Source organism: Megalobrama amblycephala, linkage group LG16, assembly GCF_018812025.1.
Source record: "Megalobrama amblycephala isolate DHTTF-2021 linkage group LG16, ASM1881202v1, whole genome shotgun sequence".
Classification (NCBI taxonomy): domain Eukaryota; kingdom Metazoa; phylum Chordata; class Actinopteri; order Cypriniformes; family Xenocyprididae; genus Megalobrama; species Megalobrama amblycephala.
In genome coordinates, this window is record NC_063059.1 from 9,947,937 (window position 1) to 10,019,754 (window position 71,818).

General features: G+C 39.3%; 5 protein-coding genes across 5 annotated transcripts in view; all 5 read right to left on the bottom strand.

The window, feature by feature from the left end:
- Positions 1–11,735, bottom strand: part of si:dkey-23k10.2 — a 23,784-nt gene extending 12,049 nt beyond the window's left edge. Inside the window, exons 1-11 of the mRNA XM_048159958.1 lie at positions 10,876–11,735; positions 10,193–10,291; positions 9,922–10,035; positions 9,714–9,827; positions 7,751–9,544; positions 7,124–7,297; positions 6,697–6,870; positions 5,387–5,560; positions 5,104–5,277; positions 2,102–2,152; positions 1,790–1,888 (exon numbers count right to left, since the gene is read on the bottom strand). Of these exons, the coding sequence (XP_048015915.1) occupies positions 1,790–1,888; positions 2,102–2,152; positions 5,104–5,277; positions 5,387–5,560; positions 6,697–6,870; positions 7,124–7,297; positions 7,751–9,544; positions 9,714–9,827; positions 9,922–10,035; positions 10,193–10,287 (2,963 nt within the window). The 5' untranslated portion in view covers positions 10,288–10,291; positions 10,876–11,735. The remainder of the gene's footprint in view (positions 1–1,789; positions 1,889–2,101; positions 2,153–5,103; positions 5,278–5,386; positions 5,561–6,696; positions 6,871–7,123; positions 7,298–7,750; positions 9,545–9,713; positions 9,828–9,921; positions 10,036–10,192; positions 10,292–10,875) is intronic.
- A 10,253-nt stretch (positions 11,736–21,988) lies between these two features.
- si:dkey-23k10.5 (GTPase IMAP family member 8) lies at positions 21,989–25,999 on the bottom strand. Its single transcript, XM_048159960.1, has 5 exons — positions 25,969–25,999; positions 24,428–25,099; positions 23,203–23,907; positions 22,459–23,127; positions 21,989–22,371 (listed from the first exon to the last, which is right to left on the bottom strand). Exons 1-5 carry the CDS (start codon positions 25,997–25,999, stop codon positions 22,187–22,189), a joined length of 2,262 nt encoding a protein of 753 aa, XP_048015917.1. The 3' UTR covers positions 21,989–22,186.
- A 3,123-nt stretch (positions 26,000–29,122) lies between these two features.
- Positions 29,123–41,423, bottom strand: LOC125248231 (NLR family CARD domain-containing protein 3-like). The gene is made up of 8 exons (XM_048159961.1): positions 41,410–41,423; positions 40,051–40,200; positions 35,750–35,863; positions 31,180–32,973; positions 30,200–30,373; positions 29,709–29,882; positions 29,413–29,586; positions 29,123–29,300 (listed from the first exon to the last, which is right to left on the bottom strand). The coding sequence occupies exons 1-8, from the start codon at positions 41,421–41,423 to the stop codon at positions 29,123–29,125; spliced, it is 2,772 nt and encodes a 923-aa protein (XP_048015918.1).
- A 141-nt stretch (positions 41,424–41,564) lies between these two features.
- Positions 41,565–44,338, bottom strand: LOC125248232 (ribonuclease inhibitor-like). The gene is made up of 7 exons (XM_048159962.1): positions 44,334–44,338; positions 44,042–44,215; positions 43,431–43,604; positions 43,098–43,268; positions 42,731–42,904; positions 41,915–42,028; positions 41,565–41,759 (listed from the first exon to the last, which is right to left on the bottom strand). The coding sequence occupies exons 1-7, from the start codon at positions 44,336–44,338 to the stop codon at positions 41,711–41,713; spliced, it is 861 nt and encodes a 286-aa protein (XP_048015919.1). The 3' UTR covers positions 41,565–41,710.
- A 4,718-nt stretch (positions 44,339–49,056) lies between these two features.
- On the bottom strand, positions 49,057–51,822 carry LOC125248233 (NACHT, LRR and PYD domains-containing protein 3-like). The gene is made up of 5 exons (XM_048159963.1): positions 51,362–51,822; positions 50,156–51,262; positions 49,868–50,041; positions 49,475–49,648; positions 49,057–49,234 (listed from the first exon to the last, which is right to left on the bottom strand). The coding sequence occupies exons 1-5, from the start codon at positions 51,820–51,822 to the stop codon at positions 49,057–49,059; spliced, it is 2,094 nt and encodes a 697-aa protein (XP_048015920.1).
- Between the last annotated feature and the right edge of the window lie 19,996 nt (positions 51,823–71,818).

Consider the following 71,818-nt stretch of genomic DNA (forward strand, 5'->3'; position numbering starts at 1 on the left):
AGTGTGCAATATAACATGTGTTCATGTTTCGCGTGTAAAAAAACACAGTATTTTTCACATAATTTACTTATCTGTATACCGCTGTTTCCACTGTCATAAAAACGGGCTGATGACTTCCTTGTTCTATGAAGTCCCTCCTTCAGAAATACGTAACGAGTTCTGATTGTGCCAGCGGTTCCTGTGTTGTGATTCGACAGCTCTGAGCGCACCGTGCCCGGAAAGGTCACGCCTCTTACCATAACGTGGAGATGCACGCGCTCAGTGTTATTGTAAACATGTCTTTAATTTTACCCTATCAATTTGAGCCGGAATCAGACCCGGAGAACATAGATGAAGAGGATCGAGTAGAACCTGTGCAAACACGTCTTTTGCAGGATGTATCACAATGGTAAGCTGTTTATTTACAGTAGGTAACGTTACATATGCCTAAACATAGAACAATGATTCGCGTGGCTGCAGCTAAACCAGCATGTGGTTAAACAGTAAACAACATATATAATCAACAAATAATTTAAACTGATCATAACAAACACCAACAATCGATGGTGTCCGGTTGAATTACTACACTTTTTAAAAGTTTTGGTCGGATAAGTTTCAATTGCCATCTAGTTAACAAAGCTAAACAGCGTTGCCCTTTGTGTGATAAGTTACAGAAACTGTTAAACGCACCAACGTAAATAATAAAATACACTTACCGGTTGTGGTCCACAAACAGCGCCTTCTCCAGACAAAGAGGGAACTGCTCCATCTTTCAAAAATAATCTTTGTGCGAATCCGGCATTAAACTGACTGAGATTGAGGAAGCTGTCCTCAGTAAAATGTGCTGCACATAGTTTAACATGTGGATTATAATTTTCGGGAACCGAGTTAAACATAAATTGTAACCACTGATTTCTAAGTACAGCGTCCCTGGGAAGGCCAAACAAAGGTGATTGGACTGCGGGATGAAAATAACAGCGTTTCGACGACATGGCGACAAACACACTTTACAAACGCAACTCTTGCTCTTCTCCGTGGGAGCGCAACAAGACCACGCCCCCTTTTTTGTGTATTCCTGTGGGCGGAGGTTAGTCAAAACACAGTTTTAGTGACGTCATTAAAGAAGGAAGTAGAGGGATGTAGTCCAAACAGGCCGTTCGTTGTAGGCTATTTCTGTTAAATAAAATATCTCGCTTGGCATTGAACTTTGAGCTTTAAAATTTTACAGATTTTATTTATACTCTAACAACAACATTACACACTAACTAAAGTTGGAAACATGGGATCACGAAGAATGGGACCTTTAAAATGGTGCGTAAGTGCGAATGTCGCGGATGTCCTAATTGGAAAAAACAACGACGTAAAAGTGCATTACCAACGCCGACAGATGAAAGGATTCAATGGAATCAATTCAATAGAAAGGATTCTGGAAGAGAATACAATGCTGAATAAAGTCGTAGTTTTTGTTATTTTTGGACCAAAATGTATTTTCGATGATGAACGGAAGTCTTACGGGTTTGGAACGACATGAGGGTGAGTCATTAATGACATAATTTTCATTTTTGGGTGAACTAACCCTTTAATTCGTGTTTCAAAGATGAACAAAAGTCCTGCGGGTTTGGAACGACATGAGGGTGATTAATTGATGACAGAATTTAGATTTCTGGGTGAACTAACCCTTTAAAAAGGAACTACATTCAATAACCAGCAAGCTACAGCTGAGAATATGTCTGTGCATTACATTATTTTTGCTTGGAACTAAAGACTGAAAAGTTATATAAAGGAGGGTTTAATCTTGCTGATCTTTTACCTGGATTCTTTTAAATCCAATGGTTTATTCATTGACAGATCACTCCTCATGGACTCATGGCTGGGAGTTGGAGATGCTGATCTCCCCATCTGTACTGAGCTTCAGAGAAAAAGAGGCATTACAACATTCACTCAGTGGAGCTTCATGTCATCCAAGTACGGCACAATTAAGTAGGTGCAATTGTGAGATAAAGAGTCAATATTAATAAAATAAATGTGCAATTGTGAGATATAAAATAACATAATTTAAAAAATAAAAAGTAAAGGAATTTTCTTTCATTTTATTACATAAAACTGAATCATTCTCTTTTACCTGGGCTCAAGAAGAGTCTTTTTAACCTCGAGTTGATCCATTGAATGATTACTCCAAATGATCGGGTCTTGTTAAATCTGATGTCCACTGTTAGATTGTGCTTAAGTGAAATAGAAATTGTGGTAACATTATATTAAGTTTCAAATTTTGCAGCCTCTACGATAAATTAATAGTGTATTTAGTTGCCAACCTGTGTACAGTAAGCCAAGATTTTATTTTTAGCCAGCAAATAAAGCATCAGTTACTTATATATATAGTTATATATATATATATATAAGTATATATAACAGTTATATATATATATATATATATATATATATATATATATATATATATATATATATATATATATAAAAAATCAAAACACTTACTATAGTTACTCATATTAGTGGAGCATTCGGTCACATTTTCAGAACTCATTCCAGCTGTAATGACTCTGCAAATAAGCCAAACAATAGTCATAGTAACAAGTGAACAACATAAAAATATGGCTATAAAGTTACCTAATTCATTTGAGACACTATGAAACACCAAATATAAACACAAAAAGGCTATAAATGCAATACAAAATACTAGACAGTAGTCACGTAGTGTAAACATTTCTATTGTTTTTTTTTTTTTTTTTTATCTTTCAAAACAACAGTTGTTTTTGTCACAGTACAAGGCAAACATGTCACCAAACTACTTTATGGTATTTACCCTAATTCTTTCAGTCAGGTGAACTGATCATAAGACTGCTTTCAAATTCTAAATTCACATCTAAATGTAAAATAAAAAACAACCAAAAATCATTGTCTCATTCAAATAAACAAAATTTAATGCATACCTACTTCATAGTGTTAACTAATTTAGTTTGGTTGAACCAACTCCTTTTGCTTTTGTAGGTTTTTGAGGAAATTATGCAAATTATATTTTAGAATTTGACAGTTAAAAAGCTGATAAATGAACAATGTTTCATATCAAGCTAATAATAAAAAAAGAACTGCTACAAAAAAGAATTCTTGTAAAAATAATTTAACAACATTATAACATTAACAAGTTTGTTTATACTCACTTTGGCATCTTTTTTAATGAGAGCATGATCTTTAGGAACAGAACTTCATTCTTTACCTTGATTTAGTGTAAAACAGATATATTCTCTAGCCCAGATGGCAACAACCCCGCAAATCAGTCACCTAAGATTTTTTAGGCAATTTCTAACTTTCATTTCTGTTCACTGGTCTGACAGCTCTCAGAGCACCACACCCACCCTCATCCCCAAGATCACTAGAGTATGCAGGTAAACAACTGGCAGAAATACAAGACAGACCACTTTCTAGTAGAAACATTGAAAGCCTGGTTTGACTGGTCACGGATCGCTTTGATCGGAAGAGGGAAAATATATGTGGCTCCGCTTCACTCATTCCAGGCCAGCTTTTGTTTGCTTTGCAACAGTTACTGAAACTACTAAAACACACAAAACAAACTACAAAACACATTAATGAATGCATAAAACTAAAAAATAACCACAGCCTACCTTTTCTAGACATTCTTCCTGAGCACATTCTTTCTTTCTCTCTTTCTGTAACTTTCTGATTGCTATAGATACATCTTTTCATTCAAATGTCAGCTCAGTGGGTGTACATTATTATACCTGCCACATAAAAGGCAGTACAAACCATAGCAACATTAAAACAAACCAGAGTCCTTGAGAGAAGAATACAAAGTTAATGCTAAAAATGATGGTAAATCTTCTCTTTAATTCACATAATTTGAATTGCCAGAAAAACAGCTGATTTTTTTTGTGTCTTGTTTATTCACAAATATTTTAATGATAATAATAAAAAGACAACCTTTTTTTTTTTTTTTTTTTTTTAGATAAATTGACAACAATTGGAATTAAATCCACATTTCAGCTTTATATCAATCTGCAACAATTACAATATAATTACAATATAAAATAAGCACAAAAATTATTTTTAATGCATAAATAACTAAATGGTAAAGATCATTTAACCCCAAGGGAAATTTCATAGAGAACATTAATGTTTACATATTTATAATGAGAATATCGCCATCTGCTGGAGATAATCTAAAACATTCAGAAAATAGTTCCATCACCACCACAATGTGTTGGACAGACTTTATCAAAAGAATCATCAAAACCAAGTTAATTTCAGCTCAAAACAAATGGGTCTTCATGTACTTTGGAAAATAAGTTGTGAAAATGAATGAAGAATTAAAACGCTGTGTATCAGTCACTGGTACAAATCCACTTCATCAGTTCACCATTCCTTAGCTGGACTCTTCAAATGAAGCTTAAAAAAAAAAAAAAAAGTATTTCTTTCAGATAAAAGTATATTTCTCCTGTATGTTGAATACATTATTCTCCTAGCATTTAAAGCAACAATTTTTCCTTAGTTAAAGGTGCTAAAGAGGATGTTTTGTTTTATACATTTTTGCAATATTACTTGAAACTGTCTTTACTAATCTGATAAAAGACTATTTATTAGGTGCACTGAAAGGAATAAAATTAATATATATCATCTGTGCACGAGGTAGGGCCTTAAAAACATCAGCCAATTAGCCCTCTGGCTTGTCAATCACTGCCGTGACATTCCTTGTGAGAGACGTGCGCGGATTGGCTCTCTGGCTTGTCAATCACTGCCATGATGTTCCTTGTGAGAGACGAGTGCGGCTGCGCGCTCCAGTAACTTTCCACACTCCACAGGTGCTGCATGCAATGTTTTTGTCAGGAGACAGGACTGCAGATTATGAGTTACCTCCGGTGAGTCCGACATAATGAATCCACTAACACGACACAGCAAATGCCGGTGGTAAACACTCGTGTTCCAATACTCGTGCACGAGTTTTGGGAGGCGTTCCTTCAAAGGAGGGGCGGTTGTTCTTACGCATGCGCTCATTTCAAAAACTCAGTAACAGTCTTTGGTTTCTCAGTCGACGAAAAGATCCTCTTTAGCACCTTTAATGAAAATCAAGTTTAAAAAAAATCTCAAACTTACTGTAATTTTTCCAGTTTATAGTGTGGATTGAACTTTATTGCAGTGAGCATGTCAGTGCCCGTCTCTGTGAGTTTATTATTAGTCAGATCCAGCTCTTTCATGTGTGAGGGATTTGATGTCAGAGCTAAAGCCAGAGTAGCACAACCTTCATCTGTTATATCACATTCCCTCAGCCTTCAGACAGAAAAATTACACAGTATTTACGCTCTCATTTCAGAACACACTACAATATATACACTTTACTTTTCCTTATAGGATTACCAATCCTAAATAATGATCTTACCACAATATCTCCAGGTTACAAAGAGGATTCCCGAGTCCATCAGAGAGAAATTGTACCCCTGCATCTCCCAATTCATTCTCAGACAGATCCAACTCTCTCAGGTGTGAGGGGTTTGATCTCAGAGCAGAAGTCAGAGCTGCACAACCTTCATTTGACAAGTTACACAATCTCAGTCTGCAGAAATAACAATGGGACATTCATTAAAAGGTACATAACACACACAGTTTTGGCCAATCTCGTGTTAATCTTGAGTACCTATAGAGTAGTATATCATCCTTCTTATATCCGACAAGTCTTTAGTTTTATCAGATTTAAAAAAGAAAGATATGCTGTACCAAATCTTTCTGAAAACAGCCAAGCTCCCGGAGGCGTGCCGTGTGCGAAGCTAAAGAGTGACGAGCATGCGCAGCTTTTGTGTAGCGAAGCTATCCAGCTAAACAAATGTATTTAAACACACACAATACACCATCGCATTATCCCTGGATAACTTTGATTCATTATACATTCGTGTTGTTTACATTATATGCACTTAGACTGCCAACAAAACAGACATTTGATGCAGTTTAACTCACCACTTGCGGTTTCCGACTCATGACCGGGATCTTTTCCCGCTGTGACCGCTCTGTCTTTCAGTTTCAAACAATCTGTAAATCCAGCATCGAACTGGGCCACTAAAAATGTGATTGCAACTTTCACGACTTTATACTTTTTTGATAGTTAATTTAAGGCGGATTCTATGGTTATTTAAATGACAAATGTCGAGAGCGCATCAATGTAATGCGTGAGCACAAATCTCTCAGCTCCACTTAACGCTGGGTTCTTTGGGAAGCAAGGTTATCTTTCCCTCACAACCAAAAACACTCTTCTTTGGTGACATTTTCGTGGTCTAAAAACAAAGTAACAAATCTTTCTCGAGCAAATCCTGTGCCGGGCTGCTGACGACTTCCGTAACCCTAACGAAGCACGTTGATGGGCGGCTCTTGATCTCTCGCTCTGGTTGATGTGTGTGCGCGCTCTTCCTGGAGAAATGACCATACAAGGAATTCCACCCTTTATTACATAATACAGGGCCATACTCAAAAAAAAAAAAAAAAAAAAAAACTCTCCGAAACATGTAGGAAATCTGAAGGACTATTTTTGGCACAGAAATACTCAGTTATACGTCCAACTCTCCAAAAAGTTAATGTGCTGATATTCCTGGTAAACCATCAAAACTAAATGACTAGCTTCTTAACTGGACTAATTACATATTTTGAATACCAACATCAGACCATTTAATTGTCTTTTTTTGTAGGTCTTGAAGAACTTACTTCAGTGTCTCCAGTTTGCACTGAGAACTTTTTAGTGCATCAGAGAAAAGCTTCATGCCTTGATCTCCTAGGTTATTCTCAGAGAGATCCAGCTCTCTCAGATGTGAGGGGTTCGAATTCAGGGCAAAAGCCAGAGCAGCACAACCTTCATCTGTGATATCACACCGCCACAACCTGCGGACAAATAAAGAACAGTTCTTAATTCCAGGAATACAGCGCAATATGCAGTATAAAAATGCTAATAAAACTTCAAGGATGATTATAAAACTTCAGACAAACACTTTAAACTGTGTAGATTGTGTTAGTAGTTCAGATAATATATGGAGGACAGCTGAAGTGTTAGCAATATTGTTTATAATAAGATCTCATGCTATTAAAAAATAAAGAAAGTTAAAATAGAGTTAAAATAAGTCTAAAAAAGTTTTACCACAGTGCTTCCAGTTTGCAGTGAGGACTTTGCAGTCCAGCACAAAGTAACTTCACACCTGAACTCTTCAGATGATTGAAGTTTAAGTTCAGTTCTCTCAAACATGAGAATTCTGAGCCGAGAACTGAAGCCAGATCAGTACAACAATTCTCTGAGAGACTACAACAGCCAAGCCTGAAAATAAAACAAGATCACTTTTATGCATTCATTATTCAGTTTATGCAAAAATACTCTGAACCTGCAGCTTTTCAATAAAATATCAATGCTTTAATGGCACCAGGAAATACAATTTAATGCTTGTATTAATGAGTTCTAGTCAAATGCACACATCTGTACAAACACATGTAAGCACAAAGGATCTAAATATGAGATTATACATTATTATTAAAATATAAATTATAAATATGCTTTTAAAATGTCCAAACTTGTTTTAGACAAAGTATAGCAAGTCATTCTGCAGGGCATTACTTCATGTAAACATATACAACCCATATACACATAGACTGTCAATCACACAGATCCATGTGGTTTAGAAGCTCTATAAACACTTGATTTCACGTATTTTTAGGACAAAATGCAGATTTACTTCATTATTGTGTTCATAATGTGAAAGAGCCATTCACTTACTGAGCTGATCTGGATGCTTCAACCACAGGCAGTAGATTATGGAGAACTTGATCCTGTGTGATGTTTATTTGGTTGAACTCATCCCTGATGTATTCCTTTAATTCAAACTCTTCCAGCTGCTCTGAAGTAAGCAACACAAAAACCAGAGCTGACCATTGTGACGGAGACAGAATGGCATCTCTTATCGTCCCTGAGCTCAGATACTCTTGGATTTCATTTTCCAGAATATGATCACCTAGTTCATTCAGACAGTGAAACAGATTGATGGATTTATCTGGATAAAGATTTTCTCTAATCTTCTTCTTGACATACTGGATAATTTCCTCTGTATTGTGAGCCATTCCTCCTGTTTGTTTCAGTAGGCACTTAAAAAGAGTTTGATTGGACTCTAACGAGAGACCCAGAAGGAAGCGAAGGAAGAGGTCAAGATGGCCATTCTTACTTTGCAAAGCCTCTTCAACAGCCCTCTCATAGATTGTGAAGCATGCTGGGGACTGAACATTGTATTTTAAGGCCTGGTATTCACTGAGAACATCTACATTTTTCAAACTGAATGAAAACAACACATACAGAGCTGCTAGATGTTCCTGAATGCTGAGGTGAACAAAGCAGTAGACTTTCCTCTGACACAGACCAAACTCCTCTCTGAAGATCTGAGTGCACAATCCAGAGTACACTGATGCTTCTGTCACATCAATGCCACACTCTCTCAGATCTTCTTCGTAGAAGATCACACTGTGTTTCATAAGCTCTTGAAAAGCCAGTTTCCCCAGTTTGAAGATCATGTCTTCATCTGTCAATTTCTTCTCATAGTCCTTCTCATGTTTGATGTTGGTCTGAAGGATCAGGAAGTGTGTGTACATTTGAGTGAGAGTCTTGGGAATCTCTCCACTCTCTTCTCCATTCAACATCTTCTCTAGGACAGTGGCTGAGATCCAGCAGAACACTGGGATGTGGCACATGATGTAGAGGCTCCTCGAGGACTTCAGATGTGAGATGATTTGATTGGCCAGACTCTGATCTCTGATTCTCTTCTTGAAGTATTCCTCCTTCTGTGGGTCATTGAAGCCTCGTACATCTGTCAATCGATCAACACACTCAGAGGGGATGAGATCAGTTGCTGCTGGTCTGGAGGTGATCCAGATGAGAGCAGAGGGAAGCAGATTCCCCACAATGAGGTTCGTCAGCAGCACATCCACTGAAGCTGATTCGGTCACATCACACAACCTCATGTTGTTCTGAAAATCCAGAGACAGACGACACTCATCCAAACCATCAAAGATGAAAATGATTTTACATTCATTTGGAGAGATTTCCAGTTGTTTTGTGCCCATGAAAAACTCTAGAAGACCTTTAAGACTGAATGTTTGGTCCTTCAGCAAATTGAGCTCTCTGAAAGGAAGTGGAAATATGAGGTGGACATCCTGATTCGCTTTCCCTTCAGCCCAGTCCAGAATGAACTTCTGCACAGACACAGTTTTTCCAATGCCAGCGACTCCTTTAGTCAGCACAGTTCTGATGGGTTGGTTTTGTCCATGTAAAGGTTTGAAAACGTCATTCAGCTTGATTGGGGTGTCCTCCGCTGAGGCTTTCCTGGAAGCTTTTTCAACCCAGCTGATCTCATGTTCATTATTGATCTCTCCACCTCCACCTTCTGTGATGTAGAGCTCAGTATAAATCTCATTGAGGAATGTTGGGGTTCCTTGCTTTTCTATTCCCTCATGGAAACACTGAGACTTTGTCTTCAGGTCTGATTTCAGTTTGATGCGGACTTCAGCATTTTGACAGTCAGAGCTTCAACATACATTAGAAAACACAATGTTAGCAAATTAGCAAGTACAGATTTATACACGCCCAAATATAACTTGATTTGACTTTATGAAAGTAAATGTTATAAAACTTATCAAAATTGATTTGATTTTTTACAGTGGCTTCAATTTACTTATACTGTATGTCTAAATACCTGCACTCTGTACTGATCTCATGTAGTGTTGGGTTTCTCCTATCCAAACTCTGACCCCGTTTTCTCACATGTGACTGGAGCATTTTACAGACTTCAGCATGTTGACAGTCATTACTATGAGTAATTATGACACAGACAAAGCTTTAATATTCAGGCTTTACATTTTATAAATGCCTCCAATGTTTTCCATCTTCATTTTTAAACATACCCATGTTCAGAGGTGTCTCCATCCTTAAAGAACACTGGATGCTCTATTGACTGGCCACTGTTTATGGACACACAGCTGGGAGCTGACGAGTATGGTTTCTCAACCTGCATTGAACTTCAACAAAACAAATTAATGAATATTTTGTTCAGAACTGATTTTATCATGAAATGTTCTTTTATTCAGATAAGACTTTATCAATAAATATGCAATGTTCAAAAGTGACCTCATCTGTCTTTAAATTTACAGATTTTCTAAAGCATTTCTGTTGTACCCGTTATCTTTAAAGCATGAGCCATGTTTGCTTGACCAGCACCTTTTTAGGGACCCACAGCTTGGCTCTGGTGACTCAGGTCTGTCTGGCTCCATTGATCTGTAAATGAACCAATAAAGCACTTTGCATGCAAAATTTTCCTTTCAAAGCTGTTATCTTGACAATATTTATATCAAAATTTATAAATGCGTTTTATCTCAATATTGACGTGTGTTTGAGACTACACTGAATTTAAATATCTAATTCTTCGTTTACTTATTCTAATCTTACGATGACTAAATGCAAATAAGTAACTTCTTAGTTTTACTTGAGAAAAATAAAGTGTCTATTTGTTAGTAGTAAGATTTGTAGACAATTTTATTTGTATAGCAGCAAAGCAGCTTTACAGAAAGATATACATATATGTATATTTATTATCTTGCGATAGATCTGTGCCACTTTTAATAAACAGAACCGCATTAAATTACTTAAATCATGTTTTACTAGCACCACTGTGTAGTAAACTGATACAGTATACAGTAGCCATTTTGACTAGGCATTGCATAGAAAAAAAGTTTAATATAATACACTCTCTCGACAATAACCTGGGCTTCATTCTGTAACCTAAGATCAACACTGTGTTGTGAATGAGGTGGGAGTCGGTCCTGTACAGAATGTTTGTGTGATCGTGCCAGTTTACTTACCTGAGTCAGGTGGATCTCGCTCCGTTTCGATTGTTTGCCTATCCAGCACACCGGCGTCAGTACAGTTCAAGTTAAGTTACAATGTATAGGAGTGGTGAAACAACATCAAACAACATTCTTGTGAAAAGTTATCCCAGATTGACGAGGGAGACAAAACTTAGTTAAAATTGGCCGCATATTCTCAGATTCGAATTTCCCAGATTAATAACTCGAGAGCTAAACACTGTTGCTACACAAATAACATCTCTTTTCAATCGCAGTAACGTAGACAAGCAGCTACAACCTCATTTTCCTCAAAATCAGCTTTCCTCCGCGGTGGACAAAATACATGGATCTCTATGCGCGGACGGCTGAGAGACAGATTCGAAGGGACCGTCTGCAAAGTGCAAAACCGAAAAGCGACAAAACAGTCATCTTAAAGTCCCCTTATAGTAATTTTTCCCCCTTAAAACTCATCATTGATCACCAAAATGACATATTTAAAAAAAATTCGTTGCTTTTAGTTTTCAGATTTAAAAAAAAAAACATTCATATGAAATCCTGCAGGCGCCCGTGCCTTCTCCTTACATGAAACAAATGCACATCCTTGAATAAGCGCGGATTTCCAGCGTATTTACTTGAGCTTATGAGGTAGGCTAATATCTATGGTTTGATCCATTCCAGAGGCGGCCAAAATCAGAATTTATAATGGACTGAATAGCTCTCTCTGAACTTGACACACTGACTGAATATGCACACGAATCACGGTCACACGCACACACTCAGAGTAATATTGTTTTAGCTATTTTTTATAGTATTAAAGTAGGCCTATTTCAAAGGACAAAAACATGAACTTTATTGGCTTTACTTCAAGTCAGCTGTCACTTAACTTAGCGCGAGCCCCTATGCACTCATACACTTGGCACAGCCCTTGCGACAGTTCTGTCATTCTTTAATATGAATTAATATAATTATCCTTTTGCCTGACTACGTTATCAAACAGCTAATAACTTTGCTAATGTTACACATGTTCCTGTTCTTCATCTCAGAGTCAGACAGCTGCCTTCTAACAATCAGTATCCTTACAAACGCTTTGAACAACTCAGAACATCAGTGGAGAAAGGCATATAGTTCATCATAACATCGTAATAGACTGGCTATAGTGCTAAATCTACACAATTTTTCATATCAACAGAAAATTTACCGGGATAACCTGGCTTCTCTCGAGACTTTCCTGCTTCAGAGCAGTCATAGTTAATGATATGCTAAACTCTGCAGGCACGTTGTTGTGATTGGTTACAAGGTAGAATGTGACGTCACAAACACCATTGATTTCAAACTGCGGGTTTTTGGTTTACTGCAGTTTTAAACATAAAATACTCAGCAATGGTGCTGACTTATGAATTTGCACATGGTTTGTCTTAAAGCATATAATATAAAAAAACACTACATAGACATATTAACAACATTAAAAACTTGATTTTCACCACAGGGGGTCTTTAAATGTTACACACTGTAGTGTCACCAGATTCAGTTCACACATCACTGCAGTCCTGATAGCTATACTACTACACTTATTTTGGAAAATTTTATTTTTTCATAATTTTTATGCTTTTTTTATAATAAAAACTTATGGTTATTTACGTTATTTGATTATATTCACTATAAAAAATAAAAAAAATAAAAAAAAAATTATACAAAAAGACATTTTTCCAAAATAAGTTTTGTATAACCATCAGGAGAGCAGTGATGTGTGAACAAATGTTTGGTGACACTACAGTTTTTTAGTAACGCTTTTCGGGTTTTGCACTTTGCAGACGGTCCCTTCGAATCTGTCTCTCAGCCGTCCGCGCATAGAGATCCATTTATTTTGTCCACTGCGGAGGAAAGCTGGTTTTGAGGAAAATGAGGTTGTAGCTGTTTATCTTTACTACGATTGAAAAGAGGTGTTATTGTGTACCAACATAATTTAGCTGTGCACTCGATTTCAGGTAGCCTAAGTTACAGACTTCACCGGTTCGCCAGCCCTATCTCTAACCTTTAATCTCAATAAAAGACGCCTTTCTGAAAAGTGCACACCTTGACACACCACAAAGTTAGTTTAAATATAATGTGCCTAATGAGGTTTGATAAGTTGAAAAGAACATAAAGAATCTGAAAGTAAAATAATAATTCTGACTTTGAAAATAAGCTAAATAATAACAGCATTCAGATTCAGCATGCACTGAGACCATTAACATAAACTAAGTAGTTTTAACAAAATTTTAATGTTTTAACCTGCTACAAATCTATTTTGTGTATAATGTATTTTAATTAAGAAAAATAGGAAATGGTGCATTTTACCAGCTTACTCCTGTGCAGATACTGGTGGCTTCACTGTTAGCTAGGCACATGGATCTAAAATTTCATTTGCTGAACAAAATTTGAAATTTACCAAATTTTAGACTACCCTGTAATAAAATAAAACATTTATTGAATATTGACAAACGTATGTGACATAGCTTTTGTAGTATATGAAAAAGTTGAGGTTTGATTGTTAATATTTGTTTCCAGCGGAACATTTTCCCACAATACAACTATTACTAAAAAGAGAAAATGCAATATGTATGCAAACGTTTGTACCCAAGTTATTGAATACATGAGTAAACAACACTCTGTTCTACACTGTATGTACAGATCTAAACAGCTCATGAAAGACAATAAATTTAATAAGGTTATTATATTATTGGAAATCATACCAGAACAACAATTCTTCACAAATGTCGACTGTAACTACAATAAAAATAATAGTAAAATAAATCCAATAAAGTTTAGACAGTGTTGGACTGGTTATCTGAATTAGGTTCTCCATCAGACTCGAGAGACTCCAATCCAGTGCAGATCAAAATGCAGGCAACGCAGGCAGATCAAAAACATTGTTGAATATCAAGTTGAATGTCAAGTGTCCCCAACTAAGCAAGCCAGAGGCAACCCTGGTGAAAAAAAGTACTTTATTGTATTTCAAATATATTCCCCTTTCAGTAGTACTTTGCAAATATACTAACAAAAAAGTGTACCGCCTTTAAATATACAAAAAGTATATTAGCATCATACTTTTACCTATTTTCACAATACAACTTTTAACATACTTTAAAATAATAATATATTATCAAAAAATATATTTTAGAAAAATATACTTAAAATGAACGTTCTGTGTATTTTTTTTAAAGTGCATATATTTGATCATTACTTTAAAATATATTTTAAACTGTATGCTCAAAATAGTAATTGTAACAATGCACTGAAAGTATATTTAAAAAGTACATTATTTAATATCCTGAAGTTGTAGTGTATTTAAAGTTAAATTTGAGTATAATTTTTAAGTTTACTTATTCATGCTTGGAATTAATTTCATTACTTGTGCATATTTCTTTCAGAAAGTGTTAAAATGTGTGTGTTACAGTACAGACGGCACGGAGGCAGATGTAAAAGCAAGTAAGGTTGTTTATTGATATCAGCAGAGATGAGGTGAGTATATGGCAGAGAGATAGCTTGAAGAGATGATAGGGAAATGATACTGTCCTTTGTTGCTTGTAGATGGAGTACTTGGAGGCAGACACAGATGACTGAAGACGGAGAACACTCACACACAGAGAGGAGCACACGGGAGGAAGACTGAAGACACTGGAGACGCTGGAAGCAGGTAAGTAGCAGATTGGAGTCCTTGAGGTAAGTATACAAGAGTCTGTGATACGTACGAGACCGGACAAAGACTGTGTGTGTGAGTGTGGCAGATATAGTGCTGGTGATTGCAGGGATGATGACGTGCAGGTGGCGGTGATTAGAACTCCGGTGATTGAGTGCGCGGGTATTGCGCGGGTATCCCCCCCCCACGGCCCGCTCCTGAGGGCCGAAGACCCCGACGTCGTGGTGGCCGACCTCGAGGGCGTGGGGCAGGTCTGTCCGGGTGGCTGGTGTGGAAGGCTTGCAGCAGATTGGGATCAAGGATGTAGTTTCTCGGGACCCACGACCGCTCCTCTGGTCCGTAGCCCTCCCAGTCTACGAGGTATTCCAGGAGACCACCACAGCGCCGGGAGTCCAGAATTTCACGAACCTCGTATGCAGCTCCATCCTCCAGAAGAAGTGGAAGGGGGGGCTCGGCGGCTGCCACGTCAGGTTCTGTGGAAGGAGAGACAGAAGGGTGGTGAGGTTTTAACAGGGAAACATGGAAGGTGGGATGAATTTTGTATTGTGGAGGGAGCTGAAGGCGATACGTGACAGGGTTGATCTGCTTGATGATGGTGAACGGGCCAATGAAGCGGGGACTCAGCTTTCTGCAGGGCAGACGCAGTCTGATGTCCCTGGTCGACAGCCAGACCTTCTGCCCCGGCTAGTAGTTGGGAGCGTTGGAGCGGCGAAGGTCGGCTGTCATCCTGCGTCTGCGCAGGGCCCTCTGCAGCTGATGGTGGGCTGAGTCCCATACCCTCTCGCTCTCCCAGAACCAGTAGTCGACAGCCGGAACGTTGGAGGGTTCCCCGTCCCAGGGGAACAGTGGGGGTTGGTAACCGAGTACGCATTGAAAGGGTGTTAATCCGGTGGAAGGCTGATGGAGGGAGTTCTGGGCGTACTCGGCCCAACCCAGGTACTGGTTCCAGGAGTCCTGGTGGCCATGGCAGAAGGTACGCAGGAAGCGGCCGATCTCCTGGATCTTCCGTTCCATCTGCCTGTCCGTCTGAGGGTGGTATCTGGAAGACAGACTTACGGTCACACCCAGGAGGGACAGGAAGGCCTTCCAGACCCGGGAAATGAACTGGGGCCCTCTGTCAGATACTATGTCCTCGGGGATTCCATAGTAACGAAAGATGTGGTTGAACATTAGTTCTGCAGTGGTTAGAGCGGTAGATAGACCTTGTAGAGGAATTAGATGGCAGGCTTTGGAGAATCGATCCACTACCACGAGGATGCAGGTGTGACCGTCTGATGGTGGGAGATCCGTTATGAAATCCACTCCCAGGTGTGACCATGGTCGCTCAGGAACGGGCAGAGGATTGAGCTTGCCGGCCGGCAGATGACGAGGGCTCTTGGAGATGGCGCACTCCCTGCAGCCCTGCACGTACCTTCTGACATCCCTGGCCAAGTTGGGCCACCAGAAGCGCTCTTTCAGCAGCGCGAGGGTTTCATTGGCCCCCGGGTGACCAGTGCCAAGTGATGAGTGAGCTGCGTGGATTAGTGGAGTGCATCGTGCTCGGGTGATGTACTGAAGACCTTGTGGGCAACCCGGCGGAGTGTAGGTAGAGGCATTGGAGGAGGGCAGAGTTTCTTCAGACCACTGGATGGGACTCACGAAGATGGATTCTGGAAGGATGGTTTCAGGAGTTTCATTTTTCTCATCAGGAGCATGGAGACGGGATAAGGCATCTGCCTTGAGATTCTTGGAGCCAGGACGATAGGAGATAGTGAAGTCAAATCTTGAGAAGAACATAGCCCAGCGAGCTTGACGAGGGCTCAGCCTTTTAGCAGCCTTGAGATACTCCCAAGTTTTTATGGTCGGTTAACACTTGAAAAGGGTGCTTGGCTCCCTCCAGCCAATGCCTCCATTCCTCCAATGCGAGCTTAACGGCCAGGAGCTCGCGGTCACCGATGGCATAGTTGACCTCCGCCGGGTTAAGCTTGTGGGAGAAGAAGGCGCATGGATGGAGTCTACTTGGCTGCCCCTGCTGCTGGGAGAGGACCGCTCCCACTCCTGTGGTGGATGCGTCCACCTCCACGACTAAAGGCAGGTCAGGGTTAGGGTGGACTAGGAGGGGAGCGGTGGTGAAGGCGTATTTGAGGGCTTCGAAGGCTCTTGTGGCATCTTCGGACCAGGACAGAGACTTGGGCTGATGTCGGAGGAGGTTGGTTAGTGGACAGACGATGGAACTGTAGCCTTTGATGAATCGGCGGTAGAAATTGGCGAAGCCTAGGAAGCGTTGGAGTTCTTTAATGGTTGTAGGTGTGGGCCAGGACCTGATGGCCTCCACCTTCCCCTCGTCCATCCGGATGCCACTGTGATCAATGATGTATCCCAAGAAGTGGACGGATGACTGGTGGAAGGAGCATTTTTCCGCCTTGAAAAACAGTTGGAACTGCCGTAAGCGCTTGAGGACCTCTGCAACGTGGTGGCGATGTTCGGCCATGCTCCGTGAGTAAATGAGGATGTCGTCGATATACACCAACACGAGCTTGTGGAGAAACTCCCGGAGCACCTCATGAATAAAATCCTGGAATACGGAGGGGGCGTTGACTAGTCCATAGGGCATGACCAAGTATTCGTAATGGCCGGTGGGCGTGACAAAGACGGTCTTCCACTCGTCCCCCTCGCGTATCCGGATAAGGTTATACGCGCTGCGGAGGTCCAGCTTAGTGAACACAGTGGCACCACGGAGATGTTCCAGGGCCGCTGGGATGAGGGGAAGTGGGTAACGGAACTTGATGGTTATTTTGTTGAGAGACCGGTAATCTATACAGGGCCGCAAGCCTCCGTCCTTTTTGGCCACGAAGAAGAAGCTGGAAGCAGCAGGGGAAGTAGACGGACGGATGTATCCTTGATTAAGGGCCTCTTCAATATATTCCTCCATGGCCTTCTCCTCCGGCACTGAAAGGGGGTAGATCCTTCCCCGTGGCACTGGCTCACCCGGTAGCAGATCGATGGCACAGTCCCATGGCCGGTGTGGAGGTAGTTCGGAGGCTCGTTGCGGGCAGAAGACATCGCTGAAGGGGGCGTAACAGGATGGAATGTCGATAGATCGTTTCTCGATGGGGCTCTCGATGGAGGTAGCGTAGACAGTGATTTTTTTTGGACGTGGAGATGGAGGAACAGGAAACCCGGAGAAACAGTTGGAGAAACAGTGTTCGCCCCACTTCAGGATCTCGCCTAGAACCTAGAACCCTAGAACCACGTCAGCGGTTGATTCCTCCAGAACCAGCAGGTGAATATCCTCGACGTGTAGTATTCCAACACGGAGCTGCAGCGGTCCCACACAGCAACTGATCTTCGTGCGGCTTAGGGGCTTTCCGGTGATGGAGTGGACTTGGTAGATGGACGGCGAAGTTTTGAGCTTGAGTTGTCGGCAGAGGGCACCGGAGATGAAGTTCCCGGCTGACCCTGAATCGAGGAGCGCGACAACTGGAACAGATACATTTACAGCAGTAAGGTTTACAACAGTGGAGAGTGGTTTCATCTTTTTTATGGAGGGAATGATGGCACTCACCAGAGGTCTTGGAGGACGCATTGGGCATGCAGAGAGCACATGCCCAGGAGAACCACAGTAGAGACATAAATTCAGGGTCAGCCTTCGTTGACGTTCGGTGTAGGAGAGTCGAGAATGTTCAACTTGCATGGGTTTGCTGGCTGGTTCTGGGGAGCTGACGGGTTCGGACCAACGGAGGAGGAAGTGAGGAAGTGGATGGCCCTGGTGCTCTTCGAGACACGACTGCATACGAGTGCCTACGCGGATGGCGAGTTGGATGAAGCGTTCGAGGCCGATGGTGTCCTCGTATGCAGTGAGATGCAATCGCAACTTGGGCTCCAACCCCTGGCGGAAAGAGGTGATGAGGGCTTGTTCATTCCATCCGCTGCTGGAAGCCAGAGTACGGAACTGCAAGGCATAATAACTCACTGAGTTAGATCCTTGTTTCAAATTATAGAGTTTCTCACCAACTGATGAATCCGAGAGGGGCTTTCCAAAGACTTCGCGGAAATGAGCGACGAAGGCTGGATAGGATTTCACCACGGAACCTTTCTGAATCCAGAGTGCGTCCGCCCAGCGGAGAGCTTTACCTTGCAGTTGTGAGATTATGAAGGCGATCTTAGCGGTATCAGTGGGGTAGAGTTGCGATTGCATCTCCAGGACCAGCTCACATTGCAGGAGGAATCCGCTGCAATCCTCCGCCAATCCTGAGTAGGGCGCCGGCCTGGCCATGGGACTGGCGTGCATGGTTGGAGAGTGGAACGAAGAAGTGAATGAGGAAGCGGTGACAGGTGCTGGAGACGGTGACGGTGGTTGTGGTGGAGTGAGTGCTCGACGCAGCACGTCCACGAGCTCCTGGAATGGGTCTGGTTGGCTCATGCTGATATCCTGTCGTGTTGCTGGTCCGGTCTTCTGTTACAGTACAGACGGCACGGAGGCAGATGTAAAAGCAAGTAAGGTTGTTTATTGATATCAGCAGAGATGAGGTGAGTATATGGCAGATAGATAGCTTGAAGAGATGATAGGGAAATGATACTGTCCTTTGTTGCTTGTAGATGGAGTACTTGGAGGCAGACACAGATGACTGAAGACGGGGAACACTCACACACAGAGAGGAGCACACGGGAGGAAGACTGAAGACACTGAAGACACTGGAGACGCTGGAAGCAGGTAAGTAGCAGATTGGAGTCCTTGAGGTAAGTATACAAGAGTCTGTGATACGTACGAGACCGGACAAAGACTGTGTGTGTGAGTGTGGCAGATATAGTGCTGGTGATTGCAGGGATGATGACGTGCAGGTGGCGGTGATTAGAACTCCGGTGATTGAGTGCGTGGGTATTGCAGGGAGGTGGAACCTGACGTGTCTGTGGCAGTGTGACTGATGTGCTAAATATATGCAGTAGCCTACAATTTTCAAATATGTGTAAATATGTTTAACAAGTTTACACTGGCAGAAAAGAATCATGTTACAATCGTACACACAAATCTATATTAAACACACCAGCAGCACAAGCGCATGCAAGAAAACTGAGTTGAGTGGTTTATCGAAATTTAAACTTCTCTTCAACTTGGTCTGTTGGTTCGTTGAAGTCATGTTGGAAAGATCGTATTTACGAGCTGAACGCACATGAACGACACCACAATGTCGTAAATACAAGTGGGGAGCTTGGGATTTTCTTTAAGCCCCAATCTGAACGAGTTGGGGCGTGTCAGTGAGAAAAATGGCGAAATACCACGATACTTGTTACATTGTCAGGCTTTTCTATTTACAATGAAGTAAGCTGATTCCCAGCAAAAAATATGATAGCATCATAATATAGCAATATAATATGTAATGATAAAGTTTACAATGGCTTCATAAATTAATTGAAAACATAAAAAAGCAACATACAACCAATGCACATTCTTTGCTCTACATTTTCTAGAATTAGAAGTGTTGTTATTTTGTGTAATTAATTTAGAGAAGGCACACTGCCATCATACTCCAACGAAAGTGACTTGAACGCACCTACCGTCGTAAACACGACTTCCCACCTCGTAAATACGAACTTCCCAGGAGGACTTGAACGCACCACGTGACCAATCAGATTTTGTTGTTCACTGCCTTCAGCCAATCAGAGCTGCTGACGTCACGGTACTCGACTGAATCCCCCTCGCTCACTCACAGGAGGAGGCTTGCAGGTGAAGTACAATGTCGCAATGCTTTATTTATTTAATAAAACACTGAAAGAGCAATACATCGCTCAATCTTGGGAATTCGGACCAGTTCAATCAACATCGCAGCCTGACCTTAATGGCGACGACTACGGCTAGGAATAAAATGGCCTGCGCGATCCTGGAAAGAACCGGAGAAAAAGAGTTAAATTGTAGTCTACCAGTTATTTCCGATCACTAAATTATTCTTCTCAGTCTCACAAACGAAAAATTGACGATGCTTAGTTTTACTTTAACAAACGGAGAAGGAGGTTTTGGCTTGATAGGCTATCTCCTTTTTGAGTATGTGCTTGGTGGTTTATGGCACATGTATGCAGCACCAAAACGGCCCGTTCATATGATTGGTCAAATCGTCTCGTATTTTGTACGATATTAATTCATAAAGAGTCGTATACTGCTATATACTTGACTATGTACTGGAAACAATATTGACATACCATACTATTACAGTTCCCTTACTGCTAATCCTCATCTACTGTTCAAAAATAGTATTGGTTCAATGTAGGATTTAGACAGACTATTGTAAACGTGAATAAAAGGTTGAACATGCTGTCTGACCTGACCTTATATCTTTTGTATATTCTGTTAACAGATGCTGTTCTTCACGAGTTTCTGCAGTCAGCTGCCTCTGTGTAAGTGACGCAATAAGAAAATGGAAAATGGAATATAATGTTTAATTTATATTTGTGTATAGAGGGTCAGTATGGCCATTGGTCCAATAATGTTTTTTTCCTTTAATGAAAAACATGGTATGTTTTGCTGAAACCATGTGAAGTTTAAATAAAAACCATTGGACTTGTTAATGAAATATGTCTCTTCATTAGTGATGTTGTTACATTTTATTTATTTTAATGGCCTTGAAAACAAATGCATTCAACATTAGGAAAATGTCTCCTAAATAATTAATTAAACTGCAGTTAAATGGTAGCATGATTATAATACTGTATTGTGTGAGATTATGTAATTCGAAGTACAGTAGTCAACATTTGAAGTGGATCAAAAAAGTTCATCAAAGTTGTCATAAGAAGAAGGTTTGATGAAAAGTTTTGATTCACTTCAAATGTTGACTAAATATTGTACAAAGTATAACTAATAACAAAGTGTATTGTTATTGACTACAAAGTGTGTAATTTTTTGTATCTGGAATAAGCCAATGAGCATACAGTATACTATTACCTGTGAAATAATATATTCATAGTATATTTCTTGTGTTTTCAGAAGACACTTGTTATTTATTTGTAATGTACTTAAATTACAAATAAAGTCTACCTTTTAACACAAATAAAATGTACTTATAACACAAAGTATATTTATAAAACAAAGTATAATAACAAATTAAGTATGATTATTACACAAATTAAGTACAATTTAATATCACTAATCAAAGCATGCAATTAGTCCCTACACAGGTATATACTTAAAGTGTACTAACTTGAAGTTGTTCCAATTTAGCACACAAAAGTACACTAAATATACTTAAAGTTATGCTTCAATACAACTTTATTACAACTAAAATATACTTAGTACAAAATAAGTGCTTCAAAATAGCAAGTTAACTAATCATTAACACACTTGAAGTATATTGATAATTAGTCTGGCTGCAAGTATAATTAGCATACTGTTTTTCACCAAGGAACAGCGGCAAGGAACCCAAACTCCATCAGGTAAAAAAAAAAAAGAAAAAAAAATATTTATTTAATTATTTCCTTAGGCTTGTATGTATGCAGTTTAAGCACTTTAATTGTAACTGTTCTATATGTACAGATCTAAACAGGTAATGAAAGATATATAAACTTACTATTAAATGCAGGAAACTGTTCTTATAATCAGAATGAGAAAAGAAAAGAAAAGAAAAGAAAAGAAAAGAAAAGAAAAGAAAAAAAGAATCATGCAATAAAGTATAGACAGTGTTAGACTGCACATGTATCTTCATCTGAGTCAGGTTCTCCATCAAACTCAGGAATAGAGCCAAGAGACTCCACTCCAGAGCTCCTTTTTGAACTTGACATGAAATGCTTCTCTTTAGGTGTTTCTTGTGATCTCTGGGACACACATGCTGAACTGATCCCTGAGGAAGGACTGCATCCTTCAGCAACTGGAAGGAAATAAATAAACACATCATACAAACGTTTAAATATTGCACAATATGCAAAAAAAAAGAAAAGAAAAAAGAACAACTTACGATTTAGTGGATCATCCATGCTATGTGCTCTTTTAATGGGTACAGCAGCTGTTCTTTCAACTCTCTCTAACGTCTCTTCATCTAGTTTATAAAGACATCCTCTGTTTCCTGCCACCATCTCCTCGATCTTCTCCAGCAGTTCTGTGACCTGAGATCCATCACCCCAGTTCTTATTGTTGAGAACATGATATTTTTTCCCACATTTCTCAATGAGCCACTGGAGAGCGTCTCCTTCACTTGCTATGAATAACTCTATGGGAGTGTCTCCTAGTTCATCTCCAACAGCGAACACAACCAGCGAGTGATTCCAGACATTTTCACCGAGAGGCTCCATGATTTTCTCTAGTGCGCACTTCTCTTCATCTGCAAAGGAAGAGTCAACACTCCACACTAAAATGAAAGCATGTGTTCCTGAAGAATCTTCTGTTACACTTCTCAAAATGTTGAGCTTAGCATCCTCAAGTCCTTTTCCAATAAGGTAATCTTTCTCAAAACCTGGTGTGTAAACCACAGTGAGATTCCATCCAGACACTTCCCCATTTTCTTTTAAATTCTCTTCTATTCTTCTGTCAAATGCTTTTCTTCCCAAAATTGTGTTCCCAGTTGAACTCTTGTCAGAATAGTGTGGTCCAAGTAACACCAACCTCATTTCAAAAAGTTCAGCACCTCCTTTAAAACGACAGAGCACAGACCATAAATATTTTCCATTACTTCACCAATAAAATGTTTACACTGTTTACTCACCTGATGTTGAATGTCTCAATTCATTTCTTTTTTGCACTTCATCTCGTATCTGTTTTGCTCTTTCCTCTACTTTCATCCTTCTGTTTTTCACCTCTTGTAAATTCTTATTGTTTATCTCAAAACAGCGTCCTTTGTTTCCTGCGACCATCTTATCAATCTTTTCAAACAGCTCAGTCACTTGATTATCATCATCTGTGTTCTTGTTATTGAAGACATGATATCTGTTCCCACATTTGTCTATTATCGACTTAAGAGCTTCTCCTTCACTCTCAATGAACAGCTCAATGCTTGTGTCTCTCAACCAGTCGCCAAAGGTAAAGAGAACAATCATGTGATTCCAGACATTTACACCAAGAAAGGCAACATGTTGCTCTACTGCCCTTCTGTACACTTCAGTGAAAGAAACATCTGTTCTTATGACCAGGAGAAAGATGTGAGGTCCTGGAGGACAGTGAGATGGACTCAACACAACCTCATCTTTATAGAGTCTGGGGGTGTATTTTGAGTGGTAATTTCTTCTTCGGCCTGGAGTATCAACCACAGTGATGTGTCTCCCAGCAACATCTCCTCCTCGTACTTCAGATGAAAGTGATCTTTTTAAATCAAAAGCAGATTTGCCCAGGATGATGTTTCCTGCTGAACTCTTCCCAGATCCATTATATCCCAGCAGCACCATCCTCAGCTCTGAGAGTGGATGTTCATCTCCTGCTGGCAGACATAAATATTTTATTATGGTAGGTCAGCATTCTGTTACTCTTTGTGCTGTTTTTATGACCTCTAGTAAAGCAGTTTCTGTTGAGAAGGAACATCATTGTGTCATAAATAGAGTAGGCTATAAAAATAAATAAATAAAGAGGTTAAAGTCCCTTGAAGTCAAGTCAGTCCACTTCCATAGATGGCCATCTTGGTAATGTTTTCAGGCAGCCTAATGAAATAATTTTGTTAAAGCAGATAGCAGCTTTATTTAAATAGTAAATTTAACAATAATATTTCAAATGAGGAAATAACTATGAAAACAATGATAAAATATATAGTTTGAAGTCTGAATGTTCTAGAGTGAGCTCTATCAGAAAGAGGTCCTTCAACTTAAAAGTGTGACTTTCATTTTTAGAGAGCCATTTTGAGTGTTACAGTTACACTTGTTCATTCATTATAAGGGGCTAAGCACTTTCCCCCTTAAATTGTCTTTGGTTAAACGCAATAGCAATATACATAAAAATCTCACCACGTGTTCTTGTCTTGTCTTTTAGATGCTGATTTTTTATCCTTCTTTCCTCTGCTCTCTTTTCCTGTTCTCGCATCTTCTCCTCCACATGGTGCAAAATCTCTCTGTTTATTTTATAATGGCCGCCTCTGTTTTCTTCCACCATCTCCTGTATTTTCTTAAGCAATTCTGTGACCTGAGATCCATCACCCCAATTTTTTATATTTAGCTTATGATACCTGTTCCCACATTTCTCAATGAGCCACTGGAGGGTTTCATTCTCCAACACTTGAGTTGTTTTATCTCCAGGATGATCTGTAGAGGTGAACAACACTATTGTGTGCCTCCATACTTCATCCCCAAAGCATCTAATATTATCACACAGAATGTCTTTTTCATTTTGTTGAAATAATGTGTCCACATTTAAGACCAGAAGCAGGACATGAGGTCCTGGAGGACATTTAGTCACACTCAGGACAATTTCCTGTTTGTACAGTTCAGGATTTTCTTCAAAGGGTAAATTTCCCCACCAGCCTGGAGTATCAACCACAGTGATCTTCGTGCCAGATATTTCACTGTGTATCTTCTTACAGTGCAAAGTCTTCTTCAAGTCAAACTCCTTTTTGCCCAGGATAGTGTTTCCTGCAGAACTTTTCTCAGCATTTTTTGGTCCAAAAAGGACAATCCTCAGCTCTGTTAAGAAAGAATCAGGGCAGAGGTATGAGCATGTACTATAAAAAGTCATAAAACATATAAACATATAAACTGTTTAATAACATCAAGCTGTTTATGTTAATATTGCATTACTAGTAGGGTTGGACAATTAATAAATAATAAAAAAAAAAATACAATAATGGCTGCAGCGATTAACTAATCATGAAAAGTGTTGAATATAACATTCTATTTCAATCTACTCCCATTGCTTCAATCGTTTCTATTTACAAAGCGTTTTTTTGCAGCAGTGTTGAACATTGTAGCCAATCACAAACATGACTTTTGAGCATATGAATGCAAAGGATAACCATAGACTTTTAAGTCACAGGCGCCAAACAAATCCACACAAAACCAAAAAAATAAATGCTATAGTTTTCTTCACTAAGTTCTTCACTATGGTGAATGCTCTCAGTATAAGGTTTGCAGGCATAAATGTAAATATGAGATTCATTGTGCAGTGTAGTCAGCTTCATTGTTTATAACAGGAGACTTCAAAGGTAGTGTTCAGAGCTCAGAGAGCTGAACAACCTTAGTGATAGCCGATGTGATAAAGGGAGCATTCTCTGTAGCTTTCTGTATATAATTTATTCAGTCTGAATAATAGTTTTGTTTTTCTTGTTAAGTTGACTGTTTGGTCACTGTCTGGATGTGCTGAGACATAAAAAAGCAATAAACTAATCAGTTCTCTGCTTATTTTGGACGTGTACCCTATAGTTAAAGTATTTAAACATAATCAAGAGCAATAATCGATTATAAGCGGACAGCCATAATTTCTAGAGTAAAATTTGATTAAACAAAATGACTAAAACAGATCAAAGTGTGCAATAATCAATATTTATCACACTCACCCGAGGAGCTGTGTGAACTGCTTGGATTCATGACGACACTCAAATCCCTCTTCTCAGGTTCCAAAATTCTTTATTAATGGGTAAAAATTAGCTCTAGTCCTTTAAAACAATGCATCAACTGCAGTTATATTAGTTAGTACTACAAGCATTGTCAGAGACACGGCTGCGTTGCACAGTACAACTTGTTTACAGAGAAGAGCAGAACTTTGCACCCTTATTACTGTTTTATTGAGCCATATATTTTACACAAAGGACAAAGATCAGTCAGGTGTGTTGATTCCACAAGAATACATCCATAACAAAGGTATCAATATGCAAAATACAACATGTAATCAACAACTGGTAATAATAATAATAATAATAATAATAAAGATTTATTCACTTTATTTTTTACTTACGATTACTTGCCGCTATTTGACTATAAGTTATTAATGAGAAGAATAATAAAATGCTGTAAATGGTAAAATATTTAGCACTTCAAACCAGTGTTTAAGATTATGATATTTTTTTTAAATAAAATGATAATAATAAAGTTTGCAATATCAAGCAGCATGACAGTTTTTGTAGAGATAAAATGAATGGAAGTGAATAAGACTGGAAATCTCAACACAATCAAGTTAGAATGGCTGCATCCGCTCTTACAGTAAAAATAAGGTGAATAGCTCCACAATGAGCCACAATCACATTTTAATAAAATTAGTTAATGAATTGTATACATATATGGTAAAAGTGCACAAAAAAGTGCAAAAAACACAAATGTTCTCATTTAAATTTGTGCTTTAAAATCATAAATTAAAGCCCAAACTTTAAAAATGTTGAAAAGGCTTGAATGTTCACAGAATACTTTAGCAAGGTCCACTCATTTTGAGATTAATAGCCACTAAAGATGTAGAACTGCACAGATGACTCTCAAATCTGTAATTAGTGCTTGTCCTCATGAAACAATCAGTCTTCAATCTTCAGATTCAGATGTTTTAATGGTTTCCATGTGACTTCAGTAGGGGTATCAAAACATCCCCCGGGTATCCCCCGGTATCACAGATAAGGCTTAAGCTATAGTCCTGGACTAAAAAGCATGTTTAAGCTGTTTTAAGTAACCTGCAGTGACATTGTCAGGTTTGTGGCTTTGCTTTTACTGCTTTCAGCTCCACCCTGCTTCATACAGTGGCGTGAATAAATCTTTAATACATTAGCTCATCCATGAACATGATTTCTAATCGGATTGCTTCGGCTGTGGGGATAAAGACAACAACTTCCATGATTCCACACTCAATCACAGCGTCATCAAACTATGCTTTTGTTTTGAATAAGTGACCTCTAGCAGCAAAAATTACATATTGTGCCTTTAAAAGGGGTGCGGGATCTTCGAATGTAAGGATGTGTTCAGGGTTGCCAAGTCCACAGGCTGATTTTGTCTCCTGCGGGTTAAAAGGTTTGAAGTACGCCTATATTTGACTTAATGCTTGTATTAAAATATTTTATTATAATATTTTATGGGAGTGGCATATTTTGAGTTTTGATATTTGGAATATTGTCATTGTGCTACTTTTGGGATATTTTTGATTGGCCACTGGGCTATGATAAAAATTGAATTTTTAAATTGTTCAGCTTCTGCACCAACACACTATTGCCCAATTTCACTAGTCTCAGACTAAAATGGATGTTTGAGATGTCTTAACTGAAACTTAACTTGTGAACGAGATTTACCAGAACCCAGGAATTTTTTAAACAAAACATTCCTGGGTTCTGGATGGTAAATCTCATTCACAATCACATCAGTGTCAACTGAGTTCAAGAATAAATACAAAATTATTGAACATATGTGTTATATGGATTCTAAAAAAAGATGAATTGCTTGCATAACTTTAGTAAATTCAGTCTGTCAGAGTTCTCCTAGTTCCTTCCTGCTGAACATGTTTGATCAACACTTTGAACAAAAGCTATACATTACCTGCTTTTACACATGTGAAACTATTAAATTTCACATAGTCTTTTTAAAGAAAAATCCCATAACAACCCTTAACATATACAGGCTACATTTGTTAAAAAAAAATATATGTGACTGAGGTCTTAGATGTTTCATTGTCTGGTCAAGGATTAATTTATTAAATTGTTTTTATGATTGTGATAACGGCAATTAATAGGTCCTTTTCATTGCCATTAAAGTGAAATAACTGAACATAAACATACAAGCTTGATAAAAATGCTCATTTTATAAGAAAATTTCAGATGGCACTTAGAGGCTTTTGTATCTGAAGTCTTCATATATATATATACACACACACAAACAAGATAGTTATAATTATATATAGTTACTGTCATTTGAAAGTAATCAGCATGGCAAGATGGACATTTTTCTCCTCTTGTAGTGGATCACCTACGAGATCAGAGGTGGATATCACGGGATTCACACTGTGCTGAGCTCACTGCGCTGTGTTGCTAATAAACTGGATGTAATTATATATGAAAATATGATGAACAAGACACCCAAAGTACTTGTTATTTATTTCCATTCAAAAGACATGTTTATCAATCATTTTTACTTGAATACAGATTTTTTTTAATATATATATTTTTTTAGAAATGACAACAATCACATGACTGTTTAAGCCCCGCCCCTCACTTCCGGATCTATGGCTGCTGTTCTGAAACTGCTGGTCCTGCAGTTCTGCAGCTGAATAGTACTGTGCAACATTTAGGCAATCATTTAACAGAGAGACTGCCCCCATAGAGAAATTTAACAGAGAACACTCATCTTTATATTTATAATGAGCATGTCGCCATCTATTGGAGAGAATCTGAAACATTCTGAAAATAGTTCCATCACCACCACAATGTCTTGGGCAGACTTTAGATCAAAAGAACCATCAAGATCAAAACCAAGTTAATTTCAACACAAAACTAACAGATCATGTACACTGAAAAGTAAATTGTGAAAGTCTCTGGTTCAGCTTTACTGCAGCAACAAATCCACTGAGCTGCCCATCGGCCACTTCTTAGCTGGACTCTTAAAAGCTTTTTTTAAAAAAAAGGAAAAAAAAAAAGCAAACAATTACATTTATTTCAGTTAAAAGTATGTTTCTTCTGTATGTTGAAAATATTAATTTCCTACTGTTAAAAGCAACACTTTTTCAAAAAAACAAAAAACTCAAACTTACTGTAATTTTTCCAGTTTATAGTGTGGATTGAACTTTATAGCAGTGAGCAGGTCAGTGCCCGTCTCTGTGAGTTTATTTTTAGTCAGATCCAGCTCTTTCAGATGTGAGGGATTTGATGTCAGAGCTGAAGCCAGAGCAGCACAACCTTCATCTGTTATATCACACTCCCTCAGCCTTCAGACAGAAAAATTAAACAGTATATTTACCATCTCATTTCAGAACACACTACAATATATACACTTTACTTTTCCTTAGTAGGATTACCAATCCTAAATAATGATCTTACCACAATATCTCCAGGTTACAAAGAGAATTCCTGAGTCCATCAGAGAGAAATTGTACCCCTGCATCTCCCAATTCATTCTCAGACAGATCCAGCTTTCTCAGGTGTGAGGGATTTGATGTCAGAGCTGAAGCCAGAGCAGCACAACCTTCATCTGTTATATCACACTTCTTCAGCCTTCAGACAGAAAAATTAAACAGTATATTTACCATCTCATTTCAGAACACAAAGTTACACTATATAGCCTACACTTTATTATATATCTTTTCCTTAGGATCACCAATCCTAAATGATCTTACCATAATATCTCCAACATACAAAAATGACTCCTGAGTCCATCAGAGAGAAATTGTATGCCTTCATCTCCCAATTCATTCTCAGACAGATCCAACTCTCTCAGGTGTGAGGGGTTTGATCTCAGAGCAGAAGTCAGAGCTTCACAACTTTCATCTGATAAGTTACACAATCTCAGCCTGCAGAAAGAATAATGGGGAACATTATTCTTAACATTCTGTACATGTACAACGTTACACACCCACAAAAACATCAGTAGAATAGATTTAGAATCATGTGATGATATATTTACACTTTGAAAAAAAAAATAGACAAAAAAAGATAATTTTAATGTGCTGATTTTCCTGATAAAGCATCAATATGAATTAGAATCCTCTACATCATGTGCTAATGTAATACTAGCTTCTTAACTGGACTAATTACATTTATTGAATACCATCACATCAGACCATTTGTTTGTGTTTTCTTTTTAATCTGTGGGTCTTGAAGAACTTACTTCAGTGTCTCAAGTTTACACTGAGGATTTTGTAGTGCATCAGAGAAAAGCTTCATGCCTTGATCTCCTAGGTTATTCTCAGACAGATCCAGCTCTCTCAGATGTGAGGGGTTCGAATTCAGGGCAAAAGCCAGAGCAGCACAACCTTCATCTGTGATATCACACCGCCACAACCTGCGGACAAATAAAGAACAGTTCTTAATTCCAGGAATACAGCACTATATTCAGTATATGCTAATAAATCTTTAGGAGGACAGCTGAAGTGTTAGCAATATAGTTTATAATAAGATCTCATGCTATTAAAAAATAAAGAGAGTTAAAAAAGAGTTAAAATAAGTCTAAAAAAGTTTTACCACAGTGCTTCCAGTTTGCAGTGAGGACTTTGCAGTCCAGCACAAAGTAACTTCACACCTGAACTCTTCAGATGATTGTAGTTTAAGTTCAGTTCTCTCAAACATGAGAATTCTGAGCCGAGAACTGAAGCCAGATCAGTACAACAATTCTCTGAGAGACTACAACAACCAAGCCTGAAAATAAAACAAGATCACTTTTATGCATTCATTATTCAGTTTATGCAAAAATACTTTGAACCTGCAGCTTTTCAATAAAATATCAATGCTTTAAAGGCACCAGGGAATACAATTTAATGCTTTTATTAATGAGTTCTAGTCAAATGCACACATCTGTACAAACACATGTAAGCACAAAGGATCTAAATATGAGATTATACATTATTATTAAAATATAAATTATAAATATGCTTTTAAAATGTCCAAACTTGTTTTAGACAAAGTATAGCAAGTCATTCTGCAGGGCATTACTTCATGTAAACATATACAACCCATATACACATAGACTGTCAATCACACAGATCCATGTGGTTTAGAAGCTCTATAAACACTTGATTTCACGTATTTTTAGCACAACATGCAGATTTACTTCATTATTGTGTTCATAATGTGAAAGAGCCATTCACTTACTGAGCTGATCTGGATGCTTCAACCACAGGCAGTAGATTATGGAGAACTTGATCCTGTGTGATGTGTATTTGGTTGAACTCATCCCTGATGTATTCCTTTAATTCAAACTCTTCCAGCTGCTCTGAAGTAAGCAACACAAAAACCAGAGCTGACCATTGTGACGGAGACAGAATGGCATCTCTTATCGTCCCTGAGCTCAGATAGTCTTGGATTTCATTTTCCAGAGTATGATCACCTAGTTCATTCAGACAGTGAAACAGATTGATGGATTTATCTGGATAAAGATTTTCTCTAATCTTCTTCTTGACATACTGGATAATTTCCTCTGTATTGTGAGCCATTCCTCCTGTTTGCGTTAGTAGGCACTTAAAAAGAGTTTGATTGGACTCTAACGAGAGACCCAGAAGGAAGCGAAGGAAGAGGTCAAGATGGCCATTTTTACTTTGCAAAGCCTCTTCAACAGCCCTCTCATAGATTGTGAAGCATGCTGGGGACTGAACATTGTATTTTAAGGCCTGGTATTCACTGAGAACATCTACATTTTTCAAACTGAATGAAAACAACACATACAGAGCTGCTAGATGTTCCTGAATGCTGAGGTGAACAAAGCAGTAGACTTTCCTCTGACACAGACCAAACTCCTCTCTGAAGATCTGAGTGCACAACCCAGAGTACACTGATGCTTCTGTCACATCAATGCCACACTCTGTCAGATCTTCTTCATAGAAGATCACACTGTGTTTCATAAGCTCTTGAAAAGCCAGTTTCCCCAGTTTGAAGATCATGTCTTCATCTGTCAATTTCTTCTCATAGTCCTTCTCATGTTTGATGTTGGTCTGAAGGATCAGGAAGTGTGTGTACATTTGAGTGAGAGTCTTGGGAATCTCTCCACTCTCTGCTCGATTCAACATCTTTTCTAGGACAGTGGCTGAGATCCAGCAGAACACTGGGATGTGGCACATGATGTAGAGGCTCCTCGAGGACTTCAGGTGTGAGATTATTTGATTGGCCAGACTCTGATCTCTGATTCTCTTCCTGAAGTATTCCTCCTTCTGTGGGTCACTGAAGCCTCGTACCTCTGTCACTCGATCAACAAACTCAGAGGGGACGAGATCAGCTGCTGCTGGTCTGGAGGTGATCCAGATGAGAGCAGAGGGAAGCAGATTCCCCACAATGAGGTTCGTCAGCAGCACATCCACTGAAGCTGATTCAGTCACATCACACAACCTCATGTTGTTCTGAAAATCCAAAGACAGACGACACTCATCCAAACCATCAAAGATGAAAATGGTTTTACAATAATTTGGAGAGATTTGCAGTTGTTTTGTGCCCATGAAAAACTCTAGAAGACCTTTAAGACTGAATGTTTTGTCCTTCAGCAAATTGAGCTCTCTGAAAGGAAGTGGAAATATGAGGTGGACATCCTGATTCGCTTTCCCTTCAGCCCAGTCCAGAATGAACTTCTGTACAGACACTGTTTTTCCAATGCCAGCGACTCCTTTAGTCAGCACAGTTCTGATGGGTTGGTTTTGTCCATGTAAAGGTTTGAAAATGTCATTGCAGTTGATTGGGGTGTCCTCCGCTGTGGCTTTCCTGGAAGCTTTTTCAACCCAGCTTATCTCATGTTCATTATTGATCTCTCCACCTCCACCTTCTGTGATGTAGAGCTCAGTATAAGTCTCATTGAGGAATGTTGGGGTTCCTTGCTTTTCTATTCCCTCATGGAAACACTGAGACTTTGTCTTCAGGTCTGATTTCAGTTTGATGCGGACTTCAGCATTTTGACAGTCAGAGCTTCAACATACATTAGCAAACACAATGTTAGCAAATTAGCAAGCACAGATTTATACACACCCAAATATAACATAATTTGACTGTATGAAAGTAAATGTTATAAAACTTATCAATGTTTATTTATAAACCCGATTCCAAAAAAGTTGGGGCACTGTACAAATTGTGAATAAAGCAGAATGCAATGATGTGGAAGTTTCAAATTTCAATATTTTATTCAGAATACAACATAGATGACATATCAAATGTTTAAACTGAGAAAATGTATAATTTTAAGGGAAAAATAAGTTGATTTTAAATTTCATGGCATCAACACACCATGTTTACCACTGTGTGGCATCCCCTCTTCTTTTTATAACAGTCTGCAAACGTCTGGGGACTGAGGAGACAAGTTGCTCAAGTTTAGGAATAGGAATGTTGTCCCATTCTTATCTAATACAGGCTTCTAGTTGCTCAGCTGTCTTAGGTCTTCTTTGTCGCATCTTCCTCTTTATGATGCTCCAAATGTTTTCTATGGGTGAAAGATCTGGACTGCAGGCTGGCCATTTCAGTACCTGGATCCTTCTTCTATGCAGCCATGATGTTGTAATTGATGCAGTATGTGGTCTGGCATTGTCATGTTGGAAAATGCAAGGTCTTCCCTGAAAGAGACGACATCTGGATGGGAGCATATGTTGTTCTAGAACTTGGATATACCTTTCAGCATTGATGGTGCCTTTCCAGATGTGTAAGCTGCCCATGCCACACGCACTCATGCAACCCCATACCATCAGAGATGCAGGCTTCTGGACTGAGCGCTGATAACAACTTGGGTTGTCCTTGTCCTCTTTAGTCCGGATGACATGGCTTCTTCCCGCTTCTGGATCATGTTTAGATATGGCTTCTTTTTTGACCTATAGAGTTTTAGCCGGCAATGGCAAATGGCACGGTGGATTGTGTTCACCGACAATGTTTTCTGGAAGTATTCCTGAGCCCATGTTGTGATTTCCATTACAGTAACATTCCTGTATGTGATGCAGTGCTGTCTAAGGGCCTGAAGATCACGGGCATCCAGTATGGTTTTCCGGCCTTGACCCTTACGCACAGAGATTGTTCCAGATTCTCTGAATCTTTGGATGATATTATGCACTGTAGATGATGATAACTTCAAACTCTTTGCAGTTTTTCTCTGAGAAACTCCTTTCTGATATTGCTCCACTATTTTTCGCCACAGCATTGGGGGAATATGTGATCCTCTGCCCATCTTGACTTCTGAGGGACACTGCCACTCTGAGAGGCTCTTTTTATACCCAATCATGTTGCCAATTGACCTAATAAATTCCAAATTGGTCCTCCAGCTGTTCCTTATTCACTACCGTTTAAAAGTTTGGGATCGGTAAGATTTGTAATATTTTTAAAAGAAGTTTTGTCTGCTCACCAAGATTGCATTTATTTAATTAAAAATACAGTAAAAACGGTAATATTGTGAAATATTATTACAATTTAAATAACTGTTTTCTATTGGAATATATTTTAAAATGTAATTTATTCTTGTGATGCAAAGCTGAATTTTCAGCATCATTTCTCCAGTCTTCAGTGTCACATGATCCTTCAGAAATCATTCTAATATGCTGATTTGCTGCTCAAGAAACATTTATTATTATTATCAAAGTTAAAAACAGTTGTATGCTTTTTTTCAGGATTCCTTGATGAATAGAAAATTCAAAAGAACAGCATTTATCTGAAATACAAAGCTTTTGTAACATTATACACTACCGTTCAAAAGTTTGGGGTCAGTAAGAATTTTCATTTTTATTTTTTTGAGAAGAATTTAAAGAAATTAATATTTTTTTCAGCAAGGATGCATTATATTCAATCAAAAGTGACAGTGAAGACATTTAAAATGTAACAAAATATTATATTTCAAATAAAGGCTGTTCGTTTGAATTTTCTATTCATCAAAGAATCCTGAAAAAAAATACTGTACACAAATATTTTATACAATTGTACACATTAAATGTTTCTTGAGCAGTAAATCAACATATTAGAATGATTTCTGAAGGATCATGTGACACTGAAGACTGGAGTAATCATGCTGAAAATTCAGCTTTGATCACAGGAATAAATTACTTTGTAAAATATATTCAAATAGAAAACAATTATTTTTAATTGTAATAATATTTCACAATATTACGTTTTTTTTTACATTTTTATTTAAATAAATGCAGCCTTGGTGAGCAGATGAAACTTCTTTTAAAGACATTAAAAATCTTACCGATCCCAAACTTTTGAACAGTAGTGTATGTACATTTAACTTTTCCAGCCTCTTATTGCTACCTGTCCCAACTTTTTTGGAATGTGTAGCTCTCATGAAATCCAAAATGAATCAATATTTGGCATGCCATTTCAAAATGTCTCACTTTCAACATTTGATGTGTTATCTATATTCTATTGTGAATAAAATATAAGTTTATGAGATTTGTAAATTATTGCATTCCTTTTTTATTCACAAGGAATCGGGTTTGTATTTATTTATTTATTTATTTATTTTTTTTACAGTGGCTTCAATTTACTTATTTATACTGTATGTCTAAATACCTGCACTCTGTACTGATCGCATGTAGTGTTGGGTTTCTCCTATCCAAACCCCGTTTTCTCACATGTGACTGGAGCATTTTACAGACTTCAGCATGTTGACAGACATTACTATGAGTAATTATAAAACAGATAAAGCTTCAACATTAAGGCTTTACATTCTATAAATGCCTCCAATGTTTTCCATCTTCATTTTTAAACATACCCGTGTACAGAGGTGTCTCCATCCTTAAAGAACACTGGATGCTCTATTGACTGGCCACTGTTTATGGACACACAGCTGGGAGCTGGTGAGTCTGGTTTCTTAACCTTCATTGAACTTTAACAAACAAATTAATGAATATTTTGTTCAGAACTGATTTTATCATGAAATGTTCTTTTATTCAGATAAGACTTTATCAATAAATATGCAATGTTCAAAAGTGCCTCCATCTCAAAAGTGTCCTATTCTGTCTTTAAATTTACAGATTTTCTAAAGCATTTCTGTTGTACCTGTTATCTTTAAAGCATGAGCCATGTTTGCTTGACCAGCACCTTTTTAGGGACCCACAGCTTGGCTCTGTTGACTTAGGTCTCTCTGGCTCCATTGATCTGTAACCAAACCAATAAAGCACTTTGCATGTAAAATTTTCCTTTCAGAACTGTTATCTTGACAATATTTATATCAAAATTTATAAATGCATTTAATCTCAATATTGACGTGCGTTTGAGACTACAATGAATTTAAATATCTGATTCTTCGTTTACTTATTCTAATCTTATGACAACTAAATACAAATAAGTAACTTCATAGAAGAAGGCTGTGTTGCCGAAATGCGTAGATCTACTTTTAACTTGTTTTGATGATTTAAGCCCAGTTCATTAAAGGCATTTTACTTTACCACGTGAGTGCCTTGGAAATATTTCATCTACATAATTTGAAGTAACTTCATAGTATTTAATATATTTTATATGTTGATTCCAGAATCCACTCCTTCACTAGCGATAGATCTGTGCCACTTTTAATAAACAGCACCACTGTGTAGTAAACTGATACAGTATACAGTAGCAATATAAAGAGATAGTAAGTTTTAAGAAATAAATGTTACAACAACCTAATAAGTATCATCCTTAATATTTTTACAATAGGAATCTTGCCAGTGTAATATAATACACCTACTCTCTCGACAATAACCTGGGCTTCATTCTGTAACCTAAGATCAACACTGTGTTGTGAATGAGGTGGGAGTCGGTCCTGTACAGAATGTTTGTGTGATCGTGCCATGTTTACTTACCTGAGTCAGGTGGATCTTGTTCCGTTTCGATTGTTTTTCTATCCAGCACACCGGCGTCAGTACAATAATTTCAATAATTAATTGAAATTATTGACTGGTTTTTTTAACGCTTTTTGGGTTTTGTACTTTGCAGATGGCCCCTTCGGATCGGTCTCTTTGCCGTCTTGGCATAGAGATATATTTTGTCCACTGCGGAGGAAAGCTGGTTGAGGAAAATGAGGTTGTAGCTGCTTCTCTACATTACTACCTTTCAGGTAGCCTAAGTTATGCAATCAGACTTAACCGGTTCGCCAGCCCTGTCTCTAACCTTTAATCTCCACAAAAGACGCCTTTCTGAAAAATTGCATGCCTTCTGTGTGACACACCACAAAGTTAAAATTTCAATATAATCTGTCAAATATGAGGTTTGCTAAGTTGAGGAGAACATAAAGAATATGAAAGTAAAATAATAGGTCTGACTTTGAAATAGGCTAAATAATAAAAGCATTCACATTCAACACTGAGACCACAAACATAAAAAGTAGTTTTAAGTTTTTGTGTATAATATATTTTAATTAAGAAGAATAGGAAATGGTGCATTTTACCAGCGTACTCCTGTGCAGATACTGCTGGCTTCACTGGGGACTAGACACATGGCTCTAAAAATGTTTCATTTTCTAAACAAAATTTGAAATTTGCCAAATTTTAGACTACCCTGTAATCAAATTAAACATTTATTGAATATTGACAAACGTAGTAGGCCTACAGTTACAGTATTTTTTTTATTTTTTATTTTTTTACAGTGATGGGGCCCTTTCAACTGAATTTGGAAAACATCTCAGCAACCGAACAAACAATTGTTGTAATTAATGTTGGAATGTGGTTGGAATGTGGTTCTCAGAGAGAAAAAGAATGCACAGAGTGCAACAGAATAAATAGGAATTAACCGTATGTTACACCTGCCTGTTTCCCCTGTTGTGGCAAAATAAAAACTGACAAGAGACAAACACGTCCAATTGTCTTTCAAAAGTTTTATTTCTTGCAAGAAAAGTCAGTCATACAGAAACACAAGTAGCTGCAGAGTGTAAGACAAAGAATGTAAGCTTCCCCTCACTTTTATATCTCTAACCTTCAAGGCTGAAGCCTCTGTCCTTTTACCATATTAGGAGCATGTTAAACCACTTCAGTGTTTTCCACCTGCCACCCAAATGTGACAGGTTAAGTTTCTTTAATATTTGTTTTCTTTTTGTTTAATGGTGTATATCTCAACTCAGGAGACACGCCCACTGCCGTGGAGCTGCGTTCTGTTATGGAGCACACCTGTGCGGGGCAATCAAGCGGCAACCTCCCCCAGTCTCTCGTGAAGCCAATACGGAAGTGACTTAAACTGCGATTCATCGACTGGCCACTAGGGACAGGCTCCAAAAGAGAGCAGAATCTCATTGAGTCCCATGTTAAATTGGCCAAGTTTACAGCAGAAAAAAACATGTTTACAAGTTGGTTCAAATTGTGGTTTTGGTCTATAGCCTACTGCTAATTTTGCCCTTCATGACAACTGTGAGGGGGTGAATTCCAGCCGCTGAATTTGGCATCTCAGCCGTATTTGGCATCTCAGCCGTATTTGTCCTCGATTATTTTATACAATTATAAAATATGGCTTGCTGCATAATATTCGAGACTGATGTGTGTCTGTGTAGATGTGCATGCATGTGGAAGAAACAGAACACACGTTGTTGGATCGTGGCATTGGCTAAAAGTTTTGTTTGTGAGATTTACTACAATGACAATACCAGGAGGATATACCTCCTGAGGATATACAACTCTGACAGCACTGCTTGGATATTATAGCTAAAACTGCTGCACTATTTTGAAAAAATATACTTTGGACACGGCTCATTGTTTGTTAGATACGATCGTATACAGTTTTACAACATAAACGCTGCTCAGATTGCATTATTTCTTGAAGAACGATGACGGAGAGCAGATCATTCAGAAGAAATGTTATGCAAACAATGGATAATATATCAATATTTCATGGACAAAAAGTACTGTTTTTTGTTTTGCAATGGACATTTATATTTTACCCAAGTGCCACAGATTGGATTTATCTCGCAATCTCTATTATAAAGGTATGAAGTCTCATTTTGATTTTCCATGTTGTTATTTGCACATCCAACACAAATTACTGGTGCTGGAGCATATATATCTTTAAAAAAAAAAAAAAAAAAAAAAAAACACCGTAGATTGACAGTAAACCTTTAGAACTTTCTGATGACATCTTGTGCTTTTATTTATTCCATTCTCTTTTGCTGAATAATGCTTTATATTCTTTGAATTTCATTACGTTTTTCATGAATATTATTTAAATTGCAAATGTAGACAGTTAAAAACAAATATAATACTGTTCATCATGTATCATAAAACATTGACATGAAACCAAAAACATTGCAGTTCATGAAAATTCAACATTACGCAATCTTATGAGAGGAAGGTTATGAACATGAACCCCCCATAATCCTTGAAACTTCACCTTTTCTCTGTACGAAACTTCAAAAAGCATTTTTTTTTTTCAGAGGTGAGACACATGTACACATCACATTTGGTGCACTTCACCCTAACACGGTCGTGACTCATGTCCGATCTGTGCCACATGGGAGGAAAAAATCGGAATTGGGTCACTTGAACCGTGCAGTGTAAATGGGGTAAAAGTCTTTACTTGAGAAACCAAGGAACAAATTACAAATGAACTAGGATAGCAGAGCTTCCATAAATCAGAGAAACAAAAATAGACACATGGTACAATAAGAAGCAAAACATATCTGGAGACTGGAGTATAGGCTCAAGACTGAACATAATGGCAGGGAACATCAAAACCAACAAAAAAATGGGTCACTGAACACAAAACCAAGCTTCTGCCATGGCCATCCCAGTCCCCTGAACTGAACCCTAAAGAAAATGAGTGGAGTGAAATGAAGAGAAGAAGCACCAACATGGAGCTGGAATCTGAAGGATCTGGAGAGATTCTGCATGAAGGAATGGTCTCTGATCTCTTGTCAGGTGTTCTCTAAACTCATCAGGCATTATAGAAGAAGACTCAGAGCTGTTATCTTGGCAAAAGGAGGTTGCAAAAGTATTGAATAAAAGGGTATGATTAATTGTGAGCAGTGTGTATTACAGAAAAACATTAATTTGATGTTTAGCAGTTTTTAATGTGTTTTTAGCATATCTTACTTAAGTGTTCCAAGTTTAGAACTTTTTTTCCAGTCCAGCATAAAGCATCTTGATTGCAAAGTCATCTAGTTTATTCCCAGACAGATCCAGCTTTCCCAGGTGTGAGAGGTTTGATCTCAGAGCAGAAGCCAGAGCATCACAAACTTCATCTGTGACACCACAATCATTCAACCTGCAGAGAGAAAAGTGTCACACTGCTGAATCTCAAAGCACAGCCTGAAATCTCATGACTCATAGCACTGTGCTGTTCACCGTGATTGCAGAGGGTGGCGTTGTTTCTATCATTCTAGAGTGCACAAGACAAAGATTTCCAAACTTTCTATCACATTACACACATTCATTCTGTTGCTTACTATGGAGGATTTTGAGTGTTAAAAAAAATATAACGCTGTCAAAAAAATAAATAAGTTCATCATTGTCTCGATTTATTTAAATTCCAAGCCTTCATAAACAGGTTGTTGCTATAATGCCATAAAGTATTTTCACAATTCACATAAATGTGATTCCATATTTTAAAAACTGCTGATTACATTATCTAAATAATTAATGTATAATAATTTGTATGTTGTGCAGGTGTTGTCACAAGTATTCTGTCTCTGATGAAGAACAAGATGAGGAAAGGGTATGCACATTTCTATGCATTTTAGTCAAAGGACTTCTACTATAGGTCTTGTTTTTTTTTATTTTCTTTTAAATCATTTATTGTAATTTTTTTTTTCTAAACGAATTGTGATTTCTCACAGGCATGTAGAAATAATACTTGTTTCACTGTTGGCCCAGTACAATGTTTTATGTCACTTGTAGTGTTCTATCTCAGTTATTTGAAATTAAAACAGTAGTATATACTGCAATCATTCTGTGGTTATAACATCATTTACAGTATATATTTATATTTTCTTTGACCTCTTTATCAGATGAAAAACATTGATAAAAAAAAAAACCTTTTCTCTTGTTTCATTAATTTAAGAACAGCTAGTGCAATCCTACCATGGTCTTCATTGATCACACTTATGTAGAAGAGATCCTTTATTTTGGCAGACATGAATTTTGAACCTGTGTTTTATAAAAATGCAAGTTACTACACAAGGACTATGGTTGTCTGATTTGTCAAGCACATAAACTTACTTAGTCTATTATCAACCTGTAAACCACGAAAGCACATAGGAAATTCCTGATGCAACCCATGGTGAATTTGACTTTCCGGCAAGATACTGAAGTCATGATTGAATGACTCAGTTTTACTCTCAAATAAACTTTTTTAGTCATTATATCAAAAATGTCAAAGAATTTTTTTTTTTTTTTTACAAAATGTAAATAAACTGTACAATCATAAAACCTTTAATAAATAATAAACAGTCATTTAATAATGAGCAGCTCCAACCTTTTGTTCACCATAAACTAAATTACTAAATTCACCAATCTTGTGAAATATATCTAAAACAGTCTGAATAAACAGGCAGATGTGTGAAATTATTTATTTATTTTTATTTGTTCATTTATTTATTATTATTTTTTTTAACAAAGAGAATAGTGTGTATGTACATATGGCTTCCAGAAATGTATTAATATTTTATATCATTTTTTATATTAATATAATGGATAAATGTAAATAATGAATTGAGTGCTGGTTAAAACTGTGACAAGTTACATCTCAAAATGTATTTGTCTGAATTTAAGGAGGATTATGATGAGTCCTGTTCATGATCTGAGTTCTCTTTGAATTTGTGCAAACTGAAAGAAACAGAGAAAACACACAATTACATTTCTTGATTAGATGAAAATATCTTTAGTTCTTTGTGCAACTGCCTATAAAAATGTGATAAATGGAGCAAGTAATTAAATATTTATGTAGTTGTTTGAGCAAACTGAAATAAACAGTAACTTACATGAATTGATTCACTTTACTATCCATAATAACACATGGCTTGAAGGGTAGTTTCTCTGTGAGAACTGAAGGCAGAGTGGCTAAACTTTCATTTGTGATATCACAATCATACAGCCTGCAGTGAGAACAATGACAGACATTAAGAAAAAGACATTTAGATTCATATAAAGATTCATATTCTTCCTCCTCACATCCGTCAACTGGACTCTCTTCATCAATTCAAATCACTGCTTAAAACACTCAATCTGTTTAGATTAACATACTCTACATAATTCACTCCTATTCACGATTATTATTCTTTATTAGTTTACTTGATTTTATTACCTGATTGTATTTGATTATATTGTTACTTGCATTGTTTTTTTCTTTAATTTGTTATGTAAGGTGTCCTTGGGTGCCTAGAAAGGCGCCATCAAATAAAATGTATTATTATAATTATAATTACTTGCTGGTTATAGTAAGGGTTGTTATATTTCTGACACTGCTCTAAGCATATAAATAATCACAACAGACTAGGGCCAGCTGACCAATCAGAGCAGACTGGGCTTTTTGCAAGGCGAGTTTTAAAGAAACCAAAACTAAAACTAAAGTGTTTTTTTTTTTTCCTGTTTTTTAACATTAAATCATGTAAACGTTTTTTATTTATTTATTTTTTTTATTATTATTTTTAAAAACAATTTTAGTAGGCCCTCTGAACAAAATTAAGAACCTGTAAATAAGCAAATTTAAGCCTTAAGTTAAGCCCTAACAAATTTACAGTTTTTTGGTTAATCAACTGTAATGTTGATTAACCAAAATGGGGTACAAATATTCATACCCCAGTGTCTCCAGTTCACAGACAGGATTCTTCAGAGCAACAGAGAGATGCTCCACTCCTGCATTTCCTACTTTTTCATCACATAGATACAAGATTTTCAAATGTGAGAGGTTTGATGTCAAAGCTGAAGCCAGAGCAGAACAACCTTCTTCTGTGATATCACAATCAATAAGCCTGCAGAAAGAGAAAAAAAATACTCTTAATACTCTTAAATCTAACAGAAAATTATTATTTTTTTTATTTAATTTATTAATAATTTATTATTTTACATTAATACAAAATATAATTAATTGTACATTTTGTCTGAACCAAAAGAGTTCATACAGTTGGACTTGGTTATGAGTGACACAGAGGAAAATGATCTTACCAAAGTGATTCCAGTTTAGAATGAGGCATCTTAATGTTAGAGAGGTGTTTAATTCCAGAGTCTCCAAAAGTATTTTTTGACAAATTCAGCTCTCTCAAACATGAGTTGTCTGAACTCAGAGCTAAAGCAAGATCAGCACAATCTTGATCTGTGAGACCACAGTCAATTAGCCTGCAATTGATTGTACAGAAAACAATGACACTCTTTATGCTTTCTGGTGAATTATTAAAACAAAAAAAAAACAAAAACAAAAAAAAAAAACAGAAAAATACATTTAAGCAAACAATAAGAACAGTTTGTGATGTGTGATAGTGAGACTAGATCATACAATACCTTAGTATTTCCACTTTACAGTGAGGATTGTCTAGAGCAGCAGAGAACAGCTTCCTTCCTGATTGTCCTATTTTATTATGAGACAGATCTAGATATTTCAGGTGTGAGGGATTTGATGTCAGAGCTGAAGCCAGAGCAGCACATCCTTCATCTGTGAGACCACAGTCATGTAGCCTAGAACAATGATGAACTTCTTAATGCCATAGACAATAATTATTAATTTACACATTGTGTAAAATATTCATTTCTTTGCACTTGTGTAATACTGAATATGTAAATCTTACAGTAATATAAATTAAAGTTTAACACCTGATAAAATCTCTAGCGCATTTGTTTTCAGACAACACTTTTATTATATTTTTTAATTATATTTTTTATATAACTAATTCAATAAAATTCCAACATTTTAAGTGTCTTACATGTTCAAATTGTTGGGCGATCTGATTCTGAAGTTGTAGAATTTTGTATAAAGAAAAATAGTTCTCACAGTTGTGGAAGTAAATAATCTAAGCTACCCTAATAGGCACCATGTCATGTGTGACAAAATAACAACAACAACAACAACAAAAAACAGACAACAACAACAACAACAACAACAAAAAACCCTTTACCATAGAGTTTCCAGTTTGGAGTGAGGATTTTTTAATATGGCAGAGAACAACTTCATTCCGGAGTTTCCGAGTTTATTTCCCGTCAGATCCAGTGTTTTCAGGTGTGGGCTTGAATTTAGAGCTGAAGCTAGAACCTCACAACTTTCATCAGTGAAAAGGCCACAGAATCTCAGCCTGCAGAGAGATTTCACATTATATTTGAAATAACACATACTGTAGTTGTTTTAAAAACTTGAAACCATTTTTAAAGTTCTGAAAGATCTGAGAATTATAGTTTAAAGGGCTTGTTCACCCCATAATTTATTCACCCTCAAGCCATCCTAGGTGTATATGACTATCATCTTTCAGCCAAACACAATCAGTGTTATATTAAAAATATCCTGGCTCGTCAAAGCTTTATAATGGGAGTGATTTGAGGATGAGTTTTTGAATAAAGGCCTTCTGAAGCGAATCAATGTGTTTGTGTAATACAAATATCCTTATTTATATTCATATTATCCTTAATATCCTTATTCATGGCGTAGCATAGAACATCACGGCATTATGTACTATGTTGTGGAAGTTAACGCTTCTTGGACGTACATCGAATGCGTATGGCTGTCATGTAAATAAGGATTAGCTGTTAACTGTTGGATCTCAGGAATTAATCTGAGGATATGCCACCATGGCAGGTTATATCCAGCATGGTGTGTTTTGAAACCAGTGAAAATTGCAGGTTAATTAACAGCTACTATTAAGCTAACATTAAGTAAAGCTGAGTTCAGACTGCATGATTTTAGCCCAGATTTTGGCTCGCCGACAGGTTTTGAGAAATCGCCGACAAATGCCCGAAATCAAAGGCAAATCGGTGCTCGTTCTCGCGAATGACAATCACGCAGTGTGAATGAGCAAAGATGCGATCTGAGAGAATCGCCGACAAGTCGCCGACGCCCATGAGATATTTGGCATGCTAAATATCTGGATCTGTCGGAGATTCAAAATCCTGCTGTGTAAAAAAGTGTTCTGACTGAAAACTACATCGGCGATTACTGACAGCCAAATGAGAGAGCAAGATACAGAGCAGCGGGGAGTTCGGGGAGGAGTTATAGACCACAATATCAGCAAGCATGGCTTCGTTTCATATTCTTCTTTTCTTTTTCTTGTTTTCGCAGCAAATCAGCGGACAGACAATTCGTATTGCAAGCTTCTTGCGGGCTACCATTTTTAATAATAATCCCAGTCTCACGTGAGAACTCCAGTCTTGCACGCATGATATCGCGTTGTTTCCTTGTCACATCTCGCGTGTGTTTGGTTGTGAAACATAGTTTGTGTGCCAGACAAAGTTGTCGGCAATTCTTCCTATTGTAAAGTCATGCAGTGTGAAACCTTCTGTCGCCGATCCATCATGCAATTTGAACACAGCAGCGACTGAATGCTGGCCAAGATAGTCATGCAGTGTGAAAAGAACTGTGACCCGACTACTTTGAAAATTTCGGCTTAATAAATAAGGATATTTTTCAAACACATCAATTCGCTTCAGAAAGCCTTTATTACTCCCCGGAGTCGTGAGGAGTACGTTTTATGATCGATGGATGCACTTTTTTGGGTTTCAAAAACTTTTTCAAAAAGTTTTTAAAAGAAGGTTTTTATTATGAAGGGAAAACAAAATCTAAACCCACATGGCCCTGTGTGAAAAAGTGCTTGCCCCCCGCTGTTAAAACATAATTTAACTGTGGTTTATCACACCTCAGTTTAGTTTCTCTAGCCACACCCAGGCCTGATTACTGCCACACCTGTTCGCAATCAAGAAATCACTTAAATAGGACCTGCCTGACAAAGTGAAGTAGACCAAAAGATCCTCAAAAGCTACACATCATGTTGAGATTGAGATCTATCTGGAAAAGGTTATAAAGCCATTTCTAAAGCTTTGGGACTCCAGCGAACCACAGTGAGAGCCATTATCCACAAATAGAGAAAACATGGAACAGTGGTGAACCTTCCCAGGTGTAACGTATGGATGGATCCGTTCAGAGTCAATAAACTTTGGAGTTTTCGGAACGCTTTTAACGTGATGAACTTTGTTTGTAAATCACTAAATCGGCTCCGGCCGACTGTGACTTTTGGCAGGTTTGTGGACCCGTGAGGGTAAACAGAAAACTCCAACTTCCCAACTTTGGAGACTTCAAAAGGAGCACCCCCCCAGAGACTGACCAGATCACATTCCAACACACACCACACACACACAGACACATACAGAAACACACAAACATACATTTTGACTGTATATGTAAAATACAACTATGCCGAAATATATCCATCATGTATTTCGAGCGTATGCATGTTTCCTAGTGTTTAAATGAGTGTATTTGTGCTAGTGTGCATTTTAATGATGGAATTTTGTCTGTAAACCATAACTTCTTTTATATGCCTTTCTGATCTATCGAGTTTGATCTCTCCGTAAAGCTCCGGACTTGAGCTATTCACTGAGATATGTCACATAGCTGACAAATTCATTTTTATATGTGTTTAATGATATTGTGAAGAAAGTACTCCATCTCGAAAGCCGATCTGATAGTCGTAAAGTATGCAAATTCAGCTAGGAGACCAAACAAAGAAAGAGCTTGACCGCCAACTTTGCACCAATGTTATTGGCTATTCCACCTCAAGGAGGTGTGTCGGCTTATCTGTCATAAAAAGGAACACAAGGATTCTCTGTGTGTTCTCCCGACGGCCCAAAAACATCCATCGCCTACTCACGCACGTCTCTCCCGGACGTCACGGCGACGCGCTTCCATCGCGCTCATCCATCGGGACCACCATCTCTCCGGCAAAAGTAACTTTCATGTCCTCAGTTCAAACCCTCCCGCGGAAACGGAAGAAGCCAATGAACTGCAGCAGCACTGACCTGAAACCCCGCAAGCAAACTGATGCAAATACTGTTCTGAATCTTAGATAATGAAACTGATTTCTATGCTGGCTGTCAAGGACTGTTAGATTTTGCTATTTGCCTTCTCTCTTTCCTTCCTTCCCTGTCTCTACGTTCCCTTTTTGTATTTATTTGTATATTCTGTATTTTAGACGTATAACCTCTGTAGTCGTAGTTTGCATATATTAAACACATTATTCATGCTCGATTGTTCTTTTTGCTAATTTCAACAAAAGCCAGGTCACTTTAACGTTTCAATCCTATATCCTTGCTTTACGTTTGGATGCTATCATAGGAATTTATCCTCATGGCCAGAGGATAACATTTCTGCCGTAATAGTCTGTGGATAACTTAACCGTTTGCTGGATGGACCGATAGTTTTCTACATAATTATTAAACCAGAACTAATCATATATGTGATTGATTATAATTCGTTGTAATTAATTCACCATATACGGTTAATTCCCCCTTGGGTCGGTATATGCATAATAATTATTCATAAAGCTTTATGAGTTATTATATTCATATTCCACCCATAAATTGATTAATAACTGTACAACCGTTACACAAGAGTGGCCGGACGACCAAAATTACCCCAAGAGCGCAGCGACGACTCATCCAAGAGGTCACAAAAGACCCCACAACAACATCCAAAGAACTGTAGGCCTCACTTGCCTCAGTTAAGGTCAGTGTTCACGACTCCACTATAAGAAAGAGACTGGGCAAAAATGGCCTGCACGGCAGAGTTCCAAGACGAAAACCACTGCTGAGCAAAAAGAACATAAAGGCTTGTCTCAGTTTTGCCAGAAAACCTCTTGATGATCCCCAAGACTTTTGGGAAAATACTCTGTGGACTGACGAGACAAAAGTTGAACGTTTTGGAAGGTGTGTGTCCCATTACGTCTGGCGTAAAAGTAACACAGCATTTCAGAAAAAGAACATCATACCAACAGTAAAATATGGTGGTGGTAGTGTGATGGTCTGGGGCTGTTTTGCTGCTTCAGGACCTGGAAGACTTGCTGTGATAAATGGAACCATGAATTCTGCTGTCTACCAAAAAATACTGAAGGACAATGTCCGGCCATCTGTTTGTGACCTCAAGCTGAAGGAAACTTGGGGTCTGCAGCAGGAGGACAATGATCCAAAACACACCAGCAAGTCCATTTCTGTATGGCTGAAGAAAAACAAAATGAAGACTTTGGAGTGGCCTAGCCAAAGTCCTGACCTCAATCCTATTGAGATGCTGTGGCATGACCTTAACTCTCTGGAGTCGGGAAATGCGTCGGCGCGTTTTGCAGGATTTTTTTCACATTGCAGCAAAACAGACTTAAAATACTCTGTCATTTTTTGTCATAGAGACATAAGTAATATATCAATTGAAACTATAGAATATCTTCTTTTATTTGTGTACACTCAGAGTAAAAACAAAATGATGTGCTTTTTGCAAAATAAAGAAAATTTACATGATGCGTGATCTGTCATCTCCCTCTGAACGAAGTCCAATCTGATAGTTCTCAGAAAATGAACTGTAACTTAGTGAATACTCATCAAAAAAAAAAAAAAAAAAAAAATAGACTTATGTCTAAAGAAACATTGAAATGTCAGGTTTTAAATCATGTAAGTCAAATCAAAAACAAAAATTCTGTGTTTATGTAATCTGTATGAAAAGAGACACATGTCAGACGCCCGTGATTCAGCTCATTATCCACTAATGCGGCCACGCCCATGGAGGGAGCGCAATTCAGATGCAAATTCTGAGGCAATACATGTATACATTGTCTCAATCGTGTATTTATTGTTTTGAAAAGTGTTTATCTGTATGTTAAAGCCATGGTTAGCGACCTCTTAGTTCCTGTTTTGTTGTGTTTACTTGTGTTATCTTTGATTCATATTTAAATTTGTCTGATGATCTGAAACATTAAAGTGTGACAAACATGCAAAAAAATAAAAAATCAGGAAGGGGGCAAGCACTTTTTCACACCACTGTACACCTAGGATCGCTTGAGAGTGAGCAAATTATTATGAGGTAATTTTCATTTTTGGGTGAACTATCCCTTTTAGCAAATTTATCAGCAGTGACTTACAGGATCAGGCCATGAGAGATTTAATTTTACCTCAGATTCTCCAGTTTGCAGTGATGATTCTTCAGTCCATCAGAAAGAAACATCACTTGGGAGTGTCCTAATTGATTCTCAGACAGATCCAGATCTTTCAGTTGTGAGAGGTTTGATTTCATAACTGAAGCCAGAGCAGCACAACCTTTATCTGTGACCCCACAATCATTCAACCTGAATCAATAACACATTTTAATGTTAGGATATTTGCCAAGTGTCAAGGAAATTTGACAACAAAATCTTGTACTTGTAATGATTTTAAAAACGTTAAAGGAAATCATATATTCAGTAAAAATAGTAAAAAAAAAAAAAAAATTTCATGTCACTGTCTTTCACTGTGTATGAAGTGTGTCATATGACAGAGGTAATTCATAATCACTTTTGATTTTAAAAGAACAGCCAAATAGATCATACTTCAGATTTTCTAGTTTACAAGGATGACTCTGTAGTATATCACAAAGCAGCCTCAATCCTAAATCTCCTAGTTTATTCCCAGACAGATCCAGCTCGCTCAGTCTTGAGGAGTTTGATTTGAGAACTGAAGTCAGATGATCACAACCTTGATCTGTGATTTCACAATTCCTCAACCTGCAGTGAAAACAAGATTATAATTACAACACTGCTGTGCTGCTTTTGTGTGCGATGTTAATGCAACCAATATATTTAATATGAGTACAATTAATAATAATCATATTATTATTATATTATTATAATTGCTATGAATAATAATAATTGCAATAACAACAACAACAATACATATTATTGTTATTGTTATTATCATTTAAAAAATACAGGTGCCACAATTACCTCAGTATCTCTATTTTACAGTGAGGATTCCGCAGTCCTTCAGAGATAAACTTGACTCCTGCATCTTTCAATGGATTTTCACTCAGGTTCAGCTCCTTCACACATGTGGCTTCTGAGCTCAGAGCTCTGGATAGAAGATCACAGCTTTCCTCTGTCAGTCTGCACCCACTGAATCTAAAAAGTAAACACTAAAACTGTGATCTTGCCCCTTCTATACCTCAATGAAAGAAAAAAAAAAAGTCATGTATGTTTCGCTAATGTAACCTACAGTATGTCATTATTACTTACTGAGTAGATGTGGATGCTTCAATCACAGGTAGTAGTTTGAGAAGAATTTGCGGTATGTAAGCAGAATCGATTACTGAAGCATAATTCTTAAAATTAAACACATTCAAATTCTCTGAAGTCAGCAGAACATAGAGCACAGTTGACCACTGTGAGGAAGACAACGCTGTTGTAAGAGATTTAGTGATTAGGTAACACTGCATTTCTTCTATTAGTGAGCGATCACCCAGATCATTGAGGCAGAGGAACAAATTGATTAATTTTTCTGGAGTTGGATGTTCCTCTATCCTTTTCTTGATGTATTTGACTGTTTCTTCTAAATTGTGTTTCCTGCTTTCTGTCTGTGTCAGAAGAACATTTAAGAGAGTCTGACTGGTCTCAAGTGAGAAGCCAAGAAGGAAGCGAAGGAAAAGGTCTAAATGTCCAGTTTTACTGTTTACAGCCTCATCCACAGCTTTCTGATGCAGGTCGAATATTGGAACATGTTCGATTTCTGCTCCATGAGTTGGTTTGGTAATATCAAACACATTGATGTTGTTTTTTGTGAAGGAGTGATGCACATACAGAGCAGCCAGATGTTCTTGGATGGTCAAATGAACAAAGCAGTAGACATTCCTCTGATGCAAGTCCTCTCTACAAGTGCACAATCCAGAGTACACTAATGCTTCAGTCACATCAATGCCACACTCTCTCAAATCTTCTTCATAGAAGAACAGATTGCCTCCCATAAGTTGCTGAAAAGCCAGCCTCCCCAGTTTGAGGATCATATCTTCATCATTCACTTTCTTCTCATAGTCCTTCTCATGTTTGATGTTGGTCTGAAGGATCAGGAAGTGTGTGTACATTTGAGTGAGAGTCTTGGGAATCTCTCCACTCTCTGCTTTGCTAAACATTTTCTCTAGAACAGTGGCTGAGATCCAGCAGAACACTGGGATGTGGCACATGATGTAGAGGCTTCTCATTGACTTCAGGTGTGAGACGATTTTATTGGCCAGACTCTGATCTCTGATTCTCTTCCTGAAATATTCCTCCTTCTGTGGGTCATTGAAGCCTCGTACCTCTGTCACTCGATCAACACACTCAGAGGGGATGAGATCAGCTGCTGCTGGTCTGGAGGTGATCCAGATGAGAGCAGAGGGAAGCAGATTCCCCACAATGAGGTTCGTCAGCAGCACATCCACTGAAGCTGATTCAGTCACATCACACAACCTCATGTTGTTCTGAAAATCCAGAGACAGACGACACTCATCCAACCCATCAAAGATGAAAATGATTTTACCTTCATTTGGGGAGATTTTCAGATGATTTGTGCCCATGAAAAACTGTAGAAGATCTTTAAGACTGAATGTTTTGTGCTTCAGCAAATTGAGCTCTCTGAAAGGAAGTGGAAATATGAGGTGAACGTCCTGATTCACTTTCCCTTCAGCCCAGTCTAGAATGAACTTCTGCACAGACACTGTTTTTCCAATGCCAGCAACTCCTTTAGTCAGCACAGTTCTGATGGGTTGGTCTTGTCCAGGTAACGGTTTGAAGATGTTATTGCAAATGATTAGTGTAGCTTCTGTTTCTTCTTTCCTAGAAGACTTTTCAGTCTCTTCATTTTCACCTTCTGTGATGTAGAGCTCAGTGTAGATCTCATTGAAGAGTGTTGGGTTTCCCTGCTTTGCCATTCCCTCATGCAGATGTTGAAACTTCTTCTGTAGCTTTGATCTGAGTTCAGTGCTGTGCAATTAAATAAGTCACAAATAACACAGGTGAATAAGCACATTGAGGAGAAAACACTTATTTTTTTTAATTAACAACTGCTATAAATATACCTTTGATGAGAAGTGCTGGCAAATTGAAAATCAACATCCTTTGTATCACTCTTCGTTGACACATAGCTGGTCTCCTGTGACTCTGGTCTTTGCGGCCAATAACAGAGAACAAGTTGTACTTTAATAAACGTTTCAATATTTAGTTGAATTAATTAACTATACAAGATTTTTGGAATAAAATATCCCAAAACCACTAGAACAGTGTTATATACTTTGTTGAATTGTGTACTTACATTATCTCAAATGTTCCCAAGAATGTTTAAATCCAGAGAAACAAGCAATGTTTAACAAGTGTAACGGACCATGTCTTGCCAATGATGTCATATCCCGGGTTAAAGGTTTGAAGTACGCCTATATTTGACTTAATGCTTGTATTAAAATATTTTATTATAATATTTTATGAGAGTGGCATATTTTGAGTTTTGATATTTGGGATATTGTCATTGGGCTACTTTTTGGGATATATTTGATTGGCCACTGAACTATATATTTGATATGTAGACCTGGCAACCCTGCATGTGTTGAAATTGTTCAGCTTCTGCAACAAAACACTATTTCCCGGATTCACAGATGAGACTTAAAATGCCCCTATTATGGATTTTTGAAAATTACCTTACAGTATGGTACGGTACGCAATTTTTGCCATTTCCATTATCAAAAGTTGTGAATGGTACCCTAATTCCGAACCGTACCACTTTTTTGGGACCCTACCATTGGGGTACCAAACCGAAAGTGTTTTTTGACCTTGCATGTATGTAAAGCTGTTGTAGGAGACTCCCAAAACAATATTAGGAACCTTAAAAAAGGCATAATAAAGGCACTTTAAGCCTAGCCTCAGTCTAAAATGGATGTTTGAGCTGTCTTAACTGAAAGCAACTTGCAACTTTTTTTTTCTAAGGCACATTTAAAAAGCTAGGCCTACTTAATGTCCTAATTAACTATTACTCCTGGCTTAATCAAAACCTTGTCTGTGAAATGTAATGTAATGACCGTAAGCTTATGAATAAAGATGTTATTTACTCTGTTTAACAAAGGCAGCAAATAATATGATCATTCAATTCCCACCAAAAGTAAACTATCCCATATGGATAGTTATTCATTGTTTATGGAACTCTTTTACTAGAGAAGGATTCAAAGTTCATTACAATTTCCACCAAAGACTGTTAGGAAATTTAATGCCTCTAGTCGTATTAGGAAGTCAGAAAAAAAGGTTGAAAAATGGTCATGGATAATTAAATTAAATCTTAACAATGAAATTTGATACATAATGTGAATAAAAAAAATACATTTAAAAATATATTTAAACAAGCACACCCATTTATTGATTAGTGTGCTGCTACCAACCTTTGAGAATTGCTGTCACTTTTAAATACATCACATGGCAGATCCATTGATGCATTACTTCTCATGGACACACAGCTGGGCTCCGGTGAGTTTAATCTCTTCTCCCTGTAACAAGGAAGATATATAAAGATGATAATATCCCAAAAAAGACCACAGCTTAAAAATTCCATGTTTCCTTAAAAAAAGAAATGAAAAAAGAGATAGGAATGTAAGTGTATTATATTATTTTCAGTGTAATTCTCAGGCTAAATGAAGCAATGCTGAAGATACCATTCTAATATCATCCTAAAATAAATCAACATGCTGACAATTGCTGTCACCTATAAATAAAGTAAACTGATTAATGCACTATTTCCTGTATATATACCTCTGTTGAGTATTGCTGTTGCCTTTAAATACATCACATGGCAGATCCTTTGATGCATCACTCTTCACTGACACACAGCTGGGCTCTGATGAGTCTGATCTCTTCTGCCTGTAACATTTTTACTGCAAATTATATAATCTTTATAAAAAATAAATGGCATTGTTGGCATTATAACAATGGCATTTACAGTAAATGATGTGTCACTACTTATCTTTTTAAGAAATGCTAATTTGTTTATACGTTAATAGTTAATAAAACTGTAGGCTGGGCTTCAGCCTGTTGGACTATTTTCTTTGTTCACCTGAGTGCAGGAGAGGCTCCACCTTCTTCATGCAGTGGATGATCCATTAGCTGTTTTCTCAACAAAACATTCCTGGGTTCTGGTAAATCTCATTCACAATCACAACAGTCCTTAACGGAGCTCCTAAACATCAGGTCAATAATAAATACAATATTATTGAATGAATGAATATATACTATATTGCCAAAAGTTTTGGGAAGCCTGATTTTATGTGCACATGAACTTTAATGACATTCCATTATTAATCTGTAGGGTTTAATATAAAGTTGGCCCACCCTTTGCACCTATAACAGCCTCAGCTATTCTGGGAAGGCTTTCCACAAGGTTTAGGAGTGTGTTTATGGGACTTTTTGACCATTCTTCTAGAAGCGCATTTGTGAGGTCAGGTGATGTTGAATGAGAATGCCTGGCTCGCAGTCTCCACTCTAATTCATCCCAAAGGTGTTCTGTCGGGTTGAGGTCAGGACTCTGACTCTGTGCTGGCCAGTCAAGTTCCTCCACACCAAACTCGCTCATCCATGTCTTTATGGACCTTGTTATGTGCACTGGTGCACACTCATGTTGGAACAGGAAGAGGACATCCCCAAACTGTTCCCACAAAGTTGGGAGCATGAAATTGTCCAAAATGTCTTGGTAAGCTGAAGCATTAAGAGTTCCTTTCACTGTAACTAAGGGGCCAAGCCCAACCCCTGAAAAACAACCCCACACCATAATCCCCCCTCCACCAATCTTTACACTTGGCAGGCAAGTACCGTTCTCCTGGAAACCTCCAAACCCAGACTCGTCCATCGGATGCCCAGACAGAGAAGCGTGATTCGTCACTCCCGAGAACACATCTCCACTGCTCTAGAGTCCAGTGGTGGCGTGCTTTACACCACTGCATCCGACGCTTTGCATTGCACTTGGTTCTTGAGCTCATATGAAGGCCACATGAAGTTTGGAGGTCTGTAGCTATTGACTCTGCAGAAAGTTGGCGACTTCTGCGCACTGTGCGCCTCAGGATGCGCTGACCCCGCTCTGTGATTTTTAAGTGGCCTACCACTTCGTGGCTGAGTTGCTGTTCCCAATTGCTTCCACTTTGTTATGATACCACTAACAGTTGACCGTGGAATATTTAGTAGTGAGGAAATTTCATGAATGGACTTATTGCACAGGTGGAAACCTATCATGGTACTACGCTTGAATTCACTGAACTCCTGAGAGCGGCCCATTCTCTCACAAATGTTTGTAGAAACAGTCTGCATGCCTAGGTGCTTGATTTTATACACCTGTGGCCATGGAAGTGATTGGAACACCTGAATTCAATGATTTGGAGAGGTGTCCCAATACTTTTGGCAATATAGTGTATATATATGTGTATGTGTGTGTGTGTGTGTGTGTGTATATATTTGAGTATGTGGATTATAAAAAAGGAGGAATTGCTTGCACAACTTTAGTAAATTCACAAATACCAAAAGCAGTCTGTAAGAGTTCTCCTAGTTCCTTCCTGCTGGACAAGTTTGATCAACACTTTGAACAAATGCTATACATTACCTGCTTTTACACATATGAAACTATTAAACTTTACATAGTATATTGCTCTTTTTAAAGGAAAATCCCATAACAACCCTTATCATATACAGGCTACATTTGTTACAAAATATCATGTTAGTAACTGAAGTGTTAGATGTTTCTTTGTCTGGTCAAGGATTGATTTATTAATTAGTAATATTTATTGAAATGTAGGGAACAAAATACTACTGCTACTACTACTACTACTACTACTAGTCAATATATTGTAATAATATGATCTACTTACAGTTTCCACAGAGCTTCATGCAGCGTTTGCCAGTGCAAGTAAAAATGAAAGTAAATGTCCTCTACTAAGGGACTTTCTACCCACATACCTCAGATCTTGCTTTTCTGGAAATGTAGCTTTGTCGATGTAAAGCGTTAAAGTAAAATAAATCTACAGTATATCCATGAGATGGTGTTGTACACATACACAAACATACAAAAATACACATGCAAAATTTTTGAGAACTTGAAACTGAGAATTTGGTTTCTTTTTAGGTATAAAAAAGAAGGCAAATACTTTCTAGTCTGTCACAGCTTCATAATGGAGTTCATATAAATTATGTAAAAGAGAGATGCTTGTAGAGAGATGACCTAGCTGCCCTGTACACAACCCTAATATGTTGAATGCATATATTCAGTTTTCTCTTTTTTTCCCTTACACACAAATTTTAAAATTGCTAAATAAATTGATCCAAGATTCATACCTGAAAACAGAAAATGTTTCCATCCTGTGAATGTATTAAAAAAAGACTCACATTAGAGTTATGGTGCTACAGTCACACAGGTTGAGAAAACTTTTATTTCTTATATTAAATTTGATTCTCACCCTTATTGTGCTTATTGATGCACATTTAGGCCTTCACCTGAATCATAAAATATGACTGCTCATGACTGCATCTCCACCTCAGGTATGAATTATTAATTCAATAGTCGACGAATATTCCTTAATTGTATAACTAACATAATTTACAAAACATGCTGTTTATTATGTTAAATATAAAACATAACAATTTATTAAGCAGAAAGTATTTACACAAAAATGCAAAACCATTGTTTGTCAAGCAAAAAAAATAAAAAATAAATAAATAATAATAATAATTGAATTATATAAAATGACAAACTTGCCATTTATAAAAAAAACCCCACTAACTTTAAGATAAAACCATTCTTCATTATACAGTTATAGTCAGACAATTAAATAGTTACTGAATGTATGTGTGAATTGTGTTCACTCAGCAAAATATGATTAGCATTTTACTTTTAGATGATAGAATTTATAAAAATTGTTCTAATACATCAATTTTCAGCTGTAACTATAACATACATAAAAAGCACTAATTTTTTTATAACTAAAACATTGCTGTAAACACAATGATGGATGGATGGGAATAGTAACATTTAACAAACCTCAAAACTACCCATATTTTGATATACTAAACATGCATTCACATGGGCATTTAATATATTAATCTTCACAAATACTATTCAGTATATCTTCTTTTTATGACATATGGATTTGTAAATTGTGCTTAATATATTTAATTATACAATATAAGGAAGAATGAATGCTGAAGAGTTCAATGCTGAATCACAAGGGTGTTCAGCAGGATCATTGTTGCTTCTTATTTCTGAATTTTAATGGTTTGCATTTGGGTGTACAGAAAGGCAAGCAAAAAAAAAGCTATAAATAAATCTCTACAGTATATAATTAATACTGAATGTACAGTCTATTAAAGGTGCCCTAGAATTAAAAATTGAATTTATATTGGCATAGTTGAATAACAAGAGTTCAGTACATGGAAATGACATACAGTGAGTCTCAAACACTATTGTTTCCTCCTTCTTATATAAATCTCATTTGTTTAAAAGACCTCTGAAGAACAGGCGAATACGTAACAGTCGGGGTGTACGCCCCAATATTTGCATATGCCAGCTCATGTTCAAAGCATTAGACAAGGGCAGGACGTCTGGATGTGCACAGCTGAATCATCAGACTAGGTAAGCAAGCAAGAACAATAGCGAAAAATGGCAGATGGAGCGATAATAACTGACATGATCCATGATTACATGATATTTTTAGTGATATTTGTAAACTGTCTTTCTAAATGTTTCGTTAGCATGTTGCTAATGTACTGTTAAATGTGGTTAAAGTTCTGCTTAAAACGCCCGTCTGTGAGCGCTTGAGAGCGCTTCTGCAGCGCAGCGTTTTTTTCCGTTGAGACGCTTTGTTGCTATGATACGGAATATCTGCGGCACTGTTACTTATAACTGATTTTGCAGGTAATTTGTTTCAGATTTAAAATGTTGACACAATGTGAAATTACTTTGCTATGTATTTTCGGAGAGCAGCAATATTAATTTCTCATCCATTTTGTTCCGTTCTCTGTTTGTTGATGTTGTTGTACAGCAAGAATGTTGTGACGGTTGGCCGGTGTAGTATTTGTCCCACATGCAGATGATGGAGCTTCAATAACAAGGTCTTTAATGACTAAATGCAGGAGATCAAAACACATAGCACAACATAGATGTAATACATAGATGAGAACCGACGAATACTGAGGGAAAACACAGGGAATATATACAGGGCAAACAGAGGGGCAAACGAGGCTAATTAACAAGACACAGCTGGGACTAATGAACTCAATGAACTCAACCGCCCATGCAGGTGTCCAGGGCGGTGCGGGCAGTTCAGGGGGCCATGGTGGATCAGGCCCTTCGGGAGGCCATGGCGGATCGGGCTCCGTGGCCTTGACCTTTGGCCCGGCCACGCTGATTGGAGCCATATATAAAAAACATTTTGTGGCTGAAAACACTGCATAGTTGTGATATATGACAAGAGCTGAGCACGTCCGTCTCACAGCCAAAGTGCAAAAGCACATTTTGAAGCTGGCAGTTATGTGACGTCGCTGAATGTTCTAAATCCCATATGTGGGACCGTACTTTACATGTACACATTCTTTAAAATAGCTCATTTTGTAATGTATGCAAAAAGGTTTTCACATATTATTATTTTTTTTATTATTATAAAATTCTCACACAATGTGCTATCTTCAAATGCAAGGTGTCATTTTTTTCAGAAAACAAATGGCTTTCAATAAATTACAGTTATTGACCATTAATATGTATGGTGAGTTTGTCAATAGAATTTAAATAGACAAAAAAAAAAAAAAAAAACACACTTCAAACTTGAAAATTCAAATATATTGCATATATACAAGTCTTTTTGTGACACTGGGTTGCAGTTTTCATTCAGGAGAAATTGTTTTCACACATATTGTTTTCGTACATATAAGGGGGATACGGTGGCGCATTGCTGCCACATACATATTATTTTTTCCACTCAATTATGTCGTTCAAACGACATCTTTTCTCATTCAAACAACATATTATGTCGTTCAAACGACATCTTTTCTCGTTCAAACAACATATTATGTCGTTCAAACAACATCTTTTCTTGTTCAAACGACATATTATGTCGTTCTAATGACATCTTTTCTCGTTCAAATGACATCTTTTCTCGTTCAAACGACATATTATGTCGTTCTAACGAAATCTTTTCTCGTTCAAACGACATACTATGTCTTTCAAACGACATCTTTTCTTGTTCAAACGACATCTTTTCTCGTTTAAACGACATACTATGTTGTTCAAACGACATCTTTTCTCATTCAAACGACATATGTCGTTCAAACAACATCTTTTCTCGTTCAAATGACATATTATGTCGTTTAAATGACATCTTTTGTCGTTAAAACCACATATTATACAAGCTAAAAATAGAAATGGCTAACAAGTGTCAAACTAGCAGCCAAGCTAGCTCACATGAGATGAAAACATGGTTGTTGATACTTGGACGGTTGTAACGGGGCGTCCGTTACAACTGTCCCAGTGTCACCAACCAAGTTTCATTTAAATTTTAAAAACTAATCAAGCCAAAAAAAAAAAAAAACCTGCATAGTTTCTCTTTAATTTGCAAATTAAAAGTAAAATGTGCAATGTGCATTGCAAATTAAATGTAAAATGTCATCAAATCACATTTAAGTTAATTATCTTTTTTATGTAAAGATAGTCAGTGTGATAGACAGCATGCCAAATATCAAAAAGAGGAAGACAGACAGGGGAGTCCCATTTCCTGTGCTGGAAAGCGCTTCCGATGAAATCAGACAGGGAAAGTCAGTCAGGGGAGTGGCCAAATCATATGGCATTTGCCATGTGACTCTGCACCAATTCCACAAGAAGAGGAGCCAGGGATCAAAAACACTTTCCAGAGTTGGATACTGGACTCCAAAAAGGGTTCCCTTTCATGGGAACTATCGACGCTACGTCGAAACGACGTGATGGGAACCCTCTGCGCATTGCGTCGTGAAGCACTTCTGTATCCAACCAATGATGAGACGGGACGTCAGAGGCGGGTGACGTCACGGACCAGGAAGCTATAAAGTATATGTATATCACTATATACATATATATATATATTTCAGTGTAGAAAACAACAATGGCGGAGAAACAAAAAGACACAGCTCAGGATAAGCAGATTTTCAGAAAGTGTGTGCATCCCTGCACTAGATTCATCTCGGGTGGGGACACACACGAGATGTGCGTTATCTGCTTGGGAGCCGAACACGCACAGGCAGCTCTCAAGGGAGCTGTCTGTGTCCACTGTGAACGGCTCACGTTGAGAGTCCTGAGATCACGGCGAGCACTCTTCGAGGAGAGTGCTGCGTCCCGTGTTCCCCGCGGGTCCGGTCCCGCTGTTGCTGAGGCACAGCGAAGGCTGCATTCGTGGGGTTCACAGATGGATCTGGTGGAGGGGGTTGAGACGGGCTCTGCCTCATCTCTTCCCTTACCTGCCAGACCCAGTGTCTCTTCTCTGGCGGTGGAAGCACGCTCTGCGGTTTCTTCCCCCCGGAGAGAGGCACCGGCGCTTAATGTATCTTCCTCCGAGGAGGTTGATGTAGTAAGCGTCGACCCTGGTGATGAGGAACCGCCATCCTCATCACCAGCATATGAGGAGCTGCTGGAGGTAGTGACGCGGGCGGTCGATAAGCTCAAGATCGACTGGCCCGCGGAGAGAAGCGACACAAAACAGAAAAGCAAACTCAATGAGCGCTTTCTCCCAGCTAGGTCACTACCACAGCGTCGGGGTCTGCCGTTTTTTCACGATCTCCACACCGAGGTGTCGAGGTCGTGGAATCATCCAGTCCAATATCGTGTTTTCAGGCCCCAAACATCCACATATAGTAATATTATGGGGCTGAAACACTACGGCTATGGGGCGATGCCTCAGGTAGAAGAGACGCTTGCGAGCTATCTCTCGCCTGAGTCAGCATCGTCCCTCAAGACCCCGACACTGCCCACTAAGCCCCTAAGAACAACATCGGGCTTGGTGGGCAAGGCTTATTCGGCGGCAGGTCAGGCGGCGGCTTGTTTACATACCATGTCAATATTACAAGCCTACCAAGCTGACCTGCTGGGGGAAATCGACGAGAGCGGGGAAGCGACATTTGAAACAGTGCAGGAAATCCGTAAAGCCACAGATCTTGCTCTCCGGGCCACCAAGGAGACGGCCAAGTCAATCGGCCGCTCTATGGCAGCCCTGGTGGCCACGGAAAGGCATCTGTGGCTGAATCTATCTGACATCAAGGATAAAGATAAAAATGTCCTCCTGGATGCGCCGCTGTCTCCTGTGGGCCTGTTCGGCGATGCTATGTCATCAGTCGTCGACAGGTTCCAGGAGACACGTAAACAGTCAGCGGCCTTCCAGAGATTCCTTCCCCGCCGCATTAATCCCCCCGAGACTGCTGGGCGGGAGCAGCCTCGGCCGGTAGCCAGCTCCTCTGCTCGTAGAGAGCAACAAAAAGCCAGCGTGGCCACCCGTGCTCCCCCGCAAAAAGCTTGGGGACCGGGGCGGTCAACGCAGGCGAGGCCTTCCAGAGGTAGAACGGATCTGAGGACCGTTATTATCTCCCGGAAGGCCTCGAAGAAATCCTGACGCCAGTCGTCCAGGGTTTCAGAGGGCAGTCCCCTCCGGAGAGGTCCTGATATTAAAACATCAAGTGTAAGCGCATCTTCGGTGCCCTCAAGGGGCCGTTCTGCCAACCCTGCCACCCAGTGTGCGACAGGGCGCAGCGGTTCCCACCGATCCTCCGAGGAGGGTCGGTCACTTGATTCGTTTGTCTACCGGTGCGCCGGTCCAGACCAACGAGCCAAGTGCTCAAAAAACACCAGAGGCCAGTCTCGAGAGACTGGTTCACTTAGTAGAATTTATGGAAGAATGGAAACTTCTCCCGAATATTTCAAAATGGGTGCTGCTCATTATAGAACAGGGTTACAGAATACAGTTCGGTTCTCAACCGCCCAGGTTCAACGGGGTTCTTCCCACAGTGGTAACCCCAGAGCAGTCTCTGGTTATGGAACAAGAGGTTATGACACTTTTGCAAAAAGGGGCTATAGAAAGGGTTCCTCCTCCCAGCAAGCTGTCAGGGTTTTACAGCCGTTACTTTATCGTTCCAAAGAAGGATGGAGGGTTGCGTCCCATAATCGATTTACGAATACTAAATCGTTCTGTACAAAAACTAAAGTTCAAAATGCTTACACTCAGACAGATTGTCCCACAGATCAGGTCCGAGGACTGGTTTGTGGCGATAGATCTGAAGGACGCATACTTCCACGTATCCATCCATCCTTCTCACAGGAAGTTCCTCAGGTTTGCTTTCAGGGGCGAAGCTTACCAATACAGGGTTCTTCCATTTGGCCTATCCTTATCACCCCGCACTTTCACGAAGTGCGTGGATGCAGCTCCATTAAGACTCCAGGGCATCCACGTACTGAATTACATCGACGATTGGTTGATATTAGCTGAAACGGAGCAGCTGGCAGCTCAGCATCGAGATGTTGTTCTGTCACACATGAAAAAGCTTGGGCTGAGGCTCAACGCAAAGAAAAGTGCATTGGTTCCAAGTCAAATTACCAACTATCTAGAGGTAGTTTGGGATTCCACCACGATGCAGGCTTATCTGTCACCTGCTCGTGTGAATTCCATTCTCGGAGCCGTGAATGGGGTAAAGATAGGCCAGTCACTCACTGTGAAACAGTTTCAGAGACTGTTGGGTCTGATGGCAGCTGCGTCCAACGTGATACCTTTTGGCCTGCTGCACATGAGACCCTTACAGTGGTGGCTCAAGACCAAGGGGTTTTCTCCGAGGAGAAACCCTCTCCACACGTTCAAAGTCTCGCGGCGATGCCTTCGAGCTCTGGCCGTGTGGAGGAAGCCTTGGTTCTTGTCCCAAGGTCCTGTGTTGGGGACTTCTCGTCGTCGCAGAATGCTTACGACAGATGCTTCCCTCACGGGCTGGGGGGCGATCATGAGTGGTCGCTCGGCTCAGGGTCTCTGGGAGGACCATCAACGTTCCTGGCACATAAATCGGCTGGAAATGATGGCGGTATTTCTTGCATTAAAATACTTCCTCCCAGACCTGAGAGACCATCACGTGTTGGTTCACACGGACAACACGACGGTGGTCGCTTATATCAATCACCAGGGGGGTCTACGGTCTCGCCAACTATACTACTTGGCACGGCAGATCCTCCTGTGGTCCCAGGAGAAGTTCCTCTCGCTCAGAGCGGCATATATTCCAGGGAATCAGAATGTGGGGGCAGACGCCCTGTCGAGACAGGGGCCGAGGCCCGGGGAGTGGAGACTCCGCTCCTATGGCAGAAGTACGGTCGAGCGGAAGTCGATCTATTTGCTTCAAAAGAGTCGACTCAGTGTCCACTATGGTACTCTCTAACGCACCCAGCACCTCTAGGGCTGGATGCCATGGTGCAGACGTGGCCGAGGCTACGTCTGTACGCTTTTCCCCCGGTTGCTCTGCTCCCAGGAGTACTGGAGAAAATCCGCCAGGAAGGGGTCAGTCTAATACTGGTGGCCCCATACTGGCCGACAAGGTTTTGGTTTGCAAACCTAATATCTCTACTAGACGGCTCCCTGATGGAGCTTCCACTCAGACAGGATCTCCTGTCACAAGCGGGCGGTACGATACTCCATCCTCGCCCAGAATTATGGAAACTGTGGGCCTGGCCTCTGAGGGGGCCAGGTTCATAGACTCTGGTCTCTCAACCGAGGTTGTGGAGACCATTCTCAACTCCAGAGCTCCCTCCACGAGGAAGTTATATCTATATAAATGGAAGTTGTTCGTTGCTTGGTGTAATCAACACGGAACGGACCCTGTCCACGCACCTGTAAATTTGGTGCTTCAGTTCCTCCAAGAAAAATTCTCGGAAGGGTTAACTCACTCAACACTAAAGGTTTATGTTGCAGCTATTTCTGCATTTCATGTTCCTTTAGGGGGTTCCTCGGTGGGTCGAGACCCCCTAGTAATACGCTTCCTCCGTGGTACTCTAAGACTGAGACCTGTGGTACGTTCTAGGACTCCAGCCTGGGATTTGGCTGTAGTGTTAGAAGGGTTAGCTGAGGCACCTTTCGAACCACTAGAACAAGTTTCTGCGAAGTTCCTTACACTCAAGACCATATTTTTATTGGCAATCTCGTCTCTTAAAAGAATTGGAGACCTGCAGGCGTTATCAGTTTTGCCATCATGTTTGGAATTTGCACCAGGAATGGTGAAGGCATTCCTACACACTAGACCGGGCTATGTGCCCAAGGTCCCCACTAATGTTCCGGGTCCTATTGTACTTCAGGCCTTTTGTCCTCCTTCATTTAGGAGTGCGGATCAGGAAAAACTTAATCTGCTTTGCCCTGTCCGGGCCCTAGATACTTATGTTCACAGAGCTGCCCTGTGGCGTAAGACAGACCAATTGTTTGTATGTTATGGGTCCCCTAAGAAAGGGGGCCCAGCGTCTAAGCAGAGGATGAGCAAGTGGGTGGTCGAGGCCATTTCTCTTGCGTACAAAGCAGCCGGACAACCATGTCCTTTGGTGGTCCGGGCTCATTCTACAAGGGGTATGGCGGCCTCTAAGGCCCTGGTGTCAGGAGTTCCCATGTCGGATATTTGTGATGCAGCTGGATGGTCATCCCAGCACACTTTTATTAGATTTTACAATCTAGATATTAACTCCATTCCAGGTTCAGCGGTACTGTCAACAAGATAACAGACATGTATTTGGCTGTACGGCCTAGTTGGGATAGCGTTCCCATCACGTCGTTTCGACGTAGCGTCGATAGTTCCCATGAAAGGGAACGTCTTGGGTTACTTGTGTAACCCTGGTTCCCTGAATAAGGGAACGAGACGCTACGTCACGTTGCCGTACCCCCGGCATACCTATGAGCGCTTACTTCAGACATATTCCAGAAGCTAGCGTTCTTTGTTCTGGGTGTGCTTTATAGCTTCCTGGTCCGTGACGTCACCCGCCTCTGACGTCCCGTCTCATCATTGGTTGGATACAGAAGTGCTTCACGACGCAATGCGCAGAGGGTTCCCATCACGTCGTTTCGACGTAGTGTCTCGTTCCCTTATTCAGGGAACCAGGGTTACACAAGTAACCCGAGACATTTTCATAGCAGGAGCTCCTCTTAAGAGACTACCTGATGCAGGCAGCTGATTTGTATTATGGATTGAGCCCAAAGGAGGTAAGCTAGATATGTATTAAGCTAGAGTAGGCTATGCTATGTAGGCCTACATTTGTTGGGTATTAAACTAATTAAGAATTTATATAATTTAGGTCCGGAAGTTTGCCTATGATTTGGCAAAGACCTACAGTTGGAGGTACCCCGAAACCTGGGCAGAGAACGGGATGGCTGTAGCCGACTGGTTCACAACATTTTTAGATTAGTAGAAGTTCCCATCCACTCGCATTATTTGACTGACAGACGGCAACGGTTGGAGTTAAAAATCATCATTTGTGTTCCACTGAAGAAACAAAGTCACCTACATCTTGGATGCACTGGGGGTAAGCAGATAAACATCAATTTTTCATTTTTGGGTGAACTATCCTTTTAAATGTCTATGGCCCCTCTCCAAACTGAATGTATATTGATTTAGGTGAATAGGAAATTGTACGTCACATTTTACAAGCTTACCTCTTTGAATAATTGTGGCTCCATTGGCAGGTGACTAAACACATGACTGGGCTCTAGAAAGGTTGTCTCATTTTCTGAACAGGGTTGTAGCAATAAAAAAAAATGTATGCAAGTTCATGCACATATGTGAGACTATATTATTGTAATGCTTTAATTTAAATGGAAATATCTGAAGTGCTCCTATGAAGTCTGTGCAAAAATATATTAATAACAATAATAAACATTTGTTGGATACTAACAAAAGTGTTTCCCTTTCGAAAGGGAACTTCAACTCTGCGTTGATTACGCAATGGGGAACGTCACGTGACCCAGGTGTCTGAAAGCAACTATCCAATAACTCCAATTCCTATTGGCTGGCGACAGCCTATGACATCATATGGCGTGACCCGGAAGTATAAAAGGAGTGCCTGGAGAGACAGAAGCCATCTCATCGTCTTTCGGTCCTGTTCTGTCTGATTGCGACTATACCAAATCCAGTAGGGTTTTTAAATATATGCCTTACAAACGTTCGAGAGAGTGTGTTTATCCATGTCCCCGGGTTTGACACTTGATATACACATTTTCTGGGTGTTTTCTGTCTGGAGAGGAGCGCGCATAGGCAGTGCTTGAGGGCGCTGTGTGTGTGTTTGTCTGTTGTTTACTGTGAGCGTCTCCCTATCTCGTTTGGCACTTTTCCCGAGGGAAGAAGTGTCCGCATCTGTGCCTGATGATTCTGGCCACGTTTGTGCTGAAGCATAACGGTGGCTGCAATCGTAGGGCTCGCAGATGAGCTCGTTGGGAAGTTTGAGAAAGTTATCTCTCTCTCGGCTTCCCCGGGGCTGACGAGGATGACTGGATGACGATGACGTTCGTGTTTGACGTCATTGCGTTCAGCGGCGAGCGCTCCTCTGGCTGTTGTGTGTGTGCGGAGCTGCTGTGTGTTTGGGATGCGCCTCTCGGCGGGCTGCAAATGCCGTGAGAGCGCGTTAAGAAAGGGGCTGCGCGACGGACGGCTCGACGAGTGGTTCCTTTCTGTCCATTAATACAGCAGCTTCCATGACTTTCCATTCCTTTCTGATCTCCGCGTTTGAGATCGGGAGGGCATGGAAAAACACGGGAGGAGGAAGAAGCAAGAGTGAGATGGGTGATCGATTGTAAACACTGTTGCGTTTGTATCGATTCCCCAGCTACATAGGGCGATTTATATCTACCCTCTCCTCTTCTTCTTCCACCTCCTATATATATATATATATATATATATATATATATGTGTGTGTGTGTATATATATATAAACATATATCATGCTCAGATGCTTCTTATGGTCAGACTGATGGCTGGGCCCATAGTAGTTATTTCTGTTGGCCCGCTATTTCTGTTTGATAGTAAGAGGATCTTTTAGGCTTAAAAGAGCCTTAGATTCCATCCTTTCATGTAAAAAAGGAGCATTAGGAGTCTTCGGTCTTTGAGCCGCAGGAGGGTCTATATTTTAAGTGTTTAAAATAAGACCCTATTTTCCTGTATAGTTTTCTGAGCATGTAGTCAGGAAAAAGTAAGGGGTTTTTGGGCAAACTGAAGTTGATAGACTGGCTAGTATATATTGTGCAGGCCACAAAATGGCCGCCTCTTAGCCACCTGTTGTTTAGAGTAGATTCTCATCTACTGTTTTCTAGAGTAGTTTGAGTTAGCACTCGTCACTCCAGTTATTATGCATGTTTTGGTCGGCCTTAATCGGCCGCCTGACATTGTTTGCTTGTGAGCTTCACTTTTTTTCTCTTATCCATGGGATTTGGAGGTGAAGCCCAGGCTTCACTAGGCTTGTGGCCCTGTAAGAAGGCCCGTAGCTTAGCGGCCAGGCTAGAGCTAGGTTAGGTGTGTTATTTACATATAACCCTATGTATACTATCCCTTGTCAGGTTGTATAGTTCCTAGTTCTGGCCTCCTCCCGAGGGAGTTGTTAGGCCGTATGCCCATTATCCCCTTGTTTTTTAGGTGCAATTGGTGAGTTTAACAGCTAGGTTGTAGACTGTTTTTAGACTTCCTGATGCTGTTATCTCAGGTGGTAGGCCCTTATCTTTGCGTAGATAAGTCATGCTGCGTGTGCTAGGCCCCACTTTCTAAAACTTTTATGCTATGGAAAATGTATTTTTTCCTCTGAGCCACTTGTTTTCTTTATCAAGTTTGAGTTGACGTTGCTAGTGTTTAGCATCTGTCCTCTATGGCTCAGTGCAGATTCGAGAATCTGTATGGAGAGAATTATTTTCCTCTTTGAAAATAGCATATTCATCAAAGCGCTGCATTTGCTTTGAAGTTCTAGACTTTTGCCCTACATTGTATGTGAGCTTACTTATGCTGCCACAGGTTAGCACCTGTTCCCATAATAGCAGGCTTTTTCATGTAGCCACTATTGGAGACACTGGTGACCTGATATTCCCCATTAGTAGGTTTATTGGTGTTATTGAGTGCATCACCTGTTGGATTGCATACTCGGGGTAGTATAGAACCACTTTTTGAGAAAAGCTGGTTTCTATTAGCTCCCTTTTTGTGATCTTGTTAACAGCTATATTGCATATAACTTTGATTGTAGGCTCTTATGGTTAATTAGCCTCCTTCTAGTTAGCAATTGTATTTCTAACAAGTGCTGTTAGCTGATCATAGTTTGCTCACATAGTTTACAGCATTTCACGAGCTAAAGCCACGTGTCATTAGAATGGTAGGCCCCAACAGGCCTCCTTTCTAGTTCACATGCTTGCACAGTTTGTGTTTTATTCTGCAAACAGGCTGAACGACACTTGTTGCTGAGATTGCAGGCCCCGCGGGGCCTCCTTTTTTTTAGCTGACTTGTTGGCAGGATGCCTGGGAATCCGAGAACCCATACCACCATCGGCCACGCCCCACCTCTGTTGAGTAGGCCTTAAGCAGGCCTCTCGTGGAGTATGGCGGCGTAATGTGCATTCCTTCTCTAAGTAGTGCGTGAAAGGTTTTCCACTGAATGCATGGCCTGATGGTTGATATGGTCTTGGACTGGCTGATGCCACGTGTTTACTACGGTAGGCCCTAATAAGGCCTCCTTTTAGTTTACATGTTGGCATAGTGTGTGTTATGTGGACAAACGGGCTGAATGCCACTTGTTGCTGAGATTGTAGGCCCTATAGGCCTCCTTTTTAGCTGACATACTGGCAGGATGCTTGTGAATCCAATACCACCATCGGCCACGCCCCACCTCTGTTGAGTAGGCCTTAAGCAGGCCTCTCTTGGAGTATGTGGCGTAATATGCACTCCTTTTAGAAACTAATCTTTGAATGCATGGCCTAATGGTTGGTATTGTTATGGTCGCCACCTGCTGATGCCACGCGTTTACTAAGGTAGGCTCTATGGGCCTCCTGCGTAGCATGTTGGAGTTCAGTTATGTACTCCTCTCGCTTTGAGAGTGAAAAGGTGCTTTTTCCGAGTACTGTTCTGAGTGGCTGACCTCTCAGGGTGAGTTCTGGTGGTAAACCTTACTGAGGTTTGGTTATAACTACATCAGCCTCCTTGAGCCTGTCACAGTCTGTGTTTTTACTCTACAGTTGCTGAACGCCACTTGTCGCTGAGATTGTAAGCCCCAATAGGCCTCCTTTTCAGTTGATTTGTTGGCAGGATGCTTTGGAAAAACCTGACCACCTTAAAAAGGCCACGCCCCACCTCGACGGATAGGCCCTAATCAAGCCTGTTCACGTTGGGTGGCAGCATTCTATGTATTTCTTCTGAGGAAGTTTTTAATACATGGCTTTTTGGTGATCTGGTTATGGCAGCCACTTGCTGATGCCATATATTTACTAGGTAGGCCTACTCCGGCCTCCGGTGCAACATGTGGAGTTCAGTCATGGACTCCTCTCACTATGAGAGTTACAAGGTCCTCTTACTGAGTTTTCTGAGTGGGTAGTCTCTCAGGTGGAGTATGGTAGTGAAACCTTACTGAGGTTCGGTTTAACCTACATTTGCCTCCCTGAGTCTTATTTCTACTCTAGTTGAGCTAAGAGCCACCTAGAGCCTAGGGTGGATCTTTTGTGCTCCTAGAAACGACCACGAGACTTACGTGTGTGTCCTAGAGGTTGCTAGGCCTACGGGCCACCTTTTTGAACACACTGGAGTATTATCTGTATACACTTCAGTTGGCCAGAGGCCTAAGTGATAAATCCAACCTCCTCTGTCAGGTTGTTTATTGTCCTTAGGGCCTAAACACTGCCATGAGCTGATGCCACGTGTCCGTTAAGGTTATAGGCCCTTCCAGGCCTTCCTTAATATGTGTTGGCATAAGTTATACTCCTCTTGCTTAAAGAGTAAAAGGTGCTTTTACCGAGTACACTGCTCGTTGGATTGTGTTAGGTGGATGTCATGCGGGCACTTTGCAGCCTCTTATGCTGCCATTGAAGTTGTCTCTCTGTTCCAGCAAGACAGGTGTTCAGAGTTGCCCCTCCAGGCCACTTTCTGAATATACTTCTGTTTCACATATAGCTACTATCATGCTGTAGGCCCCTCTTCGGCCTCCATGAGTATGTGCCCTTTGCATGGTCTACCTGTTAGGTGAGCTTTGTACTTCCCTTTTAGGGTTATGTTTGTAATAGTGCTTAGCTCCCTAAGCTGATCATGCACCTGTAGGAACAGGTGTTTAGCGCACAGCTTCCTCAGTGCGTTAATTAAGTGCTGAGTAGATCCTAGGATGAGCGGATTATACTCCACTCAATACGAGGGTTCATAGCACTCAGCTGAGTTCTGCTCTCCAGGATGTGCGTCTCTACGTGTGGGTCTGAGTTGCTCCTGCCTTTCTGCAGTCACTCTTACCTGCTCTCTTCTATGAAGAATGCGTTATGGAGATTCTGTACTCAGACAGGGTTGGCCAAGACTAAGTTTGTCCTATGACAGGCCAGGTCGGCCTCCCTGGTGGCATTGGGGGTGACTTCGTTCCCCTCTAGTGACTGGACGGGGTTCCTTTCGGTTCTCTGGCCACATTCCCTAAAAGGGACCACTTTTTATTCTGAAAAGTTGGTTCCAGATGCCTTTAGCGGCCTTGGTAGGCCTTCTGCAGAAGGCCTTCTTGAGGTTCAGCTTGGGCTGTTGGCCATAGGGAATGCTGTCACTGACAGCCTGGTGTGACCCGAGGGTGAGTTGCTAAGCGTTTCCTTCGAAACTGCTTGACGTTTGTCAGCCATATTATTTGGCATGCACTCTCCTCAAGCATGGCGGCATGGGTATATCGTTCCCCATTGCGTAATCAACGCAGAGTTGAAGTTCCCTTTCGAAAGGGAACATCTCAGGTTACGTATGTAACCATAGTTCCCTGAGAACCAGGGAACGAGACTCTGCGTTTCCTTGCCATGCTTCGGGCTGCCTGCCTGCAAAACAGTCCCTCAAGACGATAGATGTCTTCTGTTTCTCCAAGTGCTTCTTTTATACTTCCGGGTCGTGCCATATGATGTCATAGGCTGTCGCCGGCCAATAGGGATTGGAGTTATTGGATAGTTGCTTTCAGACACCTGGGTCACACCTGGTTCCACATTGCGTAATCAACGCAGAGTTTCGTTCCCTGGTTCTCAGGGAACTATGGTTACATACGTAACCTGAGACGATTTCTAGACAGTTTAATGAAATGAAACACTATTTCTTTAGGGCTTACATACTTTTTACAGTTTAGGGTGGATGGTACAACTATAACCACTGTCGACAGTAGTGGCAAGCAGTTATATCTGAAATACAGGAGGGGCCCACCAACTATTAACTTAACACTGCTAAAAATATATATTAATCTATTTCCCAGTGTATTGTCAACAAAGACAAGACTTATATTTTTCCACCTTTATATAAATTGGTCTTAGGTAAACCAAAAAATAAACAAATAGAACAATGCACGTACATGAAAATGAGAATGAACTGAAATAAAACCAGTAATATGTACAGTACAGCAAATCAAAGTATTACACTTGTAAATTGTCTATAAAGTAATGTGAAACAACAGGAAAATAATGGCAATGACAATGGAAAACAAAGCTTATCTGATCAGTTCAAAGTTGTAGATGAGTGATTCTTTGGGTAAATATAGAATCATCACCAAGCATATTGAAAAGTCAATGTTTAGGATAATATCCATGTCCTGTTGATAATGAACCAAAAAAAAAAAAAAAACTCACACAAAAAGTAGAAAACACTCCTCAAGTGCTCTTCAAATAATCCAGCAAACAAAATAGTCCTTATACTCAGAAAAAATATATCCTTGTACTCAGGACA

Excerpts from the sequence above, each read along its gene's own strand:
- si:dkey-23k10.5 (XM_048159960.1), bottom strand. The coding sequence starts at position 25,999 with ATGAATCCAAGCAGTTCACACAGCTCCTCGG. Across the intron at positions 23,908-24,427 it reads AGACAAGACAAGAACACGTG|GAGATGAACATCCACTCTCA; the intron begins GTGAGATTTTTA and ends GTCTGCCAGCAG. Across the intron at positions 22,372-22,458 it reads CATGGATGATCCACTAAATC|TTGCTGAAGGATGCAGTCCT; the intron begins GTAAGTTGTTCT and ends ATTTCCTTCCAG.
- LOC125248231 (XM_048159961.1), bottom strand. Across the intron at positions 35,864-40,050 it reads TATGCTGGACTGGAAAAAAA|TTCAATGAAGGTTAAGAAAC; the intron begins GTTCTAAACTTG and ends TGTTTGTTAAAG. Across the intron at positions 29,883-30,199 it reads TGTAAACTTGAGACACTGAA|GCTGAGATTGTGTAACTTAT; the intron begins GTAAGTTCTTCA and ends TTCTTTCTGCAG.
- LOC125248233 (XM_048159963.1), bottom strand. The coding sequence starts at position 51,822 with ATGGCAAAGCAGGGAAACCCAACACTCTTCAATGAGATCTACACTGAG. Across the intron at positions 51,263-51,361 it reads GATTTTCAGAACAACATGAG|ACCAGCAGCAGCTGATCTCA; the intron begins GTTGTGTGATGT and ends GATCACCTCCAG. Across the intron at positions 50,042-50,155 it reads GAAGCATCCACATCTACTCA|ATTCAGTGGGTGCAGACTGA; the intron begins GTAAGTAATAAT and ends TTTACTTTTTAG.
- LOC125248232 (XM_048159962.1), bottom strand. Across the intron at positions 43,605-44,041 it reads TCCAAACTGGAAACTCTATG|GCTACATGACTGTGGTCTCA; the intron begins GTAAAGGGTTTT and ends TCATTGTTCTAG. Across the intron at positions 42,029-42,730 it reads TGTGAACTGGAGACACTGGG|GCTGTATGATTGTGATATCA; the intron begins GTATGAATATTT and ends TTCTCACTGCAG.